At 45.2% G+C, this 72,089-nt stretch overlaps 2 pseudogenes; both read left to right on the plus strand.

The window, feature by feature from the left end:
- The first annotated feature begins 19,038 nt into the window (after nucleotides 1–19,038).
- Nucleotides 19,039–19,178, plus strand: LOC119304643 (annotated as a pseudogene).
- Nucleotides 19,179–27,798: 8,620 nt separating this feature from the next.
- On the plus strand, nucleotides 27,799–27,938 carry LOC119304637 (annotated as a pseudogene).
- Nucleotides 27,939–72,089: the final 44,151 nt, after the last annotated feature.

Consider the following 72,089-nt stretch of genomic DNA (forward strand, 5'->3'; position numbering starts at 1 on the left):
TGTTGTTCTTGATGCATTTAGATGGCCTCGTACTATTAATCGCAGATCGGTGCCATATTTGTTTTGCTTGTCATTTCCAAATCGTGCATCCGATTCCGGTGATCTTTATATCGATTTCGACCGAAATCAACTCATATTTGCAGTGGCACTCTTGGTTTTCCAAGTTGAGGCAAGGTTCCATCTTTCCTTTCCGAAACATGCATATGCATTGCATATCGCATCCCGCATATCATTGCCATGTTTTGCATCATGTTGCTTGTGCATTGCACGTGGTTGATTGTGTCTCCCTTTTGCTTGTGTTCTTACTTTGGGTAGAGCCAGGAGACGAGTACGTGATCGAGGAGCCCGTTGAGTACATTTACGAGGATCAAGCTAACGTCAACTCGGAGAACTTTGCAGGCAAGATGACCATACCCTCGAAATCACTTCTATCTTTGCTTGCTAGATTCTTGCTCTTTTGCTATGCCTATGCTACAATACCTACCACTTGCTTATCATGCCTCCCATATTGCCATGTCAAACCTCTAACCCACCTTGTCCTAGCAAACCGTTGTTTGGCTATGTTACCGCTTTGCTCAGCCCGTCTTATAGCATTGCTAGTTGCAGGTGAAGATTGGAGTTTGTTCCTTGTTGTAACATGTTTATTGTTGGGATATCATTATTATATCTTGTCTATTTTAATGCATCTATACACTTGGTAAAGGGTGGAAGGCTCGGCCTTATGCTTGGTGTTTTGTTGCACTCTTGCCGCCCTAGTTTCCGTCATACCGGTGTTATGTTCCTTGATTTTGCGCTCCTTACACGGTTGGGTTATAATGGGAACCCCTTGACAGTTCGCCTTGAATAAAACTCCTCCAGCAATGCCCAACCTTGGTTTTACCATTTGCCACCTAGCCTCTTTTCCCTTGGGTTTCCGGAGCCCGAGGGTCATCTTTATTTAAACCCCCCTGGGCCAGTGCTCCTCTGAGTGTTGGTCCAAACCGAGTAGACTGTGGGGCCACCTCGGGGCAACTTGAGGGTTGGTTTAACTCGTAGGATGTCTCATCTAAGTGTGCCCTGAGAACGAGATATGTGCAGCTCCTATCGAGATTTGTCGGCACATTCGGGCGGCTTTGCTGGTTTAGTTTTACCATTGTCGAGATGTCTTGTAACCGGGATTCCGAGTCTGATCGGATTGTCTTGGGAGAAGGAATATCCTTCGTTGACCATGAGAGCTTGTGATGGGCTAAGTTGGGACTCCCCTGCAGGGATTTGAACTTTCGAAAGCCGTGCCCGTGGTTATGGGCAAATGGGAATTTGTTAATGTCCGGTTGTAGAAAACCTTAAACTTAACTTAATTAAAATGAATCAACAAAGTGTGTGGCCGTGATGGTCTCTTTTTGGCGGAGTCCGGGAAGAGAACACGATCTCGAGTTATGCTTGAACGTAGGTTGTTCTAGGATCACTTCTTGATCATAGTTGTTCGATCGTGCCTTTGCCTTCTCTTCTCGCTCTCATTTGTGTATGTTAGCCACCATATAAGCTAGTGCTTACTGCAGCTCCACCTCATACCTTTTACCCTTCCTATAAGCTTAAATAGTCTTGATCGCGAGGGTGTGAGATTGATGAGTCCCCGTGACTCACAGATTCCTTCAAAACTAGATGTAGGGACCGATGATACCGCTCCAGGAGATTCAACTGAGCTCAAGTGGGAGTTCAATGAGGACTCAGGATGATACTACGTTTCCTTTCTAGACGATCAGTAGTGGTGCCTAGTTGGAGCGATCGGGGACTTAGTCGCATTTGGGGTTTATTTTGGTTCCGTAGTCGGACCTTGATTGTATCTGGATGAATGTAATGATATTTATGCTATTGTGTGACGTGGCGAGTGTAAGCCAACTATGTACCTCTTTTCCTTATTCTTTTACATGGGTTGTTGTGAAGATTACCTCACTTGCGACATTGCTTACAATGCGGTTATGCCTCTAAGTCGTGCTTCGATACGTGGGAGATATAGCCGCATCATGGGCGTTATAGAAAGTGAAATATTTTGAGGCTTGACAATCACAATATTGGTGATACAAGCAATTCATGAATAATTAGTATTTGGAAGAGAACTTTCAAAAATAAATACACCCTCATGGAAATCTTTTGTGATTGTGAGCCCCCATCAAACTATTATATGCCAAAATTGTTGACGTTGGACAAGGAAGAAAACGTAATGGTTTATGTTTGTTCATATTCACATAGAAGTTATATTGTCATAGATCCTTCAACATGTTGTGCTTGCCCCCCATCTTTGCTAGCCAAAAATTCCGCACCAAGTAGAGATACTACTTGTGCATCCAAAAACCCTTAAACCCAAATCTTATTTTCAAGAGTCCACCATACCTACATAAGGATTGAGCAAGATCCTTCAAGTAAGTTGTCATCGTTGCAATAAGGCAATAAAAATTGCTTCTCAAAGTGTGAGATCATTTAGTGTAAGAGAAAATTGAGCGTTGTACGAACTTGTGATGGCAAAGTAATAAAAGCGACAGACTTCATAATAAAGGTTGCTATCATAAGGGGCAATATAACGTGACGTTCTTTTGCAGTAAGGGGTTGAGCATACAAATAAATAAGCGCATGGCAACCTCTGCTTCCCTCTGCGAAGGGCCTATCTTTTATTTTTTAATATTTACTTTAATGCAAAGAGTCAAAGTATTCCTCTCTATTCCTTTTTATTTTCTCTTTTGGTAAGCATCACGTGGTGAGGAAAGATCTAGGAACATATGTCCAGTTGAATATGGGTAGCATGAGTTATTATTGTTGACATCACCCTTGAGGTGAATACGTTGGGAGGCGAAACTATAAGCCCCTATCTTTCTATGTGTCCGGTTGAAACGTTTTGCTCATTTGTACAAGGTGAGTGTTAGCAATCATCGAAGACTATATGATGGTTGAGTATGTGGAGATCTTACTTAAACTCCGTTGAATAAGTTGAATTGCAATTGCTTGGTGACTAAGAACATAGGTTGTTGGGTTTCAAGAGAATTCATTGTTTGAACTTTAACGTGCGAAATGGTTGCCACTATAACATGAGAAGTTTCATAAGAAAGAATTCTTGTTATGATGCTAGGAAAAGTGACTGAAATTATCATTGATTAAACTTTTGCACTTTGCTAGCATTCACACTTCATAAATTATTTCTTTTATCATTTACCTACTCGAGGAAAAGTAGAAATTAAGCTTGGGGATGCTGATACGTCTCCAACGTATCTATAATTTATGAAGTATTCATGCCGTTATATTATCATTCTTGGATGTTTTACAATCATTTTATAGAAACTTTATATCCTTTTTTGGGACTAACCTATTGACCCAGTGCCTAGTGCCAGTTGCTGTTTTTTTTCTTGTTTTTTACATCACAGAAAATCAATATCAAATGGAGTCCAAACACCGCGAAACTTTACAGAGATTTTTTTGGACCAGAAGGAACCCAATGGGCCAGAGCTGCACCTGGGGGTGCCCCGAGGGGGGCACAACCCACCAGGGCGCACCCAGGTGGGTCGTGCCCACCTCGGTGGCCTCCTGCACCCCTTCTTTGCACTATAAATTCCCAAATATTCCGAAACCCTTCGGGGTTAACCTAGATCAGAAGTTCCACCGCCGCAGGGCTCCGTAGCCACCGAAAACCAATCAAGACCCGTTCCGGCACCCTGCCGGAGGGGGGAATCATCTCCGGTGGCCATCTTCATCATCCAAGCGGCCACCACGATGAGGAGGGAGTAGTCCACCCTCAGGGCTGAGGGTTTGTATCAGTAGCTATGTGTTTTATCTCTCTCTCTCTCATGATCTATATCATGGGCTTTGTTAGCATAGATGGATCATATGATGTTTCTCCCCTCTATACTCTTGTTGTGATGAATTGAATCTTTACCCTTTGAAGTTTGTATTGTCGGATTGAATATTCAGAGATGAGAACACATGATATATGTCTTGCGGTATGAATACTTGAGGTGACAATTGGGGTATCTTATTGATTCACTTGATATATGTTATGGCATTCAACTCGCGGATCCACGCGGTGATATTGGGGTAATCTATGCATAGGTGTTGATGCACGTTTTTGTTATCTTTTCTCCGACAGAAACTTTGGGGTCTCTTTATATTTATTTGTGTGGATTAAGTATTATGAATATGAACTTGCTTTGGTGTTATCTTAGTACGGACTCTAGGATAGATCGAACGGGAAAAATAGCTTTGTGTTATTTTAGTACGGACTCTTGAATAGATCGAACGGAAAGAATAGCTTTGAGGTGGTTTAGTACCCTACAAACAATTCCTATCTTTTGTTCTCCGATAATAGGAACTTGGGAGTGATTCTTCGTTGCACTTTGAGGGATAATCATATGATCCAACTATGCTCGCACCGTTGAGAGGTTGCACTAGCGAAAGTATGGACCCTAGGCCTTGTTTTTAAGCATTGCAATACCGTTTTTGTGCCCGTTTATTATTTGCTACCTTGCTGTTTTTATTTATTCAGAATATAAAAATATATTTCTACCATCCATATTACACTTTTATCACCATCTCTTCGCTGAACTAGTGCACCTATACAATTTGTCATTGTATTGGGTGTGTTGGGGACACAAGAGATTTCTTGTATTTGGTTGCAGGGTCATTTGAGGGAGACCATCTTCATCCTACACCTCTCACGGATTGATAAACCTTAGGTTATCCACTTGAGGGAAAATTGCTACTATCCTACAAAACTCTGCGCTTGGAGGCCCAACACGTGTCTACAAGAATAATGTTGTGTAGTAGACATCAAGCATACCTGCCAAAGCCGAGAAGGAGGGTAAATCCTCATCTAGTGAGTCCGGAAGAGAACATGGCATGTGAGATAGACCTAGATCGTGGTTCCATGCCGCAGCACGGCGGCTGGCCTTCTCCATGGCGGTGGGCGACTCGCCCATCGGACCCGATGCCGAACCCAGGCGGGAGCTCTTCTGTGTCAGTGTGGCCGGGGAAGAAGACGCCCGAGGGCGCCCCTTGCCCAGAGGGGGAAGCCGCGGAAGGGCCCGGGCCACTGAGGCGGTGGAGTCCCACAAGGCCCCAAGGGAGGGTGGCGAGGAGGCCACCAAGGCCCGGGGAGACGCAAGGCGCAGCGAGGAGGGCGGGCAGACGTCCAGGCTGACATTTTATTATTTGTGGGATGATCCTTAGCATTGTTGTCCGTGACTATCGTCCCATCTGGTTTTTATTTTTTTAATGCGGAGGCAAAATATTTGCCTCATTCATTAATTGAGGGAGGAGACAATGTTTAAGTCGGAGCCACATGAGGCCCACTGAATACAAAGTCATTACTCTCGCGGCATCAAATTACTCAGGCGTTTCGCACCCGCTAGCACCCAGAGCCTAGGTTCCTCCTTCAAGTTTTGCAAGATGATTTGGGGTGCATCGATTTCTTTCAGAAGACCGTTGCATATCTCTCATTCCAAATGGTCCAGGTGGTGAGCAAGGTGAGGGTCGCCATCGCCTTGCTGCGCCTGGCCATATGAGTCCACCAACTACTGAGAGAGTGATGAGCCGGCCACTGGTTGGTGTTGATATATCACCAATTCGCAACCAATCTCTAATCAGCCTCCACAACCACATAGTGTACCGACATCTATAGAAAAGGTGACTGGCGGACTCAAACTCCCTCTTGCATAACGGGCAAAGGCCATAATTTTGCATCCCGCCCCTCTCTAGACGATCAGTGGTCCACACCCTATGTTGGATGGCTAGCCATGCGAAGAATTTGACCTTGGGGGTGCCCAGACTTTCCAAATGGCCTTGTTCATGGGCGTGAGGATAGCTCCCATGAATTGTGCCTTATATGCTGATTTGGCTTAGTAGTATTCCCCATTAGGGGAGAGCTTCCAAATGATGGTGTTATGGATGTCTTGGGAGATGTTTATATGAGAGAGCAAAGACCACAGTTCAATAAATTGAGCCACATGATTCCATGTCAGCTCATAATGCATGTCAATGGCCTTGAACACCGCATCATCGTGCAAGGCCCTACTAACCTTCCAACTTTTGCGCTTCGAGATCTTGTATATGAGGGGTGCAGCATCAATTGACTTCTTGCCGTTGAGCCACGGCGCGTCCCAAAATTGTGTCCTTTCCCCATTGCCAAATGTGATGGTGGTGGGAGCACAAAAAATCCATGTCCTCTTTGTCGCACGGGTTTCCCGAACCAACCCAAATCTTCGTTGGGTCATGCCACTCATACCATGGCCAACGCAACCGGAGAGTTCTAGCAAATTTGTCAAGATGTAGAACACCTAATCCTCCTAGGTGAGTAGGCCTACAGACCGTTTCACAATTAACCTTGTACTCCCCTTCGGAGACCTTTTTCGTGCCCGCCCAAAGGAAGGCACGCTCAATATTGTTGATGTTCTGGAGAACGGGTGGTGGCACAATGAGCGGGGTGGGTGGTGGATGGCCTAGGAGGTGAAGACCGACTTCACAAGAGCCCCACGTCCAATGGAGGTGATATGCATGCCCTCCCAAGGCACAAGCTTGTTCGCAATTTTGTCCTCCATGTGTTGAAAGTCCACTCGCTTAAGTTGCCAAACAGAAAGCGGCAACCCAATTGTATCTCATGGGGAAAGAAGCTCGAGTGGCTGTCATGTCCTCAAGTATGGCGTCCAAATCCAAGTGCCGACACCGAATCGACACCACGGAGCTCTTGTGAAAATTTGTGTGCATCCCTGTGACCTCACCAAACCCCTTCAGGATGTCGGCCAGGTTTCTAATATCCTCCCGAATTGGCGCCACAAAGACAGTAGCGTCATCAGCATAGAGTGATGTCCGAATAATGATGCCACGCCCTCTAATCTTGTGCAGAAGACCAATACGGGTGGCTGAGTTGAGTAGTTGTTGTAGCGGGTCAATCACAATAACAAAAAGAAGCGGTGACAGCGAGTCTCCTTGCCATAGGCCCTTCCCGTGGCTAATCAGGGAACCGGGAACCCCATTGAGGAGCACCCATGATGATGAGGTGCTTAAAATGGCAACAATCCAGTCACGAAATCTGCTAGGGAAGCCGCGTCGCTGAAGAATATCAAGGACATATTCCCACCTGACCGAGTCAAAAGCTTTTCGGATGTCCAGTTTGAGAAGGAGTGATGGGGTCTTGTTCTTGTGGAGGTAGTGTGCAAGGTTTCTAATGTACATGAAGTTGTCATGAATGCTAGCTTCTCTTCTTTATGAAAGCACTTTGGGCGTTGGATATGAGGTTGTTCATGTGCGGGCTAAGCCTCGTTGCAAGCATCTTGGAGATAATCTTGGCAATGGCATGGATGAGGCTAATGGGCCGGAATTCGGTGCTGTCTTCTACCCCATCCTTCTTGGGCAGAAGCACAATATTAGCAGAGTTGAGCCACTGGGTGCCTTGTCGCACGGCATATGATCAATGGTGCACTTGACCTCCTCCTCGGTGGAAGGTGAATTAAGACCTTCCAAATCAACATGACCCATTTCAATATCCGCCCAATTAAAATCCCTACTCCTTGGCGTGCCTCTTCCAATGGTGTTGGAGAAATGATTATGCACAATAGTTTCCTTCTCCAAGTGGTCGATGACCCACCCGTTGTTATGCATTAACCGATGTATGTGGTTCTTGCGATGTCTACCGTTGACCCTGAGATGGAAAAACTTGGTGCATAATCAAGAGCGTGTCGCCGGGCCGCCCCTGTTGCCAAGGAGGCCCAGGCATTTTTGTGCCGCGGTCTGGGAATCGTCAAAGATGGAGAGGATGTTACTGAGCGCGTGATGAAAGAGCTCGCCAACTAGTTCAAGGATCAAGTCCCGGGAACAGTGATCTCTGCACTCAAGGCACTGTTCCAACTTGACTCAGGCCGGGCTGCTGAAGTGGAGGACTGATACATCCCAACATATCTATAATTTTTTATTGTTCCATGCTATTATATTATCTATTTTGGATATTTTATATCCATTAATATGCCATTTTATATGATTTTTGGGACTAACCTATTAACCTAGAGCCCAGTGCCAGTTTTTGTTTTTCCTTGTTTTAGAGTTTCACAGAAAAGGAATACCAAACGGAACGAAACTTTCGCGATGATTTTTCTTGGACCGGAAGACATCCAGGAGACTTGGAGTGCAAGTCAGAAGAGCCACAAAGTGGCCACAGGGGTGGAGGGCGCGCCCCCCGACCTTGTGGGCCCCTCGGTGACCCCCTGACCTAGATCTTCCTCCTATATATTCTCAAATATCCCAAAAACTTCCAGGGGAGCCACAAAACCACTTTTCCACCTCTACAACCTTCTGTACCCGTGAGATCCCATCTAGGGGCCTTTTCCGGCATCCTGGCGGAGGGGGATTCGATCACGAAGGGCTTCTACATCAACACCATTGCCTCTCCAATGAAGCGTGAGTAGTTTACCACAGACCTACGGGTCCATAGCTAGTAGCTAGATGGCTTATTCTCTCTCTTTGATTCTCAATACAAAGTTCTCCTCGATGTTCTTGGAGATCTATTCGATGTAATACTCTTTTGTGGTGTGTTTGCCAAGATCCGATGAATTGTGGATTTATGATCAGCTTACTATGAATATTATTTGAATCTCCTCTGAGTTCTTATATGTGTGATTTGATATATTTGCAAGTCTCTTCGAACTATCGATTTGGTTTGGCCAACTAGATTGGTTTTTCTTGCAATGGGAGAACTGCTTTGCTTTGGGTTCAATCTTGCGGTGCTCGATCCTAGTGACAGAAGGGGAACCAACACATATTGTATTGTTGCCATCGAGGATAACAAGATGGGGTTTTCATCATCTTGCTTGAGTTAACTCCGCTACATCATGTCATCTTACTTAATGCGTTACTCTGTTCTTATGAACTTAATACTCTAGATGCAGCAGGAGTTGGTCGATGTGTGGAGTAATAGTAGCAGATGCGGAATTGTTTCAGTCTACTTGACACGGACGTGATGCCTATATTTATGATCATTGCCTTAGATATTGTCATAACTTTGCGCTTTTCTATCAATTGCTCGACAGTAATTTTTTCACCCACCATATTATTTTCTATCTTGAGAGAAGCCTCTAGTGAAACCTATGGCCCCCGGGTCTATTTTCCATCATATAAGTTTCCGATCTATAATTCTTGTTCCCTGTTTACTTCTTTTGCAATCTTTTACTTTTCGTTCCATAAACCAAAAATGCCAAAAATATTACTTTACCCTTTATATCAGATCTCACTTTCCAAATAACTGTGAAGGGATTGACAACCCCTTTGTCATGTTGGGTGCAAGTTGGTGTTTGTTTGTGCAGGTATTCGGTGGCTTGTTGCATTGTCTCCTACTGGATTGATACCTTGGTTCTCAAAAACTAAGGGAAATACTTACTCTACTTTGTTGTATCACCCTTTCCTCTTCAAGGGAAAAACCAACGCAAGCTCAAGAGGTAGGAGGAAGAATTTCTAGCACCGTTGCGGGGTAGCTCTACACCAAGCCGAGACATGCCAAGTACCAATCATAAACTCTCATCTCTCGCATTACATTATTCGCCATTCGCCTCTCATTTTCCTCTCCCCCACTTCTAAAATGATTTTCGAAAAGATTTGCCTTTTCTTCGCTCCTCTTCCATTCTTCTTCTTCGTCTGCCTTTTGTTTGCTTGTTTGCTAGATTTGTTGCCGCTACCATGTTTGAAATCTCGGAGGTTATCACTGAAGGATAGTAGTAAGGATGGGGAAAAACTTTGATGCTTTTGCTAATTCTGGTCCAGATGAAGAAACTGCTATCTTGCACGCTAAGAAATTATGCATAGGTAGCGGAAATATTATTGGAAAGGGGGTTATTCAGTATTTATTTACTTGTGCTGGTGCACTCCCCACTATGGGTGGATCTATCCTCCATAAAAATAATAGTCTTGAGGATGCTATATCTTTGCTTGTTGTTGAACTTGAAAGACAATTCGTTCACATGCATCCATCCATACAAATGATTTTTCTAGAATTTTCTAATTTTGAGCATTCTTCTGTTAAGCGTGCCGTCACTATATTCCTAGCTCATGAATTTAGATTTATTATCAAAGAAGCTAGTGAAATTTTCGCTCATTATAGAGTAGACGGTGGACGTCGTCCCATAGAGGGAATTATCTTTAATCAAGAGGACATATGCCTAGCTAAGGGCGTTAAACAATAGCGCTTGTTGGGAGGCAACCCAATTTTTATTTTTGTTCTTTATTTTTAGGTTCTGTTTTGCAACAAATAATTCATCTATCTTGTGGTTAGATGTGGTTTTATGTTTTAATTAGTGTTTGTGCCAAGTAAGACCTTTGGGATAGCTTACTGTGATAGTTGATTTGATCCTGCTGAAAAACAGAAACTTTTGCACCCAGGAGATTAGTTTTCATTTCTAACCGAAGCACGATAAAATAATGTTTCTTTTTGCAGAGCATTTATAATCAAATTTCCTAGGACATCATAATTTCTCAGGATTTTTGGAGTTACAAAAGTACTCGAAATATCCATATTGCTACAGACTGTTCTGTTTTTGACAGATTCTATTTTTCGCGTGTTGTTTGCTTATTTTGATGAATCTATGGCTAGTATCGGGGGTATGAACCATGGAAAAGTTGGAATACAGTAGATATTACACCAATATAAATAAAAAATGAGTTCACAACAGTACCAAAAGTGGTGATTTATTTTTCTTATACTAACGAAGCTTACGAGATTTTCTATTGAAGTTTTGTGTTGTGAAGTTTTCAAGTTTTGGGGAAGGATTTGATGGACTATGGAATAAGGAGTGGCAAGAGCCTAATCTTGGGGATGCCCAAGGAACCCCAAGGTAATATTCAAGGACAACCAAGAGCCTAAGCTTGGGGATGCCCCGGGAAGGCATCCCCTCTTTCGTCTTCGTCTATCTGTAACTTTACTTGAGGTTATATTTTTATTCACCACATGATATGTGTTTTGCTTGGAGCGTCTTGTATGATTTGAGTCTTTTCTTTTTACTTGCCACAATCATCCTTTCTGTACACACCTTTTGGGAGAGACACGCATGAATCGTGATTTATTAGAATACTCTATGTGCTTCACTTATATCTTTTGAGCTAGGCAATTTTGCTCTAGTGCTTCGCTTATATCCTTTTAGAGCACGGCGGTGGTTTTATTTTGTAGAAATTGATGAACTCTCGTACCTCACTTATATTATTTTGAGGGTCTTTAAGACAGCATGGCAATTTTATTTGGTTATAAATTAGTCCTAATATGATAGGCATCCAAGAGGGATATAATAAAAACTTTCATATAAAGTGCATTGAATACTATGAGAAGTTTGATTCCTTATGATTGTTTTGGGATATGAAGATGATGATATTAGAGTGATGCTAGTGAATAGTTGTGAATTTGAGAAATACTTGTGTTAAGGTTTGTGAGTCCCGTAGAATGCACGTATGATGAACCATTATGTAACGAAGTTGGAGCATGTGATATTTTTTGATTGTCTTCCTTATGAGTGGCGGCCGGGGACGAGAGATGGTATTTTCCTACCAATCTATCCCCCTAGGAGAATGCGCGTAGTACTTTGTTTCGACGACTAATAGATTTTTGCAACAAATATGTGAGTTCTTTATGACTAATGTTGAGTCCATGGATTATACGCACTCTCACCTTTCCGCCATTGCTAGCCTCTCTTGTACTCCACAACTTTCGTCGGTACCATAAACCCACCATATACCTTCCTCAAAACAGCCACCATACCTACTTATTATGGCATTTCCATATCCATTACGAGATATATTGTCATGCAACTTTCCACCGTTCTGTTTATTATGACACACATCATTATTGTCATATTGCTATGCATGATCATGTAGTTGACATCGTGTTTGTGGCAAAGCCACCGTTCATCATTTTTATACATGTCGCTCTTGATTCATTGCACGTCCCGGTACACCGCCGAAGGCATTCATATAGAGTCATATTTTTGTTCTAGTATTGAGTTGTAATTTTTGAGTTGTAAGTAAATAGAAGTGTGATGATCTTCATTATTAGAGCATTGTCCCGTGTGAGGAAATAAAAAAAGAAGAGAAAGGCCAAAAAAAGAGAAGGCCCAAAAAAGAGAAAAAGAAAAAAAGAAAAAAAGAGAGAGAAAAAGAGAGAAGGGACAATGTTACTATCATTTTTGCCACACTTGTGCTTCAAAGTAGCACCATCATCTTCATGATAGAGAATCTCCTATATTATCATTTTTATATACTAGTGAGAAATTTTTCATTATAGAACTTGGCTTGTATATTGCAACAATGGGCTTCCTCAAAATGCCATAGGTCTTGATGAGAAAGAAAGTTGGATGCACACCCACTTAGTTTTCTTTTTGAGCTTTCATAAACTTATAGCTCTAGTGCATCTGGTGCATGGCAATCCCTACTCAGTCACATTGATATCTATCGATGGGCATCTCCATAGCCCGTTGATATGCCTAGTTGATGTGAGACCATCTCCTTCTTTTGTCTTCTCCACAACCACCGTCTATTCCACCTATAGTGTTATGTCCATGGCTCACGCTCATGTATTGCGTGAAAGTTGAAAAGGTTTGAGAACATCAAGAGTATGAAACAATTTCTTGGATTGTCATCAGGGTTATGCATGATTTGAATATTTTGTGAGATGAAGATGGAGCATAGCCAGACTATATGATTTTGTAGGGATAAGCTTTCTTTGGCCATGTTATTTTGAGAAGACATAATTATTTTGTTAGTATGCTTGAAGTATTATTGTTTTTATGTCAATATTAAACTTTTGTTTTGAATCATACGGATCTGAACATTCATGCCACAATAAAGAGAATTACTTGGATAAATATGTTAGGTAGCATTCCACATCAAAAATTCTATTTTTTTTATCATTTACCTACTCGAGGACGAGCAGGAATTAAGCTTGGGGATGCCTGATACGTCTCCAAGGTATCTATAATGTTTGATTGTTCCATGCTATTATATTATATGCTTTGGATGTTTTATATGCATTAATATGCTATTTTATATGATTTTTGGAACTAAAATATTAACCTAGAGCCTAGTGCCAGTTTCTGTTTTTTCCTTATTTTAGAGTTTCGCAGAAAAGGAATACCAAACGGAGTCCAAACAGAATGAAACTTTCGCGATGATTTTTCTTGGATCAGAAGACATCCAGAGAGCTTGGAGTGCATGTCAGGAAAGCCACAAGGCGACCACAAGATCAGGAGGCGTGCCCAGGGGGGTAGGGCGCGCCCCCACCCTTGTGGGCCCTTCGTGACTCTACCGACCTATTTCTTCTGCCTATATATTCTCAAATACCCCAAAACTTTCCAGGGGAGCCATGAAAACACTTTTCCACCGCCGCAACCTTCTGTACCTGTGAGATCTCATCTAGGGGCCTTTTCTGGCGTCCTAATGGAGGGGGATTCGATCACGGAGGGCTTCTACATCAACACCATTGCCTCTCCGATGAAGCGTGAGTAGTTTACCACAGACCTATGTGTCCATAGCTAGTAGCTAGATGACTTCTTCTCTCTCTTTGATTCTCAATAGAAAGTTCTCCTCGGTGTTCTTGGAGATCTATTTGATGTAATGCTCTTTTGCGGTGTGTTTGCCGAGATCCGATGAATTGTGGATTTATGATCATCTTATCTATGAATATTATTTGAATCTCCTCTGAATTCTTATATGCATGATTTGATATCTTTGCAAGTCTCTTCGAACTATCAATTTGGTTTGGCCAACTAGAATGGTTTTTCTTTAAATGGGAGAAGTGCTTAGCTTTGGGTTCAATCTTGCGGTGCTCGATCCTAGTGACAGAAGGGGAACCAACGTGTATTGTATTGTTGCCATCGAGGATAACAAGATGGGGTTTTCACCATATTGCTTGAGTTAATTCCGCTACATCATGCCAACTTACTTAATGTGTTACTCTGTTCTTATCAACTTAATACTCTAGATGTAGGCAGGAGTCGGTCGATGTGTGGAGTAATAGTAGTAGATGCATAATCGTTTCGGTCTACTTGACACAGACGTGATGCCTATATTCATGATAATTGCCTTATATATCATTATAACTTTGCGCTTCTCTATCAATTGCTCAGTAGTAATTTTTTCACCCACTGTATTATTTTCTATCTTGAGAGAAGCCTCTAGTGAAACCTATGGCCCCCAGGTCTATTTTCCATCATATAAGTTTCCGATCTATAATTCCAATTTCCTATTTACTTCTTTTGCAATCTTTTACTTTCCATTCCATAAACCAAAAACACCAAAAATATTACTTTACTGTTTATATCAGATCTCACTTTGCAAATAACCATGAAGGGATTGACGACCCCTTTGTCGCATTGGGTGCAAGTTGGTGTCTGTTGTGCAGGTATTCAGTGGCTTGTTGCATTGTATCCTACTAGATTGATACCTTGGTTCTCAAAAACTGAGGGAAATACTTAGTCTACTTTGCTGCATCACCCTTTCCCATTCAAGGGAAAAACCAACGCAAGATCAAGAGGTAGCAAGGACGCACTGCTGGAGCATGGAGGAGCTGCTACACTGGACCATGACGGCGTCGTCGACACTGGAGCCTGAAGCATTTCGAAGGCTCACCTACTGTAGCTTTTTAGTTCATCATGTTAGCAAAATTGCATGCGTCCCTGGCATGTTGTGGGGCTCATGTTTGTGTTATGAATCTATTCTGTTGGCTGGTTCTGTTGTGCGCTTTGTGGCTGCTACGTGAACTTGGCCTGGGAGGCTACTTTATGAAGACTGCTCTGTTTCCCAAGGGTAGAACAAAAGATTAACATCATGAGTTGGAATGTCAGGGGTTTAAATTGCCCCGACAGACATGTGATGGTCGATGAACAATTTCTGCCTCTTCTTGCCACATTGTTTGTCTTCAGGAAACGAAAATGGCATGTATTGATCAATTCCTTGCTTGCTATCTTGGCGGCAACCGGCTTTGTAGCTTTGCTCAAAGGCCTGCCAATGGCACTCGCGGTGGCTTAGTCATGCTCTGGGATGACTCTGTTGTTGAGGTTTCAAATGTGAGGACCTCTGAATTTTGTCTCTCCGCCAACGTAAACAACTACAACTCTGATTCGTTGCTTTTGATCACATCTGTCTATGGCCCAACAGATTCCAGCCGAAAGAATGATTTTTTCCCAGAGCTTTGGCCCTGAAGCCAAATGTTGGAGTCAAGTGGCTTGCTCTCTGCGACTTTAACAAAATATACTGGGCGAGAGACAAAAATAAGAGAAACATCAACATTAGCCAGATAAACCGATTTAGAGCAGCACTGAATCTTTGTGAGCTCAAGGAAATCCACTTACAGAATCGCTGGTTCGCTTGGAGAAATTAAAGGGCAGACCCCACCTTGTGCAAACTCGACTCCTTCTTTTGCAATTCTGAATGGGACATACATTTTGACTCACACATCTTGCATGCCCTGTCCAGCTCCCTATCTGATCACTGCCCCCTTCTTCTTGCCGATGACAGTGGCCCTCGGTGACCTAGCACGTTCAAGTTTGAGAATTTGTGGACTAAGATCTCAGGATTTATGGGCGTTGTGCAGCAGGCTTGGCAAGAACCAATCTCTCACTCGGAGCCCTGTCATGTTTTATTCCATAAGCTAAAGAACACGAGTTTGCATCTGTCTAGATGGAGCAAGGGACTCTTCTCCAAGGCCAAGTTGTTGGAATAATTGTTTAGAGATAGAACTCTTGTTTAAACTTGTATTACTCTTCTATCTCTTCTTCTGTTCCAACTCTTTCTACCGACCTTCTGTAATCGATCTATCGATCGTTTTCATCTTGTAACCCACGGCATTGCCCATATAAATACAAGTGCGGCCCGATCAAAGGGTTCTACACTTCCCAAATATCTTTACATGGTAATTAGAGCGACTTCTTCCTAAGATCGAGAGGACATAGCATCTAGCCAAGCCATTCTTCAACCTATCGTCATGACCACCTCTTCCGCCACCCCCAGCACCATGAGTGCCCTCGCCACGTCCCTCGAATCAGCATCCACCTTCGCCCCTTCCTCCTCCTCCAATCCGTCTTTGCCACGTCCATCGGATCACCCCCAGGAGAAGCTTATGAGGAGAAACTACCTCATGTCGAAGGTGTAACATCCCAAATTTTCAATTTGGAATGTTATACACTAGATCATCATTGCATATCATATTTATTGCATTTTGGTTGATCCTAGAAATTTCACGCAACTCAAGGACCCTCGGAGAGAGTTGGGGATTTCGTTATTTTCATATTTGAGTTGTCTCAAATTTTGAAAATAGAATCATTTGATTTTATTATTTTATCTTCAATTATTTCTATTACAAAAATATGAAAGAGGGAATAAAATGACTTTCCCAAAATAAAGAAATATTGAGGATTTAATAAAAAAATCAAATAAGATTTTATTTTGGTTTTAGTTGCTATTTTATTTGAATTTAGGAAAAATGTGCATTTTTCAAAATTGCATTTAGGACCCAAATAAATGTTCATCTTGTGCGGCTTGATTTTAGAAGCCGGGGGAAATTTATTTCGGGATTTTTGGAGTCCATTTAGTATTTCTTTTGTTTTTTCCCGAGCATAATTATTTAAAAAAACGCAACCGACCTTGGGCCGTAACCGGCCAGGCCTCTTATAAGCTGCGCCCCACCCCCGGCCGAAGCCCAAGCCGCCGCCCCGCCCAAACCCTAACCCTAGGCGGCCCCCGCCGCCGCCGCCGCCGCGCCGCCGGACCCGCCGCCGCCCTCCGGACCGCCGCCACCGCCGGAGTCGCCGTAGGTAGTTTTTTTTAGCCTCCAGTTTTTCTCGAAAAACCATTCGGTTTTTCTGACGGTTTTGTTCGTTTTTTTAGTTTCGGTTTTTTTAAATAGATCGGTTTTTCCGGTTTATTTAAATAGCGAGCGTTCGCCCGTTTGTTCGTTTTAACGAACGTTCGTCGTTTTTCTTTTTCTCGGATTAAATCCGCGATTTTCTGATCATGATTTCTGATCCGATTTTCGTTTTAGTCTAACTTTTCGCTCATTTATCGAAATCAGGCGATTCAAGCGCTTGGAGTTTCGTCTCAAAACCCTCTTTCCGCTTAACCAACTCAAACAAGTTTTTGCTACTGTAAAAATTGCCCTAGATCCAGAATAGTAAACGAAGCCTGTTTCTTTTGTAGTTTGTCTTTTGTTGCTTCGTTCGTTTTGATTCTTTTTACCAACCGGAGTTCTTAAGTTGAACTTTCTGGTTAGATCTCTTATTTGAGTTTTACCTATGCATTAGTTGAGTACTTATTGTATGCTTGTTTGTTTGTGATAGAGTACCCGGAGTGCGCCGCTTGCTACTTCAAATCGCTAGGTTTCCCGGATCATTAGCAAGGCAAGTAACACTTTGATCATGTTTTCCCTCTACCCAGTTTTATTGCATTAGATCAATCCTCACACATTTCATGATTAGGATCTAATTAAATTGTGGGTTTGGGAAGTAGTTGAGGTAGTACCTATTACCTGTTATTATCAGACCTTTGGGAGTTACTTCTACGTTTGCCTATTATGCCATGCTATGCTAGTAGACGTGGATTGGGTGAGTGTATCCATGACAGATGTGAGATTGTTAATTAATGGTTTATTTAAGGTGGCAACTTAAACACACATCTGGGTGGATTGAGGCACCTAGGTATTCCAGTGATTGCCTGTTTTCTTTTGGACCGCCACCCAGGCTCAAAGGGGTCATGAGATTATTCATGCTAGAAACTTCCGTGTGCAGCCACAAGCTATTATGGGCTCTAGCATAGTTGACTAAGTTGTGCGAACTCTTACAGTGGTAGACTAACAGATGTAGGGGAAAGTAGGTGTAACGGTCTACCCGATCGTAAGGTGCTAGCGCTTCTGAAAGACTATGTCTCGGTCATCCGTCTTCTCAAACACCATGTAGTGCGAGAAACCAAACGGAGGCGATCGAGTCTTGTGGGGAAAAGTGCGCAAACCTCTGCAGTGTATAAACTAATCATGATTAGCCGTGTCCCCGGTTATGGACATCTTGAGTATCTAGTACCTGGATTATCATGTGAATCTCAACATGTTACTCTAAATTAATTTTGTTGAGTTTGTTTAATGATGATGCTTAATTGGGGTTGAGAATGCTGTCAACCATTCTCAATGTTTAACAACTACCATGATAGTTAAATAAATTTATTCCTTTGCAGTAGGGAAAAATTGGCTTTACGCAAAACTGTAACCATAGAGCTTTCCACCAGCCAAATATGCATATAGAATAGCTGTTTCATTCCATTACTCTCTATGTGTTACTTTGCCAGCATATTCCATGTGCTGGCCCGTTTCGGGCTGCAACGTTAATGTTGCAGACTTTTCAGACGATGATTAAGGAGTTTTTAGGTCGTGGTTCTATACTTAGTGATGCCGTTGGAGTTGATGGACTCACTTATCTTCCAAGCCTTCCGCTGTTATCGTTATTTGATGGCCTTAAGCCATATTTATTGTAATAAGTTCTCTTTTGAGATACTCGATGTAATAAGAGTGTGATTGCTACTCTGTTATAAATCCTTCAAGTACTGTGTGGTGTCAGCATTACTGATCCAGGGATGACACCTGAGCACAGAGATTGGACCGTTTGAGGTCTGGTCGCTACAGAAAGCCATCGTGCTGCCCCAAATCAAGGGCGCGCAGATGGGCCACCACCTTAATCCGGCGAGCCAAGCGCCACCAGAAACCCTCACCATGACCAAGGATGGGAAGGAGGAGTAGATCGGCAATTTCGTCCATGTTCTCTGGTATGCACAGCAGTAGCAGGTTCATGGCTTTCTGATGGGTTCTCTGTCCCGCGAGATTATTGCACAGGTGGTTACTCTTCAGACACCGGCAGAGGTGTGGGTAGCGATCGAAGCCATGTTTGCAGCCCAAACCGAAGCGCAAGCAATCAACACTCGGATAGAACTCACAAACCTCAAGAAGGGAAACATGTCCATGGAAGATTATTTAGCCAAAATCAAGATGCTCACGGATGAGATCGCCTACACCGGAGCCCCGATGATAAGAGGCGAGATCATCTCCCAAGTTCTGGCTGGCCTCGGCCTCGACTACAACCCTGTCGTGTCAGCCCTTGCTGCGCGGGTTGAACCCGTGTATATCCAGGAGCTATACACGCAGCTTCTCAGCTTCAACGCACGTCTCAATCCTCTCCATGGGATGAATGTGCGCCAGTCTTCAGTCAATGTTGCCTCACATGGCCACGGTGCTGGCCGTGGGCGTGATCCCCGCAGCAACAGTGGCGGTGGTGCGGCCGCGGCCGTGGCAACGGTTCAGGAGCGCGACCAGGTGGTATCAGAGCACAGAGATTGGACCGTTTGAGGTTTGGTCGCTACAATATGATATCAGAGCACACGCTGACTGTAGGACATGACCACTAAGCTAAAGACCTAGATCACTACTCCCTCTCCTCTCTTTTCTGACTTCTCATCTTTTCTACTCTTTTAGGATGGTGGATCCAAGGAACAAGTTAACGCAACCGGATGAAGATACACCCTTTGGACGTCACTTGAAGGAAGTCACTAGATACCTGAACATAGGAGTACCAAGCTTCACCGGAACCTACAACGCCACTTTATCTGAAGAAGAGCGCTGGATGATTCAAGTTCAAGTTCCAGGAAGGACGTTCATGCCAGTCATTGAGCCCATCGAGTTTTCGTTTGATGCACCAACTTGGAATCTAGGAAAGAGCATGGCAGCTCACATCGCCATGGGACGCATTGGAGAAGTCTACCGCAATGATCTTAAGGATACTATCTACCAGATTTGTGGGCGCCGAGATGAGCACTAGGAGATGATCAGCACCAGGAAGGACAAATCAATTGCAGCTTTTATCCAGGAGTTAAACCAGCACATTCGACGTCAGGAGAACCAGATATGCGCCGACATGCTAGATCTGAAGAAGGCGAGGACAAGAATCAAGGAACTAGAGGAAGAACTCAAGGCTACACGTGAAGATTACGAAGAGGAAATCAAAGTACTAGTGGATAAGAATGCCGACCTAACAATGAAGATCAGAATATTTATGGGAGGCCCTACACCGGTAGAAGAAGACGAAGAACCCAAGGAGATTCGCCCGGAAGACTACATCATCATCGACGACACCGACTCGGATCCAGATGATAGCGATGATGACTATATTGATGAAGCTGGAGCAGATATCATGGAGTCTGCAACCGAAGAATATTTCTAGCAGACCACCTCATCAGTAGTAGTAGTCCACCATGTAAATATAGTAGTCCGAGCACTTTTGCGATAGTTAGATCGATTGTATGCCCTTGTTTGATTGATTGAATGAAGTGAATTATTTGCTTTTGCCTCATGTGCATATGGGTAGTGTTTTCTCTTTAGACCCCTCTCTATTCTTAAATCTCATCTTTTCTAAAACCTCAGATGCCTCCGAGACGTGACCCCGGATTTACCTTCCCACCGGAGCTCACCCAGTTGATCCAGCAGCAGAACACATTGATGCAGTTGTTAGTCCAGAATCAGAACCAGGGGAACAACAACAACAACAACCCACCACCACCACCACCTGTTGATCACTTAGCCTGTTTTCTTAGGCTGAATCCGCCGGTGTTTTCTAGTAGCACCGAGCCGATAGTAGCAGATGATTGGCTCTGCAAGACAGCAAGGGAGTTGACCACATCAGGATGCACGGATGCGGAAAAGGTGAAGTTTGCCGCACATCAGCTTGAAGGACCCGAAGCATCATGGTGGGAGAATTTCACAGCCACTTTCCCTATCGACACTGTCACCTGGGACCAGTTTCAGCAGGCTTTTTGAACTGCCCATGTTTCAGCAGGAGCTATGGCCATGAAGAAGCGAGAGTTTCGCAACTTGCGCCAAGGAGGATGGACTGTTGGCCAGTATGTGGAGGACTTTAGTAAATTAGCACGTTATGCCCCAGATGGCGTTGCTACGGATGCAGCTAAGCAGGAGAAGTTTCTGGAAGGACTGAATGATGAGTTGAGCATGCAGTTGATGGTAGCCACCTTCAACAGCTACCAGGAGTTGGTAGATCATGCTCTCATGATTGAAGGGAAGCAGCAGCTGATTGAGAACCTCAAGCGGAAGTATGGACAAGGGAAGCACACTTCAGGAGCTCAGCAGAAGCCACGTTTTACCCATAGACCGGGAGGACATTTTCAGCATACCCATGGAGGAGGTAGCTCGCACAATCACAATGGCACCAAGAATGGTAATGGGAATGGAGGAAGCAACGGCCAGAACCGCACCAACCCATCAACCCCAGCCAAGAGAGACCTGAGCCAAGTCACTTGTTTTAAGTGCCAGAAGACCGGACATTATGCTAATGAATGTCCTGAATCCCAGAATGGAAATGGCAATGGAAGCTCTGGGAAGAAGCTGAACCCTTTCAACAGGGGACAGGTGAACCACGTTAATGTGGAGGAGGTTGAAGAGCAGCCGGATGCAGTAATCGGTAAGTTTTTGGTTAAGTCATTTACTACACTCGTTCTTTTTGATACTGGTGCATCGCATTCATACATATCAAGGGGATTTGTGGATAAGTATAACCTGCCCACCAAAGTTCTTAGAACACCTATGTTAGTAAGCTCACCAGGAGCGGAGTATATGGCTAGCCAAGGATGTTTTCAAGTGCCATTAAATATAGGTAGGCATGTGTTCCCCTCAGACTTGATAATATTGGAATCACAAGGTTTGGATGTAACTCTGGGTATGGATTGGTTATCGATGTATGGAGGAAACATCGATTGCGCCAGTAAGTCAATCTTGCTTACCACCCCAGAAGGGAGAAGGATCAAGTATGTATCCCGGCATGTGCCGAAGAGGACTCAAGTAAATTGTTTAACAGGAGTTGTGCAGGAGGAAGTACCAGTAGTGAAGGATTTCCCCGATGTGTTTCCAGAAGAATTGCCAGGCATGCCACCGGATAGAGATATTGAGTTTTTGATTGAGCTTTTGCCAGGCACATGGCCAATATTAAAAAGACCATATAGGATGCCTGCAAAGGATTTGGTGGAAATTAAGAAGCAAATTAAGGAGTTACTGGATAAAGAATATATTCTCCCAAGTTCTTCACCTTGGGGATCTCCAGTACTTCTAGTGGAAAAGAAGGATGGATCGTTAAGGATGGTTGTTGACTATCGAGGATTGAATGAAGTAACCATCAAGAACAAGTACCCACTACCGATGATCAATGATCTGTTTGATCGATTGCAAGGAGCTAAGGTGTTTCCAAGATCGATCTGCGATCGGGATACCACCAATTGAAGATTCGAGAACAGGATATACCTAAGACGGCTTTGCCACCAGGTATGGGATGTACGAGTATACCGTTATGTCATTTGGTCTGACTAACGCACCTGCATATTTTATGAACATGATGAACAAAGTGTTTATGGAGTTCTTGGATAAGTTTGTCGTAGTGTTCATTGATGATATCCTGGTTTACTCGAAAAATGAAGAGGAACATAAGGAGCATTTGCATTTGGTTCTTGGAAAGCTCAGAGAACATCAACTATATTCCAAGTTCAGCAAATGTGAGTTTTGGTTGAAGGAAGTTGGATTTCTCGGACACGTTATATCCGGAGAAGGTATAGCAGTAGATCCCACTAAAGTTGATACCGTGACCAAGTGGGAAGCGCCAACCACAGTTGGAGAGATCCGGAGTTTTCTTGGACTCGCAGGATACTACCAGAGGTTTATTGAGAATTTCTCAAAGATTGCGAAGCCTATGACAGAGTTGTTGAAGAAGGATACCAAGTTCAAATGGACTGAGGAATGTGAGGCTAGTTTCTAGGAGTTGAAGAAACGTTTGGTTACCTCACCAATGTTGATTTTACCGGATCAGTCCAAGGATTATGAGGTGTACTGTGACGCTTCACGTCGAGGAATTGGAGCAGTGCTTATGTAGGAAGGAAGAGTTGTTTCATATGCCTCACGACAGCTTAAGCCCCATGAGTTGAATTATGCTACGCATGATTTGGAGTCAGCAGCCGTAGTGCATGCATTGAAGACTTGGAGACATTTTCTGATTGGAAACCATTGCGAGGTGTACACGGATCACAAGAGTTTCAAGTATATTTTCACGCAGAAGGAGTTGAACCTCAGACAAAGGAGATGGTTGGAGCTCATCAAAGATTATGATATGAAATTGCATCATCACCCCGGAAAGGCTAACTTAGTAGCTGATGCGTTGAGCCACAAGAGCCATGTCAACACCCTAATGACGGGAGATTTACCAAGGGAGTTAGCCGAAAATCTTCAAGAGCTATGTTTGGAAATAGTCCTGAAAGGCTATGTAGCAGCATTGGAGATTCAGTCTACTTTGATGGATAAGATCAGGGAAGCTCAAAAGACTGACAAGGAGATTGCCTCTATTAAGGAGAAACTGAGCAAAGGAAAAGCTAAGGGATTTTGTGAGGATGAGCATGATACCTTATGGTTTGAAGACCGTGTTTATGTGCCCAATGACCCGGAAATCAGGAAGTTAATTCTGCAAGAGGCCCATGATTCACCGTATTCGATTCACCCAGGAAACACCAAGATGTATTTGGATTTGAAGGATATTTTCTGGTGGGCCGGAATGAAGAAGGATATTGCAGAATATGTAGCAGTTTGTGATGTATGTCAGAGAGTAAAGGCAGAGCATCAGAAGCCAGCAGGATTGCTACAGCCATTGTCGATACCCGAATGGAAGTGGGATAAGTTAGGCATGGATTTTATTACAGGATTGCCCAGAACACGTTCAGGCTATGACTCGATATGGGTTGTAGTCGATCATTTGACAAAGGTAGCTCATTTCATTCCCGTGAAGACTACCTATACTAGTGCAAAGTTGGCAAAGATATACATGACTAGAATCGTTTGTCTGCATGGAGTTCCAAGGAGCATAGTATCAGATAGAGGAACCCAATTTACCTCAAAGTTCTGGAATCAGTTGCATGAAACTTTGGGAACCAGACTAGAGTTTAGCACAGCTTTTGACCCTCAGACAGATGGACAGACTGAGAGAGTCAATCAGATTTTGGAGGATATGCTAAGAGCTTGTGCGCTAGATTATGGATCTAGTTGGGACGAGAATTTGCCGTATGCATAGTTCTCTTACAACAATAGCTATCGATCCAGTTTGAAGATGGCCCCTTTTGAAGCCTTGTACGGAAGGAGGTGCGGGACCCCATTGTCTTGGGATGAAGTTGGAGACCGCCAGTTGTTTGGACCGGATTTGATAAGGGAGTCTGAACAGAAAGTGAAATTGATTCGCGATAGGCTCAAGGTATCCCAATCGAGGTAGAAGAGCTACGCAGATTCTAAACGCAAGGAGACAGTTTACGAAGTCGGAGACCGAGTTTATCTTCGAGTATCACCACTTCGAGGAGTTAAGCGCTTTGGAGTTAAGAGAAAGTTAGCGCCACGTTTTGTAGGACCATACAAGGTTTTGGAGCGTATGGGAGAAGTGGCCTACAAATTGGAATTGCCCGAACGATTGTCAGGAGTTCACGACGTGTTCCACGTTTCCCAGTTAAAGAAGTGCCACGTAGAGATGGCTGACATACCGCTGAGAGATACGGTACCACTGGAAGCAATTCAGTTGGACAGTGATTTGACCTATGAGGAGAAACCAGTTAAGATTCTAGAGTATGCCAGTCGAGTCACCCGTAGCAAGGTTATCAAGTTTTGCAAGGTTTAGTGGAGCCACCATACGGAGGATGAAGCCACCTGGGAACAAGAGGAAGATTTTCTGAAGGACCACCCTCACCTATTTTCTAGCCAACCCGAATCTCGAGGGCGAGATTCATCTTAAGGGGGGTAGGTTTGTAACATCCCAAATTTTCAATTTGGAATGTTATACACTAGTCATCATTGCATATCATATTTATTGCATTTTGGTTGATCCTAGAAATTTCACGCAACTCAAGGACCCTCGAAGAGAGTTGGGGATTTCGTTATTTTCATATTTGAGTTGTCTCAAATTTTGAAAATAGGATCATTTGATTTTATTATTTTATCTTCAATTATTTCTATTAAAATATGAGAGAGGGAATAAAATGACTTTCCCAAAATAAAGAAATATTGAGGATTTAATAAAAAATCAAATAAGATATTATTTTGGTTTTAGTTGCTATTTTATTTGAATTTAGGAAAATGCGTGTTTTTCAAAATTTCATTTAGGCCCCAAATAAATGTTCATTCTGTGCGGCTTGATTTTATAAGCCGCGGAAAATTTATTTCGGGATTTTTTGAGTCCGTTTAGTATTTCTTTTGCTTTTTTACCCGAGCATAATTATTTAAAAAAACGCACCCGACCTTGGGCCGTAACCGGCCAGGACTCTCCTGGCCGGGCCTCTTATAAGCCGCGCTCCGCCCCCGCCGAAGCCCAAGCCGTCGCCTCACCCAAACCCTAACCCTAGCCGGCCCCCGCCGCCGTCGCCTCCGCCGCGCCCCGCCGCCGCCGCTGTCGCGCCGCCTGCGCCGCCCGCCGGACCCGCCGCCGCCCGCCGGACCGCCGCCATCGCCGGAGTCACTAGAGGTAGTTTTTTTTAGCCTCCGGTTTTTCTCAAAAAACTGTTCGGTTTTTCCGACGGTTTTGTTCGGTTTTTAGTTTCGGTTTTTTAAATAGATCAGTTTTTCCGATTTATTTAAATAGCGAGTGTTCGCCTGTTTGTTCGTTTTAACGAACGTTCGTCGTTTTTCTTTTTCTCGGATTAAATCCGTGATTTTCTGATCGCGATTTCTGATCCGATTTTCGTTTGTCTAACTTTTCGCTCGTTTATCGGAATCAGGCGATTCAAGCGCCTGGAGTTTCGTCTCAAAACCCTCTTTCCGCTTAACCAACTCAAACAAGTTTTTGCCACTGTAAAAATTGCCCTAGATCCAGAATAGTAAACGAAGCCTGTTTCTTTTGCCGTTTGTCTTTCGTTGCTTCGTTCGTTTTGATTCTTTTTGCCAACCGGAGTTCTTAAGTTGAACTTTCTGGTTAGATCTCTTATTTGAGTTTTACCTGTGCATTAGTTGAGTACTTATTGTATGCTTGTTTGTTTGCGATAGAGTACCCGGAGTGCGCCGCTTGCTACTTCAAATCGCTAGGTTTCCCGAATCATCAGCAAGGCAAGTAACACTTTGATCATGTTTTCCCTCTATCCAGTTTTATTGCATTAGATCAATCCTCACACATTGCATGATTAGGATCTAATTAAATTGTGGGTTTGGGAAGTAGTTGAGGTAGTACCTATTACCTGTTATTATCAGACCTTTATAAGTTACTTCTACGTTTGCCTATTATGCCATGCTATGCTAGTAGACGTGGATTGGATGAGTGTATCCATGACAGATGTGAGATTGTTAATTAATGGTTTATTTAAGGTGGCAACTTAAACACACATCTGGGTGGATTGAGGCACCTAGGTATTCCAGCAATTGCCTGTTTTCTTTTGGACCGCCACCCAGACTCAAAGGGATCATGAGATTATTCATGCTAGAAACTTCCGTGTGCAGCCACAAGCTATTATGGGCTCTAGCATAGTTGACTAAGTTGTGCGAACTCTTACAGTGGTAGACTAGCAGATGTAGGGGAAAGTAGGTGTAACGGTCTACCCGATCGTAAGGTGCTAGCGCTTCTGAAAGACTATGTCTCGGTCATCCGTCTTCTCAAACACCATGTAGTGCAAGAAACCAAACGGAGGTGATCGAGTCTTGTGGGGAAAAGTGCGCAAACCTATGCAGAGTGTATAAACTAATCATGATTAGCCGTGTCCCCGGTTATGGACATCTTGAGTATCTAGTACCTGGATTATCATGTGAATCTCAACATGTTACTCTAAATTAATTTTATTGGGTTTGTTTAATGATGGTGCTTAATTGGGATTGAGAATGCTGTCAACCATTCTCAATGTTTAACAACTACCATGATAGTTAAATAAATTTATTCCTTTGCAGTAGGGGAAAATTGGCTTTACGCAAAACTGTAACCATAGAGCTTTCCACAGCCAAATATGCATATAGAATAGCTGTTTCATTCCATTACTCTCTATGTGTTACTTTGCCAGCATATTCCATGTGCTGACCCGTTTCGGGCTGCAAGGTTAATGTTGCAGACTTTTGAGACGATGATTAAGGAGTTTTTAGGTCGTGGTTCTATACTCAGTGATGCCGTTGGAGTTGATGGACTCACTTATCTTCCAAGCCTTCCGCTGTTATCGTTATTTGATGGCCTTAAGCCATATTTATTGTAATAAGTTCTCTTTTGAGACACTCGATGTAATAAGAGTGTGATTGCTACTCTGTTATAAATCCTTCAAGTACTGTGTGGTGTCAGCATTACTGATCCAGGGATGACACCTGAGCATAGAGATTGGACCGTTTGAGGTCTGGTCGCTACAGAAAGCCATCATGCTGCCCCAAATCAAGGGCGCGCAGATGGGCCACCACCTTAATCCGGCGAGCCAAGCGCCACCGGAAACCCTCACCATCACCAAGCATGGGAAGGAGGAGTAGATCGCCAATTTCGTCCGCGTTCTCTGGTATGCACAACAGCAGCAGGTTCATGGCTTTCTGATGGGTTCTCTGTCTCGCGAGATTATTGCACAGGTGGTTACTCTTAAGACACCGGCTGAGGTGTGGGCAGCGATCGAAGCCATGTTTGTAGCCCAAACTGAAGCACAAGCAATCAACACTTGGATAGAACTCACAAACCTCAAGAAGGGAAACATGTCCATGGCAGATTATTTAGCCAAAATCAAGATGCTCACGTATGAGATCGCCTACACCGGAGCCCCGATGATAAGAGGCGAGATCATCTCCCAAGTTCTGGCCGGCCTCGGCCTCGACTACAACCCTGTCGTGTCAGCCCTTGCTGCGCGGGTTGAACCCGTGTATGTCCATGAGCTATACACGCAGCTTCTCAGCTTCGATGCACGTCTCAATCCTCTCCATGGGATGAATGTGCGCCAGTCTTCAGTCAATGCTGCCTCGCATGGCCACGGTGCTGGCCGTGGGCGTGATCCCCAGGGGAGGAACCGCAGCAACAGTGGCGGTGGCGCGGCCGCAGCCGCGGCAACGGTTCAGGCGCGCGACCAGGTGGGAGCGACTACACCAACAATAACGCTCCTGCCCGATCTAGTGGGGCGGCTTCAACACCAATCATGCCTCCTCTGGTTCTTCCTCCAACAACTGTGTTCGGTGCCAATTATGCAAGAAACCGGGCCACGAGGTCATGGACTGTTGGCATCGTTACGATGAAGACTATGTCCCTGATGATCGTCATGTCACCGCTGAAATCATGGAGCAAGGAGGTGATGGCACGGTCTGGTATGCCGACTCGGGGGGCCACTGATCATGTCACCAACGAGCTTGATAAGCTCTCCATGAGGGAGAGATAGTTCGGCAACGATCAAATTCACACCGCAAGCGGTGGAGGTATGGATATTTGTCACATTGCTCAAGCATCTATTAATTCCCCTACTCTTAAACGTGATCTTGTTCTAAAAGATGTTCTTCATGTCCCACAACCCGACAAGAACCTTGCATCTATGTCTCATTTGTATGCCGATAATAATGTCTTTTTTGAAACTCATCCAACATATTTTTTCATAAAGGATCGGGCAAGAAGGGAGCTCATTCACCACGGTAGATGCATTGGAGGCTTGTATGCCATCACATCCAGAGCACTTAGTCGAAAGCATCGTCATCAAGTCTACTCCGTCGTCAAGCCCTCCTTGGCAAGATGGCATCAAAGATTAGGACATCCTTCTTCGGTCATAGTCAAGCAAGTAGTGAATAAAGGCAATCTTCCATTGTCATCTAGTCAAAATATTGAGTCTGTTTGTGATGCTTGTCAGTGTGCAAAGAGTCACCAACTCCCTTATCCCAAGTCAAATTGTGTGTCTCGTGCTCCGTTGGAACTTATTTTTAGTGATGTATGGGGTCATGCAAGAGATTCTTTTGGAAGGAAAAAAATATTATGTTAGTTTTATTGATGACTTTAGCAAGTTCACTTGGATATATTTGCTTAAGTTTAAATCTGAAGTTCTTTCCATTTTCCAAGAATTTCAAAAACTTGTTGAGCGTCAGTTTAACAGAAAAATTATTGCAGTCCAAAGTGACTAGGGAGGAGAGTATGAGAAACTCAAATCTTTCTTTCATGATATTGGTATTACTCATCATGTCTCTTGCCCTCATGCTCATCAGCAGAATGGCTCCGCCGAGCGTAAGCATCGCCACATCGTTGAAGTAGGTCTATCCCTTCTAGCTCATGCATCCATGCCCTTAAAGTATTGGGATGAAGCCTTTATTGCTGCCACTTATCTTATAAATCATCTTCCTAGCAAAGTGATTGGAAATATTACTCCCTTGGAAAAATTGTTTCATCAAACACCAGACTACAATTCCCTAAGAATTTTCGGGTGTGCTTGTTATCCTAATATTCGTGCATATAATCATCACAAACTTGAGTTTCGTTCCACTCAATGTGTTTTTCTTGGTTATAGTAACCTTCACAAAGGTTACAAGTGTCTTGAGATTTCTACTGGACGAATCTATATTTCTCGTGATGTTATATTTGATGAAACGATATTCCCTTTTGCAAAGCTTCATCCAAATGCCAGAGCGCTACTTTGTGTAGAAATTGCACTTCTTTCGGAATATATGTCTAGCCCAGATCACGGGGGCGAGTTAAATAGTGCCGATCATGTAACTGATCCTAACGAAAATGTTATTTTTGATGATAAAATTGCAGCTTCAGGGAGTGATTTCATGCAAGGGGATGTAGCCAAAGCTGTCACGAGATCCCAGGTAGATTCGGGCAGCAGCAGCAGGATCCGAGGAAAATCGTCAGCGCATCAAACATGCGATCCCAGGCGAATCCTCGCACGTCGCATGTGCCAGCCGCCTACAGCCCAGGCAGCGTGGTCCCCTCCAGCTAAGCCAGCACGGGCCAGTGCGGCTCCCCGAGTGCCACGCGCGCGGTGGATGGGTCGGTGGTCGACCAGGCAATAGGTGCGGGGCCCAGCACCATCGTCTTGCCCCGCACGTCCGAGGAGGTGACCAACGAGGGCGACATGCGGCGCATTTCCACTGGAGCATCAATCGCGAGGGAGATATCTGTTTCCTCGGATCTGGAGTAGTCTGGTGCAGCAGATCCGGCCGGATCTTCTGTGGTTGTGGATTCTGCTGCGCCAGGTATTCCACATCGACACACGAGATCCCAGTCTGGTATTGTTAAGAAAAATGAATACACATATGGCACTATAAGGTATGATAAAATTAAACGTGTGTTTCTCACTAGTATGGGTGAACCAACTCATTTGCATGATGCACTTGCTAGTAAGGAATGGAAAAAACCATGGATGTTGAATATGAAGCACTTATGAAAAATAAAACTTGGAGTCTAGTACCACCAACAAAGGGCATAAATGTCATAGATTGTAAGTGGGTATACAAAATTAAGAGAAAGTCTGATGGGGGCATAGATAGATATAAGGCAAGATTAGTTGCAAAAGGTTTCAAGCAGAGATTTGGTATTGATTATGATGATACTTTTAGTCCTGTTGTTAAGACAACCACTATCTGACTTGTGTTATCTATTGCGGTTTCCAAGGGTTGGAGCTTAAGGCAGCTAGATGTTCAAAAGGCGTTTCTTCATGGTGTTCTGGAAGAAGAGGTTTTTATGCGGCAACTGCCAGGCTATGGGAACAAAAACACACCTCATTTTGTTTGCAAGTTAGATAAAGCTTTGTATGGTTTGACATAGGCCCCAAGAGCCTGGTACTCAAGATTGAGCACACAGTTACAACAACTTGGGTTTACACCATCTAAGGCAGATACCTCATTGTTTTTCTATCAAAAAGGAAATGCCATTATCTATGTTCTAGTATATGTTGATGACATTATTGTTGCTAGTTCGAGTTCAGACTTGCTTGCTCAAGGATTTAAACATGGAGTTTTCTCTTAAGGATCTGGGAGATCTTCATTATTTCCTAGGCATAGAGGTCAAACAAGTAAAAGATGGTATACTTTTTTCACATGAGAAATATGCTCATGACATACTCAGGAGAGTAGGGTTGGAAAACTACAAACCTGTAAGTACACCAATCTCAACTTCAGAGAAACTCACAGTTGATAGTGGAGAAGCACTTGGACCTGAGGATGCAACAAACTACAAAAGTTTGTGGGTGCATTACAATATTTGACTCTTACACGTCCTGATATTTCTTACTCCATAAACAAAGTGTGTCAATATTTGCATGCACCTACTACTACTCATTGGACTGCAGCTAAAAGAATTGTGAGGTATCTAAAGTTCTCAGAAGGACTTGGACTTAAAATTGTCAAGTCTTCATCTATGCTTGTGACTGCTTACTCGGATACAAATTGGGCTGGGTGTGCTGACGATAGAAGATCCACAGGTGGATTTGCTATTTTTCTGGGAACAAATCTTATATCATGGAGTGTAAGGAAATAGGCTACAGTCTCAAAATCAAGTACTGAAGTTGAATATAAGGCTCTAGCAAATGCCACTGCTGAAGTCATGTGGATTCAAACTTTGCTTTATGAGCACGGTGTTAAGACTCCACAAGCTGCGAGATTATGGTGTGATAATATTGGTGCAACCTATCTTTCAGCTAATCCTATTTTTCATGCATGCACTAAACATATTGAGATTGATTTCCACTTCGTCGGAGAAAGAGTAGCTCGCAAACTGCTTGACATAAAGTTTATACCCAATGGTGATCAATTGGCTGATGGCTTCACAAAGCCTCTCACTATGAGAAGGCTGGATGAGTTCAAGTTCAATCTCAACCTTGGAGTTGCTTAGGTTTAGATTGAGGGGGAGTGTTGGAATAATTGTTTAGAGATAGAACTCTTGTTTAAACTTGTATTCCACTTCTATCTCTTCTTCTGTTCCAACTCTTTCTACCGACCTTCTGTAATCGATCTATCGACCGTTTTCATCTTGTAAGCCACGGCATTGCCCATATAAATACAAGTGCGGCCCGAGCAAAGGGTTCTACGCTTCCCAAATATATTTACACAAGCTTCATCTTCATGCGGCCTTGCTGATCATCCTTCAGCTTTACATTGCTCAAGAATCTCGCCCGCTCTCCATGATGAGCAGGACCTCCTGATTAGGCTGAAGAGGCGGGTCACGAGCCTGGCTGTGTTAGAGAGGGCGCGAAAGAAGCAGCGTGCTCGCATTTCCAACATCAGAGAGGGTGACGCATCCGGCTTTTATTTGACTGGATTGGAAAATACCGAGTCCTTGTTAGAAGCATCACTGTCTCACTTGTTGAAAATGCTCTGAAGCAAGAAACCGTCAAGTTCTTTTCTTCTTCTTCTTTTCACATTATGAAAAATATATAACCCAAGTCTTACCTAACCAAGTACTAGAGGGGTCATAGAGATGAAGCAGCAGGTAAGATGTATCTATTTTTCGAATGGAAAATAGAAGACGAGGAGAATGAGAATGAGTTTGGGGGCTGGAAGTTTTGGTAGGAGATCCTTTCAGAGATTAATCTTGAGATCATGAGATGGATGGGCGTTCATGCATATTCCAGAACATGAAGTGGTAAGTGTCGACTGAAAGAGGCGCCGGGCTGACATGGAGCCGTGTAGGCGGCGATAGCGAGCCACCGGCCTCCGATCCATGACTGGCGGCCACGATGGACGGGAATGGGATGGACCTGACTTTCTTTCTTCTCCCTGCCTTAACAATTAAATTCGCAAAAGGACCTTTTAGAAAGAGATCTTGCCGGGGTTTTGTTTTGTGAGCCTGCTCCCTTCTTCCTAGCTGTCTTCACGAGTCTTCGTCCACAAGCAAAGCAGAATTAAACTTGGGCTTTGCATCGCTGACACATGCATAATTTTAACCGAATTTTCATACTAATTTATATTTATGTCCTGGATGCTTGTAGCCAATCGGAGGTTGCGCGTGGATGGATACCCGAAAGGCCGGCCACCGGTAGTGGGGTTAGGACTTGATCATGGCAAGTTAATAAGTGGAGAAAGTGAAGCCTCTGAATTTGCTTGCCAAGGAGCATATATAGCAGTAGCACGCCTGTTTGTTGCCATCAGCTTCAGACGTCCGGTCGTTCATTTCATTGCGGTGCAGCAACATGTGTATGGCTATGATCCATCTTGTACTACATGATAGTATTTGACCTCTGCGCTGCGGTACAAGTGTCTGATGCTCCTCCTGTACTAGAATGTCTGCACTCAACTTTGCTTTGCTTATCAAGTGAATCATGGACGTATGTTCCGGCATGGAGGTCGTTGGCATCTTTGACGATGATGAGTACTGTAGGCTAGCTTAGATTACCTATGTAGTACATCAATTTTATTTTGCATGCTTTATATGGATTTTAGGTATTTAATATGAGGTAGTTGAATGCAACGGAGAAAAAATAGGGGTGAATGGTTACTGCCCGCAGCTGGGTCTGCACATTGTATAGGGGTTAGATTTACCAAGTTCGGCTCTAGGTGCTCATAGCTACCAAGAAAAAAAGAGAAGAAGAAGAATATACAACGAGGAACAATAGCATCATCATCATTCAAGGTATTAGCGGTTTGGCATGGTCTAACGACTGCTAGGTTCGCTCCATGACTGTTAGTTGGCACACGCCTTTTCCAGGGCTCCGTGACCGTCCAGTCCAAGAACTAGCTAGTAGTTTGAAATCATGAAAAATGTGCGTTGGAAGTTGGAACTAGGCCAAAGTTCACGTGTCGATCTCATATTATTGTCTTGCATGGAAATGGAAACGGGGCAAAGAGAGTAGCCGTAGCAAATGGAACAATCTCTCGCAACTTCCTTTTACATTTCTGATGATTGAAACAAATCTGTCACAACTTTCATGATTAAGTTTCATGACTTCCTTTTGATTCAGCCGGAGCTATCTCCTAGCCGTAGTGCGCCAAACAACACCCCATCAAAGTATGACTCCCAAGTGAGTAGAGTACCAGTACAGGATGAAAAGCTACAGCTGACCAAACGCTGAAATCACATGATTTTGGACCTGTGCTGGTCTACTAGCTGTCAAGGAGAAGAAGAACAAAGAGGAAGAGCTTCTTTTTTTAGAGGTAGAGTTTTTTTTTTTTTTGAAACGGCGGCAAAAACTTTGCCTTTTTCATTAATTAAGAAGAAGAGTTTTGATGCGTAGGGACATTGGCCAGAATGATTTGCCATATACTTAACCGGCTGGTCCCTCCCAAATGCACATACTTAGCTTTCTGCACCAGCTTTTATTTGTACTAAGTACGTACTAACTAAAGCGATGATCACTCGCAATTATGTGGCTCCGAAAAAAGCCGAAACCTCGCAATCTGCTAGAAGAAGACCCGTACGTGGCATCCCTGTCGCAGACGCCTTACACGCCACAAATGTTTCTTCTTTCTGAAACAGGTATATATAACTCAAGTCTTACCTAACCAAGTACTACAGGGGTCATAGAGATGAAGCAGCAGGTAAGATGTATCTATTTTCCGAATGGAAAATAGAAAACGAGGACGAACGAGGAGAATGAAAAAGAGTTTGGGGGCTGGACGGTTTGGTAGGAGATCCTTTCAGAGATGAATCTTGAGATGGATGGGCGTGCGTGCATATTCCAGAACAAGAAGTGGTACACCTGAAAGAGGCGCCGGGCTGACATGGAGCCGTGTAGGCGGCGATAGCGAGCCACCGGCCTCCGATCCATGACTGGCGGCCACGATGGACGGGAATGGGATAGATGGACCTTTCTTTCTTTCTTCTCCCTGCCTTAACAATTAAATTCGCAAAAGGACCTTTTAGAAAGAGATCTTGCCAGGGTTTTGTTTTGTGAGCCTGCTCCCTTCTTCCTAGCTGTCTTCACGAGTCTTAGTCCATAAGCAAAGCAAGATCAGGAACTGATGGGAAGATTTTACTATTACCATTATGCAATTTTGACGTTGGGCCTAGAAAGCCACGACTTGATCAACGAGCGAGATGTTGTAGTCTGCAGAGAAGGCATGATGTTGCGTGCACGGCTCACTGCTTACGCCCGTCGGTCCGCGTGTTGTAGATGCTCTTACCATCAGCGACCATGGTTGGTCCTACTCCTAGCTAGGGCCGCAGATAGAACCACCTTCCAGGATGGCCAGGAACCGGCGACCTTTCCAGCCGCCGCCGCCGGCGGCTTGTCAAACTTAACTCCTGGGCCCCGGCGATGCGACCACGCTTTGTTTACTGAGTATCTTATTGCAGCACTGCTGCTTTGGCTCAGGAAATTGATGGTTAACAGGAGCTCGCCAATGGGGCTCGGGTTTCTTGGAGCAGAATTAAAACTAGTTGAATGCCCGTGGCAGCGATTTATCACAAGGCCATTCAGCTTCAACGCTTCAGTCATTGAGTCATTTGTTACCGCGCTATAAATCCTCCTATGTTTTCTTCAAGTTCGTAAAATTGTCGTAGTTATTCGCATCATCCCTGACCTACGTACTAGTTTCTATCATCCCTGACCTACGGACAAAAAAAATGAATATATCATGAGTCGCTCTGCTTCAGCTATTACATTTTCACCTTGCTAAAAATCCACATGCCTTTTGTCTAAGTCGCCAAATTGCCATAGTCATTTCCATCGTCCCTAACTTCTAATGGCTTGCAGCATTGTCATCCACTCCCTCTAAGTTATGAAAAATTCAACAATCCCTAAAACAAGTTAGCAATGCCATGGATCAGAAATCACAAAGTCCTCTCCTTTTTTTTAACATTGCATTAGAGCTCACAGTTCCACTTGTATGAATCATCCTACCTCAAGGTTAGAATAAAGACTTTGATGATGAGAATTATGTATTTATTCATAACACAATTAATTAGAATAAAAGAACTGTGATTGCCTTTTATCCAAAAAGGGTTTGCCCCCGCTTTCTATTCCAAAGCAATCAACATCGAACACATAGCATTGCTAGAAAGTAGCACATGAAGTCCAAAAGAGAAAGAAGAAGAAGAAACAAATGCCAACAACGGAAGATCGACAAAGCGTGGATGACCCGCCACCGCTGCGCCCTCCGGAATCAAACTACCACAACCTACGGCTTCGATCCGCCGCGTACCAAGCAGCATCTCCAAGAAGGCATGCGACGCCGACGACGCTGCTGCCCAGACGAGTCCCAGGGTTTCCCCCGACACGTGGAGGGAAGTGGGGTATGGCTACCACCGACACCCTCCAGGAAGGAATGGTGGCACCCGCCGGTGTCACCGCATCGGAGCCAGACGAACCGGCAAGGATTTCTCCCGCACTTCAAACCGCACTACCCAACCGGAGCCGTCCAGCCAAACCACCGCCCAACACCATGCGCCATCGTGGTTGCGCCGCAACCCACGTTGTCTCACGGTGAGCACCACCACGAGGCCAAGAAAGACCGGAGAGCAGTGCTAAGCGACGGGAGCAGCAGCACCGAAGCCGAGCGGGAGGGAATCACCTCCACCGTAGTCGTGCGAGAGGCTCGGGCCACCGGCACCATCGCGGTCGCGGTCCGGACACGGCAGCAGGGCATACCAGGCCACCCCTGGCCCGGCCAGGCCCGAAACGGGCCCGTTAAGCCCCGCCGGCCACGCTGCAGCAGGCCGGGGTCGTCGCCGCCAGCACCCAGCACCCAGATGTTTGTTATGAAAAAGTTTTGGTACGTTTTGACTTTTTCTGAATTTTAAAAAAATTAAATACGTAACCAGGTGTAATTACCACCTTGTTCCAAAGGGTATTTTCCCTTGAAGTTGCCGATACGAACCTCAGAGTCCAAGGAAGAATCCACCAACCATGCGCATCCTCTATAACACTAAACTCCCTAGAAATGAAGGCATCTCATTCAATTGAGGTCATCAATATAAAATTGGGTCATCGATTTTGACCGGATCAGCAATCTCTCACTTAATTATTTTAATTCACTATGCTCTCTAATTTTAGAGCTCTCTCATTGCATTCAGAAATTCAATTGGATTTGGTTCATGATTTCCCCGTATAGTACATGTGATACTTTAGCTCCAATATAGTACATGCAGCCATCACCGTAGAAAATTCCTCCATATAATTATGAGTTGATTAGCAGGCAACACAAAATCATACCGCGAAAGGCCCAGCAAAACACCGCGTTATATGAATAAAAAGTAAAATACACTCCATCGTCTTCCCCACTAACCAAACCAAATACTCACTTCATTCCCAAATATAAGGTATTAGTTTATTAAAAAGTCAAATTTCTTTAACTTTGATCAAGTCTAGAGCCAAAAATATCGACATACATAATATTAGATAAATAAAATATGAAAATTCATTCATTATGAATGAAAAAGCCATATTTGATATTATGGATATTGATATGTTTCTACTGAAATGTGGTCAAACTTACTTGACTTTTCAAAAATATTTTAAAATAGATGAAGCAAATAAATTATAAAAATCCAATAACATCAACGGCACAGCAAAGCACGCACAACCCTTCTAGTACCATGATGGTGTCCGCCCCAACCACAACTGCTGCACAACCTCCTCTGGCAGTCACCAGTGTACCATGCCTACCTCGCAGCTCTCCTCAGTCTCATACCGGACTTGGCTCTTGGACCAGAACACTGTCGTGGGGTTGAAGTGCCTCACGTCAACATAGATAATTGATGTCTTGACACGCCTTGATCCAAAAGTTTGCACCCACCCATGGGCAGTGAATGCAAAACTAGTGAGTTGCTCACCGAAATACTCAACCATATCGTTCCTCTATTGAATACATATCAACCCACTTAAATGTGAAATCGAACATTGTCAATTATAAGAAAATAACATTGATTTTCTCTAGCATGGCACAAAGTCTTGTTAACACTGAACATCATTAATAGAAGGATGTTGACCTCAGGCTGTCCATGAAGAAGCACATAAATGTCAAGCTATTCTCCGATCTTAGCAACTTTGCTAATTTCCTACTTAATGGCACTGGTGTGCTCCTCCTCGGAGATCATGAACTCTTGTCAGTGTTAGAAAAAATATAACTACCAACAAAACAACCATCCTCTTCTTCCCGACATAAGAGCTACACAAGTCTGCCAAGAAACTAAAACTCTTGCATTGATCAGTAATGGTGGTTGCAGCCTAATGGGTTCTTATACAGGACTTAAGACAACTACAATTTCATTTAATTAAAAAAAGAACCACATATAAACTAATTACTTTCCTATGGACTGCTCAGAATATAATGGTGATAGTCTGATGCTTACCACTCGCACTCCCGCTTGCCCCACTCAGAACCTGGACTGGCTGGCAGACTAGTATCTGGATGGTTTTCTCTCCACGCTCGCCATGTACACTGTTCAGTTTTGACATGTTCAATGTTCATGCAATTGACTCCGGTAAGAAACATATTTGACTTGCGGTTTTAACTTTTAATAGAAACGAACACCAAAAATAGAATCGTACGGCTAACTGAATTTTCTTGGCACAAACCACATATTTACGTAGCAATAGAGATTCAGATCCAAGTTGTTGCCTTGAACATAATCTTTTGATGGGCTCGCACCTCCTGACCATCTACATCTTGACAGAACTTGTTCATAAGGTGGAAAGCTGCAGCTACTTCTGGAATTGAACACTGAACACCTAATGATTTGTGCAATATGAGTCCAGTATTTTGTTGTTTTGTCTGAAGTACAACTTGTGGTATTGCTAAGTTGAACGGCTGGTAACATACCTAACTTGTCATTTCAAAATTCTTGTGATCTTGATCGAAAGGGTAGGTACCAACAAACATCGCAGAAAGGAAGGCTCCACATCCACACATCATCTATTGGCATACAAAGACAAATTAGTAGTGCTTCAGCAAATAAAACATAAAATATATAAACGGTTGCGCCTAAATGCTATGCACCACTCATGACAACAAAAGGTGGATGTAAGATTCAGAAAGCAAGTAAAGCTTTTATGGCCTAACAAAATGAAATAATCAGGCAACATATGGCAGAGTATGCACGAGACAGTTTAAAGCACAAAGAGAATGGATTATACCTTGCGACCATATAGATGAGAAATGTATGCCAGAGTCCCAACAGTTGATGTTGGTTCGGAATGATGAACCCATGTGGAAGCCCATTAACATACAGTTGCAACATATACATTTTTCAGTTAACCTTCGGTAATTATTTTGCTGATAGTGGAACCCGGTCCATTGATTGGATCATAAGGGAAAAAGGAAAATATTTTGCTGGGTTCATTCTTGCTCACGATAGTCACGATTCTTCAAAACAAACGTCTGCATTCACATGAGAGCTAAACACTAAAACCCTGTGTATACGCAAATATTTATTTTCTTCTCACGTTCGCCCCAGCTAACCATATTATACTAATGCATATCCATGGTGGCAAGAAGAAACGATATTCATATTAGCAAGGTCATAAATAGACATGCATGTGGTGTCCTTCAACATCTTTAGCCATGTTTCCATCATAATAGGGAATAGAAACATCACCTACGACAGAAACAAGATAGTCCAGGGTTGCCATTTGGGTCGAGTGTTTTTTGGAAGATACACAATGTTAGGAAACCTTGTACACGGATAAAAAGCATCCTTGTGCACATACACTATGTTAGGAAACTTTGTATTTGACGCAGTTAATCTTTTTCACCATCATAGATTTCACCTGTAGCAATATATATCCGAGTGTGCCTGGGAAACAAGAGCTTTCATCACTAATATTGTTCTTCTACAGGTGTAAGTACAGTGTGTTGCTACGGAAGAAAGAAAAGTCAAATCGCAATGACAAACTACATGTTAGAGATAATTGGCTTTGCTCTCTGGCTGTGTTAGGCAAAAGGTTTTGACTGGATTAACAGAGCAGGCTCCTGACATTGTAAAATTAGCCATAAGTAAAAAGGTTAGAAGCCCTTCAATTGATCATTGAAAATCTCTTGTTTGAAGATGTCAAGTCGTCTGTATGTGGAATTCTTGCTCTCTTTCTCCACTCCCAAAATATTACTGCATGCAGACCAAGTTATTGTGGGGATTAATGCTAGCCTTGGTTTCCTCTGATTCAAAGACTCAAACTCTTCAGGATTACCATGCACTTTGGATTCAGAACCAACAAGGCTACATGGAAAATCGCCAACAAGATCCAAACTGAAAGCTTCCCAGCATACCACTGACCACCGCCAAAATTTAACCAATCTTATAATGGAGAGCACAGTTTATTGAGTGAATTGCAAAAAACATCGACATTGAAGGTTAGGATTGCAAAAACCACAATTCTATAGTTTTTTGCCAAAAACCACTAATTCCGAGGCTAATTTTTTGCATAAAACACTAGTCAATGGCTTAGGTCGTTTTGAGCATGATTATGACAGGTGGGCCCCGCTGTACAGGGTGATATGGCAAACAAAAAAATTAATTACATCCTGATATAATTTTCTTTCGCAAGAAGACCCCTGAAAAAAAGCAATCGGGTCCTCCGTGCTCTTCATCTTCCACTGGTCCGGTGGTGGACGCCGGCGGCCACTCCCTCCCCGTGCGCGGCCGGCGCATATGCTGCTAGCTCCGGCGGCGAGGCACAGGGGAGGTCCGGCATGGTCGGGGACGGGCAGGACGGCTCGATTGCCTGGCTGGCGGAGGCGAGGCAGTGGTCGGGTTCAAGCATCAGGGTTCGCTGGGCGGACCGTCAACGGCGGCGGTGGCTCGATTCCCGGCCGGATCCCGCCGGAACCGGTGCGGGTCGACACGACGAGGCTGGGGAGTGGCTGGTTTGGGCGTGAAGGTCCGTGGGTTGGTGGCGCCGGCTCCTTGTCCAGTCAACAACGGGGGCGGCGACGAGCACGACTGGAGTACGCCTGTGGAGGAAGGGTGCACGACGACAGCGGTGGGTGTCTCTGCGACGACGGACGGCGCCGGTTCCGGCTGCCAAGCTGGCCTCGACCCGCACGCCGGCGAGCTCGAGCGCGCCGGCTCCTTGTCCAGTCAACAACGGGGGCGGCGACGAGCACGACTGGAGTACGCCTGTGGAGGAAGGGTGCACGACGACAGCGGTGGGTGTCTCTGCGACGACGGACGGCGCCGGTTCCGGCTGCCAAGCTGGCCTCGACCCGCACGCCGGCGAGCTCGAGCGCGCCGGCTCCTTGATCCAGTCAACGACGGGGCAGCACGGCGACGACGGGGATTGGAGTGCGCTGGTGGAGCCAGGGTGTACGTCGACCGCGGTGGGTGGCTCTGCGGCGACGGACGGCGCCGGTTCCGGCTGCCACGGCGGCCTCGGCCCGCACACTGGCGAGCTCGAGCGCGCCGGCTGCTCTGTGTCGCGAAGTCGCGATTCCCGTCTCTTTCTTTTTTCTTTTATGAAAGAGGTAATTACAGCAATGGTGCCTAAACTTGCCACCAATATTCAGTTTGGTGCATGAACTTGAAGAATACGCTGATTTGGTGCAAAAATTTGGTTTTTTGATGCAAATACGGTTCGAATCACGTTTGCATACGTCCACGCTGCTGACTAGAATGCCAGCATGGTCGTGGGACCCAATGTCAGCGAGTGCCATCGCGCACAGAGGCATGTGGCCGCGCGGCTGGGTGAAATATTACGGAAACCCCCTTCGTTCGGTTTATTTTTCGCACATAAGCCGTGACCCTCGATCCCCTTTCCACCGCGGCGGCGCGCTCAAGTAGGCAAATAAAAAGGACGGCGGCGAGGGCCTCCTCCGTGACCGTGTTCGTCACCAGGCACACCAGTTGCGCAGCCGGCACGCCCTATGCCCTGCCGCGGTGCTCGAGGCATGCCGCGTTGAAGCCGTCCGTGCCCAGCGCCAGCGTGTCCAGGAGCATGTCCGCTGGCTGCCACAGCTCGTCCGCCGGCTTGTGCACCGGCAGCACGTGCGCCTTTGCCCACGGCTCCAGTTGCTGCAGTACCTCCAGCCTCTACGGCGCAAGGTACTATTGGAAATATGCCCTAGAGGCAATAATAAAAGGATTATTATTATATTTCCTTGTTCATGATAATTGTCTTTTATTCATGCTATAATTGTGTTATCCGGAAATCGTAATACATGTGTGAATACATAGACACCAACATGTCCCTAGTAAGCCTCTAGTTGACTAGCTCGTTGATCAACAGATAGTCATGGTTTCCTGACTATGGACATTGGATGTCATTGATAACAAGATCACATCATTAGGAGAATGATGTGATGGACAAGACCCAATCCTAAACATAGCACAAGATCATATAGTTCGTTTGCTAGAGTTTTTCCAATGTCAAGTATCTTTTCCTTAGACCATGAGATCGTGTAACTCCCAGATACCGTAGGAGTGCTTTGGATGTACCAAACGTCACAACGTAACTGGGTGACTATAAAGGTATACTACGGGTATCTCCAAAAGTGTCTGTTGGGTTGACACGGATCAAGACTGGGATTTGTCACTCCGTATGACGGAGAGGTATCTCTGGGCCCACTCGGTAATGCATCATCACAATGAGCTCAAAGTGACCAAGTGTCTGGTCACGGGATCATGCATTACAGTACGAGTAAAGTGACTTGCCGGTAACGAGATTGAACGAGGTATTGGGATACCGACGATCGAATCTCGGGCAAGTAACGTACCGATTGACAAAGGGAATTGTATACGGGGTTGCTTGAATCCTCGACATCGTGGTTCATCTGATGAGATCATCGAGGAGCATGTGGGAGCCAACATGGGTATCCAGATCCCGCTGTTTGTTATTGACCGGAGAGCCATCTCGGTCATGTCTACATGTCTCCTGAACCCGTAGGTCTACACACTTAAGGTTCGGTGACGCTAGGGTTGTAGAGATATGAATATGCAGTAACCCGAAAGTTATTCAGAGTCCCGGATGAGATCCTGGACGTCACGAGGAGTTCCGGAATGGTCCGGAGGTGAAGAATTATATATAGGAAATGCAGTTTCGGCCATCGGAAGAGATTCGGGGGTCACCGGTATTGTACCGGGACCACCGGAAGGGCCCCCGGGGTCCACCGGGTGGGGCCACCCATCCCGGAGGGCCCCATGGGCTAAAGTGGGGAGGGGAACCAGCCCATAGTGGGCTGGTGCGCCCCCCTTGGCCCACCCCCTGCGCCTAGGGTTGGAAACCCTAGGATGGGGGCGCCCCACTTGCCTTGGGGGCTACTCCACCCTTGGCCGCTACCCCCCTAGGAGATCCCATCTCCTAGGGCCGGCGCCCCCCCTAGGGGAGCCTATATAAAGGGGGGAGGGAGGGGCAGCCGCACGCTTGACTCTTGGCGCCTCCCTCTCCCCTGCTACACCTCTCCCTCTCGCAGTAGAACGACGAAGCCCTGCTGCGGTGACTCCTGCATCCACCACCACGCCGTCGTGCTGCTGGATCTTCATCAACCTCTCCTCCCCCCTTGCTGGATCAAGAAGGAGGAGACGTCACGCTGACTGTGCGTGTGTTGAACATGGAGGTGCCGTCCGTTCGGCGCTAGGATCTCCGGTGATTTGGATCACGTCGAGTACGACTTCCTCATCCCCGTTCTTTGAACGCTTCCGCGCGTGATCTACAAAGATATGTAGATGCAATCCGATCACTCGTTGCTAGATGAACTCATAGATGGATCTTGGTGAAACCGTAGAAATTTTTTTGTTTTCTGCAACGTTCCCCAACAGTGGTATCAGAGCTAGGTCTATGTGTAGTTCCTTTTGCACGAGTAGAACACAATTTGTTGTGGGCGTAGATGTTGTCAACTTTCTTGCCGCTACTAGTCTTATTTTGCTTCAACAGTATTGTGGGATGAAGCGGCCCGGACCAACCTTACACGTACGCTTATGTGAGACCGGTTCCACCGAATGACATGCACTAGTTGCATAAGGTGGCTGGCGGGTGTCTGTCTCTCCCACTTTAGTTGGAGCGAATTTGATGAAAAGGGTCCTTATGAAGGGTAAATAGAAGTTAACAAATCACTTTGTGGCTTTAACGTAGGTAAGAAAACGTTCTTGCTAGAACCCTCTTGCAGCCACGTAAAACTTGCAACAACAATTAGAGGACGTCTAACTTGTTTTTGTAGCAAGTGTTCTGTGATGTGATATGGCCAAAGTTGTGATGAATGATGAATGATATATATGTGATGTATGAGATCATGTTCTTATAATAGGAATCACGACTTGCATGTCGATGAGTATGACAACCGGCAGGAGCCATAGGAGTTGTCTTTATTTTTTGTATGGCCTGTGTGTCATTGAGAAACGCCATGTAAATTATTTTACTTTATTGCTAAATGTGTTAGCCATAGTAGTAGAAGTAATAGTTGGCGAGCAACTTCATGGAGACACGATGATGGAGATCATGATGATGGAGATCATGGTGTCATGCCGGTGACAAGATGATCATGGAGCCCCAAGATGGAGATCAAAGGAGCTATGTGATATTGGCCATATCATGTCACTATTATTATTTGATTGCATATGATGTTTATCATGTTTTTGCATCTTGTTTACTTAGCACGATGGTAGTAAATAAGATGATCCCTCATAATAATTTCAAGAAAGTGTTCCCCCTAACTGTGCATCGTTGCGACAGTTCATTGTTTCGAAGCACCACGTGATGATCGGGTGTGATAGATTCCAACGTTCACATACAACGGGTGTAAGACAGATTTACACATGCAAATACTTAGGTTGACTTGACGAGCCTAGCATGTACAGACATGGCCTCGGAACACAGAAGACCGAAAGGTCGAGCATGAGTCGTATAGAAGATACGATCAACATGAAGATGTTCACCGATGTTGACTAGTCCGTCTCACGTGATGATCGGACACAGCCTAGTTAACTCGGATCATGTTATACTTAGATGACTCAAGAGATGTCTATCTAAGTGGGAGTTCATTGAATAATTTGATTAGATGAACTTAATTATCATGAACTTAGTATAAAATCTTTACAACATGTATTGTAGATCAAATGGCCAACGTTGTCCTCAACTTCAACGCGTTCCTAGAGAAAACCAAGCTGAAAGACGATGGCAGCAACTATACGGACTGGGTCCATAACCTGAGGATCATCCTCATAGCTGCCAAGAAAGATTATGTCCTACAAGCACCGCTAGGTGAAGAACCTGTTCTCCCTGCAGAACAAGACGTTATGAACGCTTGGCAGACACGTACCGATGATTACTCCCTCGTTCAGTGCGGCATGCTTTACAGCTTAGAGTCGGGGCTCCAAAAGCGTTTTGAGAGACACTGAGCATATGAGATGTTCGAAGAGCTGAAAATGGTTTTTCAAGCTCATGCCCGGGTCGAGAGATATGAAGTCTCCGACAAGTTCTTCAGCTGTAAGATGGAGGAAAACAGTTCTGTCAGTGAGCACATACTCACTATGTCTGGGTTACATAACCGCTTGACTCGGCTGGGAGTTAATCTCCGGATGATGCGGTCATTGACAGAATCCTTCAGTCGCTTCCACCGAGCTACAAGAGCTTTGTGATGAACTTCAATATGCAGGGGATGGAAAAGATCATTCCTGAAGTATTTGCAATGCTGAAATCAGCAGAGATAGAAGTCAAAAAGGAACATCAAGTGTTGATGGTGAATAAAACCACTGAGTTCAAGAAAGGCAAGGGTAAGAAGAACTTCAAGAAGGACAGCAAGGGAGTTGCTGCGCCCGGCAAGCAAGTTGCCGGGAAGAAGCCAAAGAATGGACCCAAGCCCGAGACTGAGTGCTTTTATTGCAAGGAAAGTGGTCACTGGAAGCAGAACTGCCCCAAATACTTAGCGGACAAGAAGGCCGGCAAAATGAAAGGTATATGTGATATACATGTAATTGATGTGTACCTTACCAGTACTCGTAGTAGCTCCTGGGTATTTGATACCGGTGCAGTTGCTCACATTTGTAACTCAAAGCAGGAGCTGCGGAATAAGCGGAGACTGGCGAAGTACGAGGTGACGATGCGCGTCGGGAATGGTTCCAAGGTCGATGTGATCGTCGTCGGCACGCTACCTCTACATTTACCTACGGGATTAGTTTTGAACCTCAATAATTGTTATTTAGTGCCAAGTTTGAGCATGAACATTGTATCAGGATCTCGTTTAATACGAGATGGCTACTCATTTAAATCCGAGAATAATGATTGTTCTATTTATATGAGAGATATGTTTTATGGTCATGCTCCGATGGTGAATGGTTTATTCTTAATGAATCTCGAGCGTAATGCTACACATATTCATAGTGTGAGTACCAAAAGATGTAAGGTTGATAATGATAGTCCCACATACTTGTGGCACTGCCGCCTTGGTCACATAGGTGTCAAACGCATGAAGAAGCTCCATGCAGATGGACTTTTAGTCTCTTGATTACAAATCATTTGACACGTGCGAACCATGCCTCATGGGTAAAATGACCAAGACTCCGTTCTCAGGAACAATGGAGCGAGCAACCAACTTATTGGAAATCATACATACTGATGTGTGCGGTCCAATGAGTGTTGAGGCTCGCGGTGGTTATCGTTATGTTCTCACCCTCACTGATGACTTGAGTAGATATGGGTATGTCTACTTAATGAAACACAAGTCTGAGACCTTTGAAAGGTTCAAGGAATTTCAGAGTGAGGTTGAAAATCAACGTGACAGAAAAATCAAGTTCCTGCGATCAGATCGTGGAGGAGAATACTTGAGTCACGAATTTGGCACACACTTAAGAAAATGTGGAATAGTTTCACAACTCACGCCACCTGGAACACCTCAGCGTAATGGTGTGTCCGAACGTCGTAATCGCACTCTATTAGATATGATGCGATCTATGATGTCTCTTAACGATTTACCGCTATCATTTTGGGGCTATGCTTTAGAGACTGCCGCATTCACTTTAAATAGGGCTCCGTCGAAATCCGTTGAGACGACACCGTATGAATTATGGTTTGGGAAGAAACCTAAGCTGTCGTTTCTAAAAGTTTGGGGATGCGATGCTTATGTCAAGAAACTTCAACCTGAAAAGCTTGAACCCAAGTCGGAAAAATGCGTCTTCATAGGATACCCTAAAGAAACTATTGGGTATACCTTCTACCTCAGATCCGAAGGCAAGATCTTTGTTTCCAAGAATGGATCCTTTCTAGAGAAGGAGTTTCTCTCGAAAGAAGTAAGTGGGAGGAAAGTAGAACTTGATGAAGTATTACCTCTTGAACTGGAAAGTGGCGCAACTCAGGAAAATGTTCCCGTGGTGCCTGCACCAATTAGAGAGGAAGTTAATGATGATGATCAAGATACTTCTGATCAAGCTCCTACTGAAATTCGAAGGTCCACAAGGACACGTTTCGCACCAGAATGGTACGGCAACCCTGTCTTGGAAATCATGTTGTTAGACAACGGTGAACCTTCGAACTATGAAGAAGCGATGGCGGGCCCGGATTCCGACAAATGGCTGGAAGCCATGAAATCCGAGATAGGATCCATGTATGAAAACGAAGTATGGACTTTGACTGACTTGCTCTTTGAGCGGCGAGCCATAGAAAATAAATGGATCTTTAAGAAGAAGACAGACGCGGATGGTAATGTGACCATCTATAAAGCTCGGCTTGTCGCTAAGGGTTATCGACAAGTTCAAGGGGTTGACTACGATGAGACTTTCTCACCGGTAGCGAAGCTGAAGTCCGTTCGAATCATGTTAGCAATTGCCGCATTCTATGATTATGAGATATGGCAAATGGACGTCAAAACGGCATTCCTTGATGGTTTCCTTAAGGAAGAATGGTATATGATGCAGCCGGAAGGTTTTGTCGATCCTAAGAATGCTGACAAGGTGTGCAAGCTCCAACACTCGATTTATGGGCTGGTGCAAGCATCTCGGAGTTGGAACATTCGCTTTGATGAGATGATCAAAGCGTTTGGGTTTATGCAGACTTATGGAGAAGCCTGCGTTTACAAGAAAGTGAGTGGGAGCTTTGTAGCATTTCTCAAATTATATGTAGATGACATACTTTTGATGGGAAATGATATAGAGCTTTTGGACAGCATTAAGGCCTACTTGAATAAGAGTTTTTCAATGAAGGACCTTGGAGAAGCTGCTTATATATTAGGCATCAAGATCTATAGAGATAGATCAAGACGCCTCATAGGTCTTTCACAAAGCACATACCTTGATAAGATATTGAAGAAGTTCAATATGGATCAGTCTAAGAAGGGGTTCTTGCCTATGTTGCAAGGTGTGAAATTGAGCTCAGCTCAATGTCCGACCACGACAGAAGATATAGAAGAGATGAGTGTCATCCCCTATGCCTCGGCCATAGGTTCTATTATGTATGCCATGCTATGTACCAGACCTGATGTAAACCTTGCCGTAAGTTTGGTAGGTAGGTACCAAAGTAATCCCGGCAAGGAACACTGGACAGCGGTCAAGAATATCCTGAAGTACCTGAAAAGGACTAAGGAAATGTTTCTCGTTTATGGAGGTAACGAAGAGCTCGTCGTAAAGGGTTACGTCGACGCTAGCTTCGACACAGATCTGGATGACTCTAAGTCACAAACCGGATACGTGTATATTTTGAATGGTGGGGCAGTAAGCTGGTGCAGTTGCAAGCAGAGCGTCGTGGCGGGATCTACATGTGAAGCGGAGTACATGGCAGCCTCGGAGGCAGCGCATGAAGCAATTTGGGTGAAGGAGTTCATCACCGACCTAGGAGTCATACCCAATGTGTCGGGGCCGATCAAACTCTTCTGTGACAACATTGGAGCTATTGCACTTCCAAGGAGCCCAGGTTTCACAAGAAGACCAGGAACATCAAGCGTCGCTTCAACTCTATTCATGAAAATGTTCAAGATGGAGACATAGATATTTGTAAAGTACATACGGACTTGAATGTAGCAGATCCGTTGACTAAACCTCTCCCTAGAGCAAAACATGATCAACACCAGAATTCCATGGGTGTTCGATTCATCACAAAGTAACTAGATTATTGACTCTAGTGCAAGTGGGAGACTGTTGGAAATATGCCCTAGAGGCAATAATAAAAGGATTATTATTATATTTCCTTATTCATGATAATTGTCTTTTATTCATGCTATAATTATGTTATCCGGAAATCGTAATACATGTGTGAATACATAGACACCAACATGTCCCTAGTAAGCCTCTAGTTGACTAGCTCGTTGATCAATAGATAGTCATGGTTTCCTGACTATGGACATTGGATGTCATTGATAACAAGATCACATCATTAGGAGAATGATGTGATGGACAAGACCCAATCCTAAACATAGCACAAGATCGTATAGTTCGTTTGCTAGAGTTTTTCCAATGTCAAGTATCTTTTCCTTAGACCATGAGATCGTGTAACTCCCGGATACCGTAGGAGTGCTTTGGGTGTACCAAACGTCACAACATAACTGGGTGACTATAAAGGTATACTACGGGTATCTCCGAAAGTGTTTGTTGGGTTGACACGGATCAAGACTGGGATTTGTCACTCCGTATGACGGAGAGGTATCTCTGGGCCCACTTGGTAATGCATCATCACAATGAGCTCAAAGTGACCAAGTGTCTGGTCACGGGATCATGCATTACGGTACGAGTAAAGTGGCTTGCCGGTAACGAGATTGAACGAGGTATTGGGATACCAACGATTGAATCTCGGGCAAGTAACGTACCGATTGACAAAGGGAATTGTATACGGGGTTGCTTGAATCCTCGACATCATGGTTCATCAGATGAGATCATTGAGGTGCATGTGGGAGCCAACATGGGTATCCAGATCCCGCTGTTGGTTATTGACCGGAGAGCCATCTCGGTCATGTCTACATGTCTCCCGAACCCGTAGGGTCTACACACTTAAGGTTCGGTGACGCTAGGGTTGTAGAGATATGAATATGCAGTAACCCGAAAGTTATTCGGAGTCCCGGATGAGATCCTGGACGTCACGAGGAGTTCCGGAATGGTCCGGAGGTGAAGAATTATATATAGGAAATGCAGTTTCGGCCATCGGGAGAGTTTCGGAGGTCACCTGTATTGTACCGGGACCACCGGAAGGGCCCCCGGGGTCCACCGGGTGGGGCCACCCATCCCGGAGGGCCCCATGGGCTAAAGTGGGGAGGGGAACCAGCCCATAGTGGGCTGGTGCGCCCCCCTTGGCCCACCCCCTGCGCCTAGGGTTGGAAACCCTAGGATGGGGGGCGCCCCACTTGCCTTGGGGGCTACTCCACCCTTGGCCGCCGCCCCCCTAGGAGATCCCATCTCCTAGGGCGGGCGCCCCCTAGGGGAGCCTATATAAAGGGGGGGAGGGAGGGGCAGCCGCACGCTTGACTCTTGGCGCCTCCCTCTCCCCTGCTACACCTCTCCCTCTCGCAGTAGAACGACGAAGCCCTGCTGCGGTGACTCCTGCATCCACAACCACGCTGTCGTGCTGCTGGATCTTCATCAACCTCTCCTCCCCCCTTGCTGGATCAAGAAGGAGGAGACGTCACGCTGACCGTACGTGTGTTGAATACGGAGGTGCCGTCCGTTCGGCGCTAGGATCTCCGGTGATTTGGATCACGTTGAGTACGACTTCCTCATCCCCGTTCTTTGAACGCTTCCGCGCGTGATCTACAAAGGTATGTAGATGCAATCCGATCACTTGTTGCTAGATGAACTCATAGATGGATCTTGGTGAAACCGTAGGAAAATTTTTGTTTTCTGCAACGTTCCCCAACAGGTACCTCCTCCGTTCCTCCTCATCCTCCCGCCGCTCGGCCATTGGTCCTCCTCTGCTACTCATAGCGCTCCTACACCTGTCTCAAGGGCGACTTGTGTGGTAGTGTGGGCATAGAGATGCGCCTGCTCGAGGTGTATGCAATGAAGGTGTGACACAGGGCCATGGTTTTTGGTGTGACAGTATGAGGTAACATTGGGTCTGAATTCAGGAGGTCCTTTTAATTCTATGGTTTGTGATAATTTGAGTAGATCACATCAGTTATTACTGGAGCCTCTTATTAGTGTGTGAATTGTTTATTAACAGGATGAGAGGACTTGTGGTTATGCCAAATGGATCGACAAACCATGGCAGGGAAGGGAGAGAAGTGTGATTGCTAATCTTGCTAGCAAGAAAGAGGTTCTGGAGAAGAAGCTGAAGGAGAAAGATGGTGATATAGAAGCTGTGAAGGAGAAGCAGAGAATGGAGAAGAGAATGATTGCAATGGAGATCAGTTGCTATCCAGAGATAGGATGATAATGTTTTGCTATATTAATGTATTTTGGTTTAGTCGCAATCATGTTTGCAATGGCTGGCAGGTCCTGATGCATTTTTTTAATGTATTTTGGTTTAGTTGAGAAAAAATTAGTATTTTGATAAACTTAATGAGATTTACTACTGAAATGCTTGGTCTGTGTATTGAAAGAAAATGGCAATTCGAGATGTTTTGTTTCCTGTACTGCAGTTTCAGATTAATGTCAATTTCATGTACAACAATCTTCTGTACCGAATCAATCTCCTGTATCAAATTGAAATTATTGTTTCATGTACCTGTACATCAAACATGATTGAATCGAATGATTCATGTACTACAGTAGTATATCATAACTAAATTTTGACAGCACCAATTGATATTCAGTGCCAAATTTTGACAACAATTGTGTGAACATCGTAGCTAAAATTTGACAGCAACACAATGATATTCGGTGCAAAAATTTTAAATTTTGATAGCAAGAAAGTGATATTCAGTGCAAAATTTTGACAACATTTTTGTGGTCATCACAACTAAAGTTTGACAGCAAGACAGTGATATTCAGTACCAAATTATTGACGGCAACACTATAAATAGGTCTAGTACATAACATGACAGCCAAATACTTAAGTTCAAGGTACATCACATCCAAATGTTCATTACATTAATAATAACAAGTCTGGTAATCAAAATAGTCCTCTAAGCAAAAGATCAAGTTCATTGATGAACTTTGGTGCATTTTCATCAAGTTCAGACATGAATGGTTCATTGACAGCATCCTCAGCTAGCTCCGCTTCATAGTCACATGATGTATCCTTCTCTCTGTGATCATCCACTTCTTTATCTATGTTTATCTCGAACAAATCATCGTCCCCATCTCTATATCAAAGTCACTATCATAGAAATCCTCATCAGTCTCTGAATCTGCTGTTGCTGCGTCTACTCCATCTTCCTCCTCTATTTCTTCATCACCACAACCTGATGATGATCCTTCCCCAAATAACCTCCTTCCCCTCCTATCATTTGGCACACTTCTTTCCTCATCTTGGATATTTTTATCATTTAGCATAATGTCATCTCTCATAACTCTGTTAAGTGTCTCTCCATGGTCTACAATCAGCAACAAATTCTTGTGCTCTGTAGTTGCTGCTATCATTGCAAGGATGTCGGCAGCACACTTTATCTCTCTTAGTCCATCACTCAATGTCTTTCCCGGCTGACACCAAAACACATCAAGCTTTACACTCTTTCTGTCATACCCTAGCTGCTGCAGAAAATCATCAATCCATAAAATGGACCAAGTATCACTGTCACAGTTGTCAAACCAGTCAACTTCATAATCCTTGTATGTGTTGTTGCTGTCAGTTCCACAAAAGAAGCCTCTGCGGTGAATCTGAACTCAGAAAAGACCATCAAAAGCACCTGCAATGCAAAGAAGTAATTAGTTCACTCTTACCTCAGCTTACAACACACAATTTAGTAAACAAAACAAAATTCAGTTAACTCTGAATGATGTTAACTTTAGTTAATAATTCATTTAGCATCAGTAAATATGGATAAATAAGTGGTAAGAACACTATCTTAACAGCATAGAATTCACTTCATAAAACACTTGCAGTAAACAACCCAAAATTGATAAAACAAACAAATTATTGGCAGAGAGTCTCCCGCTGTGTTGGTATGTCTGCTCTGTTTCTTACAAAATTGTCCAGGCAACAAATGCCCTTTGCTTGATGGCTGCTTACAGAAACTCACCCAACAAGTACTGACTAGCTTACACTATGCACGTACATACATGGTCACTGATCAAAATTGAGTGTGTACCTACTAGTCAAAATTCAGTTAAGCAAGTGTCAAAAAATTCAGTTAAGCGTCCAACATTCAGTTAAGCATCTGTCAAAAAGTTCAGGAATGCTACTGCCATCAAGTTTAGTAATGCTACTGTTAAATTTTCAGTATACCTACTTCATATTTCTAATAAGATCAAATCGACCATCCTCTATGTCATCAAATCTGCATTTTTTTGTCCATCACAAATACCAAAAAAGAGGTGCCTTTCTAACCCACGCATTACCTAAGAACAAACATCAGTTTCAAATCCTAAAGTGTCATCGCGCATTAGGGGAATAACCTAAACACAACTAAGAATCATCACAGCAGCACCATGACATACAGATCCTAGTTCCTGTCGCGCCATACATACATTTAAAACCCTACAGAAACCAGGAGACAGAGGGGCAGAGGAGACGACGCAATTCTCACCATATGGAGGAGCTGCATCGCCGAGAGCTCGCCGACGAGGCGCCGCCATTCGCGCCCGCGACGATCAATGGTGCCGTCGCGATCCACCCAGGCGGCGGCACCGAACGATCGAACTAGGAGAGAGACGAGGAGAAGAGCCCGAGGCAGATCATGACACAGGCGGGATGTTAGGATATGGGCAGGCTGCTGTGTCCCACCGGCTCAGGGGCTTATGTGCGAAAAATAAACAGATCAAAGGGGGTTTCTGTGATATTTCACCCAGCCGCGTGGCCACATGCCTCTGTGCGCGATGGCAGTCGCTGACATTGGGTCCCGCAGCCACGCTGGCATCTAGTCAGCAGCGCGGACGTATGAAAACGTGATTCGGACTGTATTTGCACCAGAAAGCCAAGTTTTTGCACCAAATCGGTGTATTCTTCAAATTCGTGCACTAAAGTGAACATTGGTAGCAAGTTTAGACACCATTGATGTAATTACCTCTTTATGAAAAGATGATTTTATCTTTCTTATGCCCTTTTACAGTTTAGTCTATGATGTTCTATCTATTTTGTGATCTGTTATGTCCTGCCACGTCACCCTGTCCATCGGGACCCACTTGCCATAATCGTGCTCAAAACGACCTAAGCCATCGGCTAGTGTTTTTTGCAAAAAATTAGCTCGAAATTAGTGATTTTTGGCACAAAACTGTAGAATTGTGGTTTCTGCAACCCTAGCCTTCAATGTCGATGTTTTCTGCAATTCACTCCAGTTTATTAGTGGAGTGGATTTGGATGTGCCACTGATGCGTGAACCGCACAGTCACAATCACTACCAATAGTTGTTGCCATTCTACAGGGAACAAGCAAGAGAGCAATCATGTGAACAAGCAGGAGATCGAGCAATCATGTGAACAAGCATGGGAGCAATCGCGTAAGGTAGGAGCCTATGATCGTTACTTACTTTTGATGCCATCAGCTTGCTCCCTAACCATTGTGGCCCTCGCCACCGCGTCATGCATCATCTCGAACCCGCGCCTCTCCAGAACTTCTCCGTGTCAAACTGAAGGCTTCACAACGGTCAACGGGCCACCTGCAAGCCGTCGATGGTGGTGGCGTACGTTGATGTCTTCTCGTTTGCCATTGTCGCCGCATGCAGCACCAAAAGATGGGTCGGCGCCGCCATCAGATGGGCTCAGTAAGGGGATCAGCCCAGGCTGTTGCTGTGGCAGAGACGAGCAGATCGTACAAGGGCGGCGTGCATGGGCTGCGCGACGGCGACCGGGACGAGCGTCAGACGGCGATGGAGATGGATAGTTCATCGGGGCAGACGACTGTGGGGCGAGGACGGCGGCGGGGGGATTTTTCTCATGAGATCGAGAGGAGGGATCGGGAGCCAGAGGTGGGCGAGACTGGGGGATGTGGGACGTGGGACGGAAGTGGATCGTGGTTTTTTTTTTTGCTAAATCGCGTGAAGGAAGGCTGCGAGGGAACGTGGGCTGCTCCTGCGATCTTGTCTAGCGCGCGGTCGTACGAGGGAAGATAGAACCGTCACGCCGTTTGATCCTGCTTTAATAGCAGAGATTTATAGAGTTTAATCGTGATTGATTCTTTCATATAAGGTCATTACTAAATAACTTGTCCCCGCATGGAAAGTTGTGACCCGTTCAGTTTTTTTCCATTGTATGGGAAATGAGGCAAAAATAAACCAGTGAGAGGGGGGTGGAAGGGGGACGGAAAAAACCCAACGAAAGTGGTGGGACGAAAATAAATCGTGGATGCTATTCACCAACTCAGACTTTTGGAGTAGAGGTTGGGCTTTTGCGTCGCTGACACATGCATAATTTTAACCGAATTTTCATACTAATTTATATTTATATCCTGGATGCTTGTAGCCAGTCGGAGGTTGTGCGTGGATGGATACCCGAAAGGCCGGCCACTGGTAGTGGGGTTAGGACTTGATCATGGCAAGTTCATAAGTGGAGAAAGTGAAGCCTCTGAATTTGCTTGCCAAGGAGCATATATAGCACGTCTGTTTGTTGCCATCAGCTTCAGACGTCCGGTCGTTCATTTCATTGCGGTGCAGCAACATGTGTATGGCTATGATCCATCTTGTAGGAGTACTACATGATAGTATTTGACCTCTGCGCTGCGGTACAAGTGTCTGGCGTGTTTCAGCTACCAAACGTAACGCGGAATTGCGGCCACTGTCCCCCACAAAAAGAAAAAGAAAACCACTGTCAGCACTGCACTTGGTGCCACCAGTTGGTCAGTAGTCATGCCAAGTGATTAGAGCATCTTCAGCCGTTGGCCTCCCAGGGACGCCTAAAATCGCCGCCTGAGAATGAGCCAGCGCAAAAAATAAGCCTGGGGCGAGTCGGTCCCCAGCCGCCGGCTCCAGGGCCGCCCTCAGGCGCGATTAAATAAAGAAAAAGTATACCAAATTTTGGCACAGTTCGGCGAAGTTCGCCTAAACACGACAAATTTCGGTCAACTTGGGCATATATTTGGACAAAGTTCGCCGATTTTCATTACATAGCAAAATATATAATAAATTAATCTAAAAGAAACTTGCTGAACACCGAGTAGTCGCCGTCGTCGCTGCCATCCTCGTCGTCGGCCTTCTCCTCCTTGACGCGGGCGCCCCTGCTGGACCCGGCGTCGCCATGGCGGACTGGTGGCGGCGGCGCGTCGTCGTCGTCGTTGTCGTTGATGACGACGACGACTCCTTCATCGCGGCCCCGGCAGCGCTCCGCGAAGCGCTGCAGGGCGGCGCACTGGCGCTTCATCGCCATCTTGAGGGAGTCCTGGCGTGCCCATTCAAGGGTCGCGTCATCGTCGCGCTCGACCTCGCCGTGCTCCATCTTCACAGCGGCGAGCCCCGGCTCTGCCTTCACCGGCGCGAGCCCCGGCTCCGTCTTTGGCTTGACGAAGCGCAGAGGAGGAGCCGACGAGGAGGCGCGCCGGCCGCCCTCGTTGATGACGATGCCGACGCTGCGAGTGCGCCGGTCGAGCGGCGACTCCGCCGCGGGCTCGGCCTTGACGCCGAGCAACGCCGGAGTGCCGGAGGAGTGCGAGGAAGAGCGCGAGGAGGAGGAAGAAGAGGAGGAGCCGAACCTCCTTGGCGCCCATGGCCCGCCGCGTCGGTGGTGCGCCTGGGCGGCCGCCCTCGCTGGGGGTACGCCAAGGGCGGGTCGTTGCCGCCCTCGAGGTGCGTCAGCACACCCTCGAGTGTGCGGCCGGGAACGCCCCACCACAGGCGGCGCCGCTCGCTGTTCTTCATGCCGCCGACCACCGCCGCGCCATTGCTGGACGCCAGCCGCTGCTGCTGACGGTGCTCGAAGTACGCCGCCCAAGCCGCATGGTTGTTGGCGGCGTACTGGGGGAGGGAGAGTTGGGCGTCGGTGAGGGAGGCGCGCACGACGTCGACCTCCTCGGCGAAGTACCCGAGTTTGGCCACGGTGTCGGGCAACGGGGGAATGGGCACTCCTCCGTTGCTGAGCTTCCAGCTCGTCGGCCCAACCCGCATGTCCGGCGGCGCCGGGATGTTTGCCTGGAACAGGAACCAAGATTCTTGTTCGCGGAGCGAGCGGCGGCCGAAGCCGTTGGCCGCCGCCTCATCTCCGGAGAAACGCTCGGCCATCGGGAGAGGGAGGGAGAGCGAGGACTCGACGACGGCGCTTGGGAGAGGGGGCTCGGCGGCGGCTCTCGGGAGAGGCAGAGCTCGACGGCTAGGGCGGCGAGGGCTAGGGCTGGTGTGGCAGGGAAGCCGCCGACTTTATATAGCCGCGCTGCGCCCGTGTGTACACGTGCGAGGGAGGGGAGGCGTCGGCGCCGCCCGTGAGGAATCAATGGTAAGGCTGACCGGCGGCAGCTTTGCCATTGATTCCCCGCAGGAAACCGAGGCGTGGGGGAAAGACGACGCGCGGTGTCGCTGATGCGGTAGGCCCGCGGCTCTTTCGCGTCAAAACCGCTCGCCCCGGCGTCTCCGAGCGCCCCAGCGCGTCGGGTTCGGTCTGGGTCCGCTCACACTAATTTTAACCCAGGCCGATGAAAATCGGACTCCTGAGGACGCGACTGAGCCGATTTTTTTACGCCGACACAAAAAAATCGCCTGAGAAGGCCTTTCTAAGGGCGCAGTTGGAGATGCTCTTAAAAGCTCAATTGCTGGTGCTGGAGAGATCCAGCAATGTCTACAGCTATAAAAGAAAACGAAATGACTTGAGTGGACACTCGGATAGATTCAATGGAACCTCAGAGAGAAAGTCACGGATTTAAACCACATCGCTCTCGCCGCACTGCACTGCCTCCTCTTCCCCAATAATTCATTCATTCAACCTCATCTTCCACGGCGATCCGTCCATCCCGTCGAGCGTGCTGCCTTTCTTTCTGACATCTACATCCACACCACATCGCTGAAATGTCTCTGTGGATGTGTGATCCGTTTTTCAGGACTCGGTCTTGTGATTTGAAGCTAGTTTTAATGTGTACTACAAGGTCTAGACGTGCATGCAGTTGTATCATCTAATCTACGGGTGTGATGGTGTTGCATCGAGCCTTTATGCGCTGTGCTGTTAGAGCATCTTCAGCCGCGTCCCCAACAGGCCCCTCAGGCCACTTTTTCGGCGCCGGTACCAAAAAACGTCTCAGCCGTGTTTCAGGACGTCGAAAAACACCGGTTCGGTCCTTTTTTCCGCCCGGCGGTTACAGACCGAACCCGACGCACTGGGGGACAATTGGGGGCTCCGGCGCAAGGGAAAAGCGCGGCTAGCCCATGCCGTCAGGGAAAAGTCAAGGTTTTCTTCCTCGACTAGCCTCCCACCCTCCATGCCCTCAGTCACCACTAGCTATATCCCGGCGCCGTCCGCCGCCCTTCACCGCTAGATAGCCATTCCCCGCCGGAAAAAATAGCAGAGCTTCGCCGCGGCAGCCCCTCCAACAGTAGTTGGGCGTTTCCGGCCGTGGAGGGGCAGTTTAGCGGCGGGTACACGCCCACCAGGCGCAAAGTGTTCGGCGATTTGCTTGCCTCGGCGATGGACTCGGATGACGAGGAGGCGCTCGTCGCGCTGCTGGAGGAGGAAGCCGAGGCCGACGTCCAGAAAGAAGAGTATCTCATGGTGCTCGTCGCCCTCGCCCAGCTGCTGGCGAGCAATGAAAAGCCGCGGCGAGGTGGCTCGACGCCGGGGCGGGTGAAAGTAAAGAACCGGCATCGTCCCAAAGGCTACTGCATGCTCTACTTCGACTACTTCGCCGATGCTCCACTTCACAGCGAGAAAACATTTCGGCGCCGTTATCGGATGAGCCGAAAGCTCTTCCTCAGGATTGTGAATTCCATCCGGGAGTTCGACAACTACTTTAAGTGTAAGATGGATTGCACCGGCGCCCTTGGATTCACCTCCATCCAGAAGTGCACGACAGCGATAAGGATGTGTAACGCCCCGAGACCGATGTGCCAGGTGTCTTCCAGTTATTCGTTGTTGTTGCCTTGTCATTGCTTGCGTGTCATGCATTTCATATCATGTCATCATGCATATTTCATTTGCATACGTGTTCGACTCATGCATCCGAGCATTTTCCCCGTTGTCCGTTTTGGAATCCGGCGCTCCTATGTCATCCGGTGTCCCTTTCTACCTCTTTTCATGTGCACGTGTTAAACGTTTTCGGATTGGACCGAGACTTGTCATGTGGCCTTGGGTTACTACCGGTAGACCGCCCGTCAAGTTTCGTACCATTTGGACTTCGTTTGATACTCCAACGGTTAACCGAGGGATCGAAAAGGCCTCGTGTGTGTTGCAGCCCAACACCCCTCCAAAGTGGCCCAAAAACCAACTAAACCCCCTCCATCATCTAGGCCGTTCAATCACGATCGCGTGGCCGAAAACCGCACCTCATTTCGACTCTCCTAACTTCCTCTACCTCTATAAATAGGTCTCTCCCCGAATTTTTCGTAGATGAACCCTAACCCCGCTCCTCTCGTGCCACCGGACATGTCCGCTCACCGGCGGACGAGTCCACCCAGCCGGCCACATCGCCGAACCAATCAGCGCTTGCCACGTCAGCCCCCCCGCCGCCACCGGCCAATCCCGCAGCGCCACCTGGATTCCTCTCTCTCCTCCAGCCGTCGCGGCCCGCGGAGCCCGTCGCGGGCCCGGATCCCCGCCACCGCGCCTGTTCAAGGGTTCCGCTCGAGGGGAGGAGCCCCTCGACCCTGCAGCCTTCTGTCGTCCTCATCGGGGCCCGCTGCGCCGTCGCCGGTGACCTCTCAGGCGAGATCTCCGCCGCCTGACCTTCTTCCTTCCCCCACTCTCTCTCATGCCCTCTCTCTCCCTCGCAGGTCAACCACCGCCGTGGGTTCCTGCAGCCTCGAACTCCATCCCTCGCCCGCGGACGGGATCCGCCGGATCCGAGCCGCCGCGGTCCATTCCCGCCCTCCGCCGAAGTCCACCGCTGGAGCACCGCCCCACCTCGCCGGAGATGCGCCTCTGCCCCCTGCTTTCCCTCGATCCCCTCTGGATCGAGGAGGACGACGACAGGCACCATCTCCCGTGGGCCCCGCGTACGGCCCAGTCAGAGCCAGCCCGATCTGCTTCCTCCCCCTCGTCCTGGCCCAAGGCCCATGGTGAGCTACGCCTCTAAATCCCGCCCGAGCGTCTTATAGCTATCCTCCGTGCATCCGATTCCAGTGATCTTTATATCGATTTCGACCGAAATCAACTCCTCTTTCCAGTGGCACTCTTGGATTTCCAAGTTGAGGCCAGTTTCAATCTTTTCTTTCCAAATCATGCGTATGCATCACATATCGCTTCCCGCATATCCTACCATCTTTTGCATCATGTTGCTTGAGCATTGCACGTGGTTGATTGTGTTCTCCTTTGCTTGTGTTCTTGCTTTGGGTAGAGCCGGGAGATGAGTTCGTGATCGAGGAGCCCGTTGAGTATGTTTACGAGGTTCAAGCTTTCGTTTTCTCGAAGAACTTTGTAGGCAAGATGACCATACCCTCGAAATCACTTCTATCTTTGCTTGCTAGTTGCTCGCTCTTTTGCTATGCCTATGCTGCGATACCTACCACTTGCTTATCATGCCTCCCATATTGTTAAGCCAAGCCTCTAACCCACCTTGTTCTAGCAAACCGTTGTTTGGCTATGTTACCGCTTTGCTCAGTCCCTCTTATAGTGTTGTTAGTTGCAGATGAAGATTGGAGCTTGTTCCATATTTGGAACATGGTTATTTTGTTGGGATATCACAATATCTCTTATTTATATTAATGCATCTATATACTTGGTAAAGGGTGGAAGGCTCGGCCTTATGCCTGGTGTTTTGTTCCACTCTTGCCGCCCTAGTTTCCGTCATATCGGTGTTATGTTCCCGGATTTTGCGTTCCTTATACGGTTGGGTTATAATGGAAACCCCTTGACAGTTGATCTTGAATAAAACTCCTCCAGCAAAGCCCAACATTGGTTTTACCATTTGCCACCTAGCCTTTTCTTTCACTTGGGTAGGCCTGCCCAAGGGTCATCTTTATTTAACCCCCCCGGGCCAGTGCTCCTCTGAGTGTTGGTCCAAAATGGGCAGCCTGCGGGGCCACCTCGGGGCAACTCGAGGGCTGGTTTTACTCGTAGCTTGACCTATCCGGTGTGCCCTAAGAACGAGATATGTGCAGCTCCTATCCGGATTTGTCGGCACATCTGGGTGGCTTTGCTGGACTTGTTTTACCATTGTCAAGGATGTCTTGTAACCGGGATGCCGAGTTTGATCGGATTGTCTTGGGAGAAGGAATATCCTTCGTTGACCATGAGAGCTTGTGATGGGCTAAGTTGGGACCCCCTGCAGGGATTGATCTTTCGAAAGTCGTGCCCGTGGTCATGGGAAGATGGAAATTTGTTAATGTCCGGTTGTAGAAAACCTGAAACTTAACTTAAGTAAAATGCATCAACCGTGTGTGTAGCCGTGATGGTCTCTTTCCGGCGGAGTCCGGGAAGTGTACACGGTGTTAGAGTTATGTTTGAACGTAGGTTGTTCTAGGATCACTTCTTGATCATAGTTTCTCGACCGTGCTTTGCCTTTCTCTTCTCACTCTCATTTGCGTAAGTTAGCCACCATACATGCTGGTGCTTGCTGCAGCTCCACCTCATACCTTTTACCCTATCTATAAGCTTAAATAGTCTTGATTTTGAGGGTGTGAGATTTCTGAGTCCCCATGACTCACAGATTACTTCCAAAACCAGCTTGCAGGTGCCGATGATACCGTGCAGGTGACGCAACCTAGCTCAAGGAGGAGCTCGATGAAGACTGCGTTCGTTATGTTGTTCCGTTTTCCAGTTGATCAGTAGTGGAGCCCAGTTGGGGCGATCAGGGATCTGTCGCATTAGGGGTAGTCTTCTTTTACTTTGGTTCCGTAGTCGGACCTTGATTGTATCTGGATGATGTAATATTTTATTCATGTATTGTGTGAAGTGGCGATTGTAAGCCAACTATGTCCCCTTTTCCTTATTCATTACATTGGTTGTGTGAAGATTACCTCTCTTGCGACATTGCCTTCAATGCGGTTATACCTCTAAGTCGTGCTTCGACACGTGGGAGATATAACCGCATCGAGGGTGTTACAAGTTGGTATCAGAGCCGACCCTCGCGGTTACATGGATGGTTGCGGACAGGTGCGTGGTCATGTTGTTCATGACGTTTGTGACCCGTCGTGGCACACGGCATGGCACATGTACTGGACTGGAAGCACAGGCGTATGTGTCAAGAGGGAACGTTCCTGTGGCCCGACGAGGACGTCGGTTCCTCTGAGTGGGGGTGTATGGCCTGGCTTATTAGGGATGATAGACTACTCATGTCAATAATGAATTCCTTCTTTTCCGGGAGCCCATTCGGACAGAACTCCAAAGTTAAGCGTGCTCAGCTTGGAGTAGTGTCAGGATGGGTGACCGACCGGGAAGTTGCTCCCGGGTGCACATGAGTGAGGACAAAGTGCGCAAAAAAGACTAGTATTGATCTGTGGGGCTAGTCTAGATCCCGCCAGGAGTAACGACCACCGGCGGATGTGTCTGGGGCGTTACAAGATGCTTGCATACGGAGTTCCCGGTGATTCACTCGACGACTATGGGCGCATGGCCGAGTCCACCAGCATAGAGTGTTTCTACAAGTTCTGTCGGGCAGTGGTGGCCGTGTTTGGACCGCAATACTTGAGAACACCCAATGCGGAAGACACTGCTCGGATTCTAGCACAGAATGCAGCAAGAGAATTTCCTGGGATGCTTGGAAGCATCGACTGCATGCATTGGAAATGGAAGAATTGCCCATTTGCTTGGCAAGGGATGTACAAAGGCGCCAAAGGCGGTTGCAGTGTGGTACTTGAGGCGGTGGCCACACAGGACCTCTGAATTTGGCACTTCTTCTTTGGTATACCAGGAACTCACAATGACATCAACGTGCTGCAGTGCTCTCCTGTCTTTGCCAAGCTTGTTGAAGGTCATTCTTCTCCAATGAACTTCGAGATCAATGGGCGGTACTACAACAATGGGTACTATCTAGGTGATGGCATCTATCCGAGATGGTCGACATTTGTGAAGACGATCTCAAACCCTATGCCAGGAGGCAAGAACGCCTGATTTGCGAAGGTTCAGGAGGCTTGCAGGAAGGATGTCGAGCGAGCATTTGGTGTGCTTCAATCTCGATTTGCTGTTGTCCGGTACCCCGCTCAGACCTGGTCGAAAGATTAAATGTGGGAGATTATGACTTGCTGTGTCATCTTGCACAACATGATCATCGAGAGCGCGCAAGAAGACCCAGTGTTTGACACTGAACCATACTACAGGCAGGGTCCTCTAGCCGAAGTTGATCACTAGCTACCGGCAACCTGGACTACCTATCTCAGTATGTGTCAGGAGATCCGAGACCCACAGGTGCATCATCAACTGCAGCAAGATTTGATAGAGCACCTATGGAGGCTCAAGGGCCACGCCGGGCGCGACGTGTGATGAAATATGAGTTTTTATTTGTTAAACTATATAATTTGTATTGAACTATTTGTTGTTGAAGTATTTGATATTTATGTGATGAAATATGTGATAAAAAAATATGTGAATAATTGAACGCCAAACAACGGCGAACCACGTTAAATATGGGCCTATTGACGCCCATATGTACCCTTTATTCGCCGAAATAGGAATGAAAAATGGGCCAATATCAACACTTGGGGTGAGCTGAAGGCGACGACTGGATACAAAATCGCCGCAACGCCAATTATATCACCGGCTTGCTTCAAGGGACGATTTTTATGCGTCCCAGGGAGGAATTTATGTCCGACAACAGCCCAGCCCAGTTGTCGAAAAGGACAAACCGAGAAGATACAACTAACTTTTTCGTCATCACAACACTGGCAAATAAACTGAATTTTGCGTCTAGAATGTGTGGACACGACTTTCACTGAAAATTGGGGACCGGCCCAGCATCACACAGCCTCATGGACGGTGGCTCCTATTTGCCCCCTTAAGCGCGCTGCTTATAGCCATTTCTGGTTACATGTCACAACACTTCGTGGCAAATTGAGCCAGCCCATGTAGGATATTTTTTTTCCACTGGTTTCCTCCCCATGAAGAATCTAGAGGTTTTTATTTCTGTTTTTTTCTAGCATGGGTTTTGCTCGGTTTTCTATCTTTTTTTGTTTCCTTTCATTTTTTACTTTATTTTTTATTTTTATTTTACGTTTTTTTTCTTTTCACTTCTTCTTTATGTCAAATGTGTAAACTTTTTCCAATTTGAAAATAATTTTCAAATTTTGGAATATTTTCCAAATTTCATGAACTTTTTCAAATCCATGGACTTCTTTTTAAAGTTTTTTTGATTTTTTCCTAATTCGTCTTTCATTTTTGTAATATTTTTTAAATTACGACCATTTCCAAGTCATGAACTTTTGCCAAAAAATTCGAACTTATAAACTTTTTTCATTGTCATGGACTTTTTAAAATTATGAACTTATCAAAGTCGTGATCTTTTTCAAATTCATCATTTTTTACAAAATTATGAAATTTTTCTAATTATGAAACTTTTCACATTGTGTGAACTTATTTAATTTTTTTGAATGTTTTTCATTTTCATGAACTTTTTTCAAATTATGAACATTTCGAAGCCTCAAATTTTTGTAATTTTGTAATTCTTTTTCAAATAATGAACTTCTTTCATTTTCGCGAACAATTTTCAAATACATGTACCTTTTGTAAACCATTAAACCATTTTTTGAATTCTTCAATTTTTAAAAATTTCACAACCTTTTTTGAGAAAAGTCAACAATCAGTGGTCAATGCCTGTGACTCAACTGACCGGGTTTTACTTTTGTTACGAAAAGTGACCTGGCTTTAGTGAGCTAGAAAAGAAAAATGGCCACACGAGCAAACAACCAAAAGCGAACTATTATTCAGTCGTGGCCAGCGTAAGCACACGAGCGTCAGCGTGCAATTGGGCACTGAAGGCACTGCATAGGTGCTCCCAGGGTAGGTCGAGAACTCCTCTTCGGCCAAATCAAAAAAATTAAAGAGCACTCTTTGCAAAAAGGTCACTTCCACCTTTCTAGGCTGTGACAAGTGTGTATTGTATATGCATCACTTGTCGTAATCTGGGAGTTTTCTTTTTGTAAATTCGTTTATTCAAATTGTTTTATCTCTTAACCCATGTATCCAAATATCAAATAATTTTCATCATTGGATTCCTTGTGCCGAGATCTTCAAAACTAGATTTCATGTTGATTTTGACGAACTTTTTCTTCACGAGAAAAAACCGAACGAAAAAACCAAATCGGGAGCATATTTTTTTCCTTTCCGGAAGAAAATCCATGTCTCCACGAGAAGTAAATATGTGCCTCTCACGAAAAAAAAGAAAAACCCGTTCTTCTCCGTTTTCGAGAGGCACGAGTGTGCCTCTTGCGGAAGGGAGAAAACCTTTTCCGTTTCCAAGAGGCACAATTGTGCCTCTCCCAGAAGGAAATAAATGAGTTTTTTGCGCAAAATTTATCTTTCAAGGTTTTTTTTTCAAAACCTGTGAAATACCGGAGGAAAACCAAAAAGGCAAAAAAAAACCATCTACATAGCCGAAAACGCATGCAGAAATAAAGAAAATCAAAGATCAGAGGAAGCGCCCAGAGCGCAACATGTGGCGCAACTAAGAGAGCGCCAAGTGGCACGCTTTCATCCCACCCAGGGTCAAACGATCGACTTAGATTTGAAATAGTTTGCCTGTTTGAAATGTTCAATTTTTTTCAAAAAACCATGTATTTTGGGAAAGTTTGCAAGTTTGAAAAACGTTCACGACTTATGGGAAAAAGTGCATGAACTTCAAAAACTTTCAAAAATTTCAAAGAAAAGTTGAAATTGATGAAGAAGAAAAAGGAAAAAAAAGAAATGTATAGGAAAAAACCGGCTGGAAAACAAGGTCATAAGTTTTCGGAAGATTGATAAAACCAAATTGTGTAAGCAAAAACAGGGCCAGAAGCTTCCGATAGGTGGGAGCAACTAGTTGGCGAGCGTTCCTCCGGGAGCCTCCCAACAATTACTTGGGGTGGGATGAGAGCGCGCCAAGTGGCTCACTCTCAGCCGCCGCCATGTGTCACGCTCTGGACGTTCCTTCTGAATTTATTTATTTTTACTTTTACGCACATGTTTTCAGCTTTTTAGATTGTTTTTTTTTGACTTTTCGGTTTGTCACCGTACTTTCTAGCTTTTCAACCAAAAAAAAACTCAGGAAAAAAAGTTTTGCGTGAAAAAATGTGTTTTTCTTTTTTTTCTTCCGTGAGAGGCACGATATTTGCTTTCGCCAGAGGCATGCTTTTGCTTTCGCGAGGGGCACGGCCGCGCCTGTCGGAAAAAAATATATATCATGTTTTCTTTTTTTTCATGAAATGCACGGTTTTGCTTCCGTGAGAGGCACGGAAATTAAAAAGACGTGTTTTCTCTTTTTTTTCGTGAGAGGCACGGTTTTGCTTCCGCGAAAGACACGGCCGTGCCTCTTGAAAACGGGGGAAAACGTGTTTTCTATTTTTTTTCCAGGAGAGGCACGATTTTGTTTCCACGAGAGGTACAGCCGTGTCTCTTAGAAACGACTTCTGGAAAGGGAAGAAAAACATGCTCCCGGTTCGTGTCCGCTTTTTTCATGATTTTTTTCATTAAAACCTATTAACATGGGATCTAATTTTGAAGATCGCAACACGTGGACTCCAATGGTGAAAACAGTTCAAGATTTCGACGCACGGTTTCAAAGAAAAAACATTTTGAATAAACAGATCTACGAAAAAACTTCTCAGTCGCGATAAGTGACGCACATGCACTATGCCACTTGTCGCAACAAGGGAAGTGGGAGTGATCTTTGAAAGGAGTACTCCTACTGATTTTCGAGATGGAGGTGGCATGTGCTCGCCTGCAGGAGTTTTATAGATAGGCCTGGCCTAACAGCACGAGGCTAGCGTCCTTCACGCACATATTCTTTCCTTTTCCAGCGTTTTAGTTATGTTTATATTTTTTATTTTTAGTAATTTTAAGTTTTTAATTTCTTTTTTTTATTTCAAAAATATTATATTATTTCAATAATGAAAAAGTGTTTATCACCACAAGTAACAAAATATTCATCCACTATAAAAAATGTCTTTGTCAATTTTAGAAAAATATTCGTGCCATTAAAAAAATTGTCACCTTATAAAATGTTCATGCATTTCAAAAATATGTTCATGAAATTTACAAAAAATGTGTGCAATGTAAAAAGTTGCCTATTTTTGGAAAATGGTTTGGAACATTTAAAATAATGTCCATGGAACTTTAATAAAAATTTCATGCATTTCAAAATATATATAAGCAAAATTTTGGAAAATGGCTATACAATGTAAAAATGTCACCGTAACTTTTCTCAAAAGTTTTGATGGTTAAAAAATACTTTTGTGACAAACACTTAACATATGTTTGCATGTTTAAAAATAATCAATATCTGTTAAATAATTTCACCGTGTATTTAATGTTCAATGTGCATTTGATAAAATGTTCAATACGTAATTCAAGAAAAATGTTCAATGTGTATCTGAGAAGTGTTCAACCTTTAGACAAAAAAATGTTCAACGTGAATTTGGAAGAGGTCAACGTATATTTGAAATGTGAAGAAAAATGGAAACAAAAAAATTAAAAGAAAGAGGGAAAAACTAAAGACCAAACTAACTAACTAGTAAACACCGATAAAAGCACATAGAAATAAAGAGAAGATAAAGCTGCTTGGAAGCTCTCAAAACTACTCTAGGAAGCTCCATTATTGGGCCAAGTTGTTAGCAGAGTGCCAGAGGCGATACATGGGTACTTTTCGTAGTAAGCGAGCTATAGCCCTTATGTTGTTCGTGGAATATCAAAGAGAGTGATTATACAATAGAGGACTAATGGACGAGAAGTGCATGAATGAACCCAAGTACATATGAACCCAATTTGAAAAACACATTTCTAAATTCTAAAAAAATCTGGAAAAAAAATTGCACGGCTACGTCTTCATGTTCTATGTGTGTGCGTAAAGTTTCAAGAAAAAATAACTTTTTTTATGGCCTATGCAAAAAAGACAAAAAATTATGTCATGGAACACTATTTAGATGCACTGAAATTTGTCTTTTTTGCAGAGGCAAAACAAAAAAATATATTTTGTCATAAAAGTTTGTGCCGCGTACACACATTTGCGAACATGTACGCGTGACATTTTTTTAATTTTTTTGACATTTTAAAACATGCTTAAAATGCATTTTATGAAAAATAGGTGCATATGCCCATGGGTTCAGATGGTGCCCTCTCACTAATGGACCTCACATAGCATACTCCTATCCCGCCAAGTTCCACCTGGCCTATTTTGGCCATTAAACGCAATGCAACTAATCAGCGGGTGCCCCCCTCCCCCACTTCCTATGAGGGTGGAAGCTTAGCAACAAGGCACACATATAGTGTGATGGCGACATGTAGAGCGCATAGTAAGCCTAAGTAATGTGGGCACATGTGTACTTCACCTTGTAGGAGCACGATTTTCTTAACGCATGTGGAAGCACATCTTAGTTTACTACGGACCATAGGTCACTATAGTTTGGGAGCACACACTATTATGTTAGTTCACTTTTGGAATATTGATGACCCACAAGTATAGGAGATCAAATGTAGTCTTTTTGATAAGTAAGAGTGTCGAACCTAGCGAGGAGCAGAAGAAAATGACAAGCGGTTTTCAGCAAGGTATTCTCTGCAAGCACTGAAATTATCGGTAACAAATAGTTTGGTCGCAAGGTAATTCGTAACAAGTAACAAGTGACAATAGTAATAAGTGTGCACCAAGGTAGCTCAATCCTTTTTATAGCAAAGGACAGGCCGGAATGTTCTCTTATAGTAAGCAAAGCGTTCTCGAGGACACATGGGAATTCATCTAGTCACTTTCATGTTTATTTGATTCGCGTTCGCTACTTCGATAATTCGATATGTGGGTGGACTGGTGCTTGGGTGTTGTTCTTACTTGAACAAGCCTTCCACTTATAATTACCCCCCCTGTAAGCATCCACAACTATGAAAGAAGAATTAAAATAAATCTAACCATACCATAAAATATATGGATCCAAATTAGCCCCTTACGGAATAACACATAAACTAGGGTTTAAGCCTCTGTCCCTTTAGCAACCCATAATCTACTTATTACTCCATAATGCCTTCCCTTAGGGCCAGGTATGGTGAAGTGTCATGTAGTCGACGTTCACATGACACCACTAAAGGAAGCAACAACATACATATCATCAAAATATGGAACGAATACCAAATTCACACGATTACTTATTACAAGACTTTTCTCATGTCCTCAAGAACAAAAGTAACTACTCACAAATCATATTCATATTCAAGATCAGAGGTGTACTAAATATCATTAAGGATATGAACAAATAATATTCCACCAAATAAACCAACTAGCATCAACTTACAAGATGTAATCAACACTACTAGCAACCCACAGGTACCAATATGAGGTTTTGAGATAAAGATTGGATATAAGAGATGAACTAGGGTTTGAGATGAGATGGTGCTAGTGAAGATGTTGATGAAGATTGGTCCTCCCACGATGAGAGGATCATTGGTGATGACGATGGCTTCAATTTCCCCCTCCCAGAGAGAAGTTTCCCCGACGGAATCGCTCCACCAGAGAGCAAAAGTGCTCCTGTCCAGGTTCTGCCTCGAGAAGGCGGCGCTTCATTCCAAAACCTTCTCTCTGATTTTTTTCTAGGGCAAGTGGCATCATATAAGAGAAGATGGGCCCCGGAGGACTGCGAAGGGGGCCACAAGCTCGGAGGGGGGGGGGACACCAGGCTTGTTGCTTCCTGGTGGGTCCCCTGATGGTATTTCTTCCACCAATATTTTTATATATTCCAAAATAATTCTCCGTGAATTTTCAGGTCATTTGGAGTTGTGCAGAATAGTTGTCTCCGTTGTAGCCCTTTTCGGTCTAGAATTCCAGCTGTTGGCAACCTCCCTCTTCATGTAACACTTGCAAAATAACAGAGAAAAGGCATCAGAATTGTATCATAAAGTGAAATAATGACTCAAAATATAATAAATAACATTAGGAAAACATGATGCAAAATGGAGGTATCAACTCCCCCAAGCTTAGACTCGCTTGTCCTTAAGTGAAAGCCGAAATCGATAATCATGACCACACATTTAGAGAGAAAGGTGTCGATAAAAACAAAATATGAACATGAAAGCATCATGATCATTATTATAACAGCAATGTATCATCATAAAACTTCTCATGAATAAGTGGCAATTCGTTCACAAGATAAAGTATGACTCAGAAACATCATTGAAGACTAACAAACTATGATCTCAGTCACTGAAGCGATTACACTTTATCATATTATCAGAAAGAGTCTATGTAAGAGCTTTATTTAGCAAGTTCACATACTCAACTATCATATAGTCTTTCATGATTGCTGACACTCGCGGCATACTTATGGAGCAAAAGTTTCAGCCAGATACATAGAAAGATAGGGGCTTATAGTTTTGCCTCCCAACTTATTTACCTCAAGGGTAATGTCAATAATAATAACTTATGATCACCTACATTCAACTGGATATATATGCCTAGATCTTTCCCCACCACATGAAGCTTGCGAAGAGAGAAAATAAAATGGAATAGAGAGAAGAATACTATTGACTCTTGCATAAAAGTAAATACATAAAGTAAAATATAGACCCTTCGTAGAGGGAAGCAGAGGTTGTCATGCGCTTTTTTGGATGTGCAAGCTCTTAATGTAAAGGAACGTCACTTTATATTGCCCCTTGTGATAGCAACCTTTATTATGCGATATGTTGCTTTTATTTCTTCACCATCACAAGTTCTTACAAAGCTTATTTTCCCTTACAATAAAATATTATACATATTTAGAAACAATTTTTATTGCTTTTGCACCGATGACATCTTACTTGAAGGATCTTATTCAATACATAGGTAGATATGATGGACTCTCATGACATGAAACTGGGTTTAAGGGTTTTGTGATGCAGAAGTAGTATCTCTAATTAGTGCGGATTATTGGCTAGCAAAATATAGTGATCAAGCTGTAACGCCCTGAGACCGATGTGCCAGGTGTCTTTCAGTTATTCGCTGTTGTTGCTTTGTCATTTGCTTGCGTGTCGCATCTTGTCATGTCATCATATGCATTGCATCATCATGTTTTAAAACCTGCATCCGTCCGGGTTTCCCAGTTCCTTCCGTTGTCCGTTCTGAGCCTAGACACACTCGCACGCGCCCGCGGCATGTCCGAAATAGTATTTTATAAGTGGCCGGAAAATGTTCTCGGAACGGGTTGAAAGTTGGCATGCGGTGTTGTTATGTTGTAGGTAGGCCGCCTGCCAAGTTTCATCGCATTCGGAGTTCGTTTGATGCTCCAACGGATAACTATAGAGACATTATAGTCGGTCAAAACGTCAGACGTTTTCGGTCTCCGAAAATAGTTGCCGGGCTGCACTCCTCTCCTCTCATCTCAGCCCAACCTCTTTTCGCAACCCACTTGCAGCCCACCTAAATCCCCCCTCCGTTGCGGACCGTCAGATCACGATCAGAGGCTTCGAAACGCTCCTAAAGCCCCCCAAACCCACCAAAACCCTAGCCCCTTCCTATTTAAGCAACCCCCTTGCCATTTTGGGCGTCCCTAGCCCCTAAACCTTCCCAAACCCTCCTCCCACCTCTCAGTTGGCAGCCACCTACCCCCTCCTCAATTTCAGCGCCGGCCTATCCCGCCGCCGCCACTTGGCGCGCCGTTGTCGCTGCAGCGCCGCCGCGAGCCGTCTCCAGCCAACCCGCTCACGCCACCTCACCTCCCAGCCGCCACCCGCAGCCATCCCTAGCGCGCCACCTGTCCCCTGCCTCGCACCCCGCCGCCGCGGCCCGCCCGAGCCCGGGGTCAGCCCGCCGAGCCCATCTGGAGCCACCGTGAGCACGCTTCGCCTCCCCGTGGCTCCTGAAGCGCGCCCGCACCAGCGCGTTGCGCTCACCGGCCTCCTCCCGCCGGAGTCGCCGCCGGCGACCCTCTCCGCTCGGGTGCTCTGCATCGCCACCAGTTTGACCTCACCCTGACCCCGTCTCCTCCATCTCCGTTTCTCTCCCTGCTCCCTAATCTCCCTCCTCTCTCTGCCTTGAACAGCAGCGCAGCCGCCGCCTTGGATCTC

This window comes from Triticum dicoccoides, chromosome 5A (genome assembly GCF_002162155.2).
Source record: "Triticum dicoccoides isolate Atlit2015 ecotype Zavitan chromosome 5A, WEW_v2.0, whole genome shotgun sequence".
NCBI classification, from domain to species: domain Eukaryota; kingdom Viridiplantae; phylum Streptophyta; class Magnoliopsida; order Poales; family Poaceae; genus Triticum; species Triticum dicoccoides.